Source organism: Cibotium barometz, chromosome 15, assembly GCF_041138505.1.
Source record: "Cibotium barometz isolate CiBa-2024 chromosome 15, ASM4113850v1, whole genome shotgun sequence".
Lineage (NCBI taxonomy): Eukaryota > Viridiplantae > Streptophyta > Polypodiopsida > Cyatheales > Cibotiaceae > Cibotium > Cibotium barometz.
This window is the reverse complement of record NC_141060.1, coordinates 59,438,597-59,489,210: the sequence shown is the minus strand read 5'-3', so window position 1 is coordinate 59,489,210 and position 50,614 is coordinate 59,438,597. Positions and strand designations below refer to the sequence as shown.

General features: G+C 42.6%; 1 protein-coding gene across 1 annotated transcript; it reads left to right on the top strand.

Moving 5' to 3' along the window:
- The first annotated feature begins 11,908 nt into the window (after positions 1-11,908).
- LOC147631494 (E3 ubiquitin protein ligase RIN2-like) lies at positions 11,909-43,934 on the top strand. The gene is made up of 12 exons (XM_086809886.1): positions 11,909-12,550; positions 32,748-32,825; positions 34,409-34,495; positions 34,671-34,792; positions 35,545-35,641; positions 35,748-35,853; positions 40,919-41,076; positions 41,188-41,325; positions 41,487-41,554; positions 41,703-41,972; positions 42,111-42,498; positions 43,028-43,934. The coding sequence occupies exons 1-12, from the start codon at positions 12,329-12,331 to the stop codon at positions 43,076-43,078; spliced, it is 1,785 nt and encodes a 594-aa protein (XP_086666012.1). The 5' UTR covers positions 11,909-12,328; the 3' UTR covers positions 43,079-43,934.
- Positions 43,935-50,614: the final 6,680 nt, after the last annotated feature.

Here is a 50,614-nt window from a genome sequence, read left to right as displayed (position 1 = left end):
CACTTGTTGACATCAAGAAGTACAAGAAGTTGGTCGGGAGTTTGATTTTTCTCATTAACACTAGACCTGATATCAGCTTCACAGTTGGTGTGTTGAGTAGGTTTTCCAACAAGCCATGAGAGAGTCATTGGAAGGAAGGGATGAGGGTACTTAGGTACATTAGAGGTACTCTTGAGTATGGCATCACTTACAGCATGGGTGACACTCTAACAGGTTATTGTGACTCAGATTGGGCAGGAGATTGTGATTCTAGCAAATCAGTTTCTGGATATTGTTTTTCACTTGGTTCCGGTGCTTTCTCTTGGACCAGCAAAAAGCAACCTACAATGGCACTTTCTTCCATAGAGGCTGAGTATAAGGTAGCTTGATTGAAACTCAGATGGGTAGGACCCTTTAGCATTTCAACCAAAATTGATCTAAGTACATTTTCTTTGGTTACCATGGATGGAGTTTCTTTGCCCAAACAAATCAATGGGTTTTGGTAGAATCCATATTATGGTGGCAAATTATGAGATGATTAGATATGGGCAACTCTCATCAAGTAGATGGTGATCAAATGATAGCTAGAGAAGCACTAAGACAAACCAATGGCAAATGCTTAGTTGGTTGTTTTAGTCTTCTTGGTAGAATGTTGTTATGATGGTGTGGACTTCACTTGGGCAAATTATGTTTTGGAAAGAACCGTGTGAGCAGTCTTGGTGGCTAATAACACAGCTACTCTACACATGGACAAAACAATTATATACCTCGTCACACACAGGTAAAATTGATAAACCCTCAGGAAGTGGTTAAATTTATTCCACATGCTCGCCATGCATTAGTAGTCATTTGTGGCTCTCCTTTACAAGCATATGCCCACACCACAAGGAGTAGCCGCCCTCTTGCCCATTTCATGACGTCGTACAAAAGGAGCAACATGAGGCATGGATTTCAGTGGGATTTCCTTGGTCCACTAAATGTGGAGAGGTGCATGCAATCAATCAAAGAAGAAGGTCCCACGATCCTTGTGTAGGAGAAGGCATGGAAGCCGTTGCAAGATCTTTGCAATTTGGGCAACTTCTTTTTCCCTCAAAATACTTCAATTTGCTTGTTTCTTGCAATATTACTATGCTAATGACCTTCTTTGCAATTCTATCTTTGATTACTCACCCTCACTCTCACCTTACCTATCATTCACAAGGTCTCTAAACATGGTGGAGTTCAAAAGCCTCACCACTTTGGCTAGCATGCAGGCACCGGCACATCAACAATGGCTAAGGAAGACTTGATTAGAGAATTTCATCTCCTTGCCTTGAAATACTTGGGAGGTGCATCCCCATGTGTAGCATTAGCTCAAATCCTTGTAGTACGATTTGGTGGTAGTCTAACGAGATGGAAGTAACGTACCTCTCACAACGCGATGGTGGGGTGATGGTGGCCAAGTTATTCTCTTCACTATGCTCAATGGTACATCCTACCCCAAGACACGGAGCAGGAGATGGTTGCTTGGTCTGGACCGTTAAAGCAAAACGAAATTCTTATTCATAATTGTGAGAATGTGTAAACTCACTTGCAAGTCTGGTTTTTGGTGGAGATGATCTCCATGACCCACAAACTCTCCTATGCTAGATTTTGGTAGTTCAACAAGGACATAATGTCCCCTGGGTACAGTTGCTTCACCATCAGCTTACCCAGGAGATTATGAAGCTTTTAGAGAAAGGATTGGCCACATTTGGTAGCTTTACATGGTGTCCCCACTAATAGTTACCACCTTTTCTAAACATTGTGTTTGACAAAAGGATTGGCCATATTTGGTAGCTTTACATGGTGTCCCCACTAATAATTACCACCTTTTCTCAACATTGTGTTTGACACCACCATAGATGTGTGAGTCCTAGTGTGATCCTAGTGGTGGGTCAATAACAAAAGAGATCTAAGTCATGTGTTTCAGCTAAAGATATTAAAAGATTTCGCAGGAATATGTGGTCACCACATAAGCATGAAGCCTACGGAAGTTAAGAAACCTACATTAAAAAAAACAATTACATAAGTAGAGAAACCTACAATGCCACATGGACTACTAAAGAACGTCAATATAAAAACCATGTAGCACAAGTGAATGCTAGTGTGCCTTCCATCATAGGACACATCACTTAGAGCCCTTTAACTAACCAAACTAAGGATTAAAATTAGGTCATCAAGTGTGTAGCCATTGAGTTTGGAGAGGGTGGTCTCTTTGTCCAGCTCCTCCTTGTAATAAGTAGGTGATGTAACTAAAGCTACAAGATGCCCCGTCTACCAATTTGGGATGATCTTGGTGTCTAGGACCTATCATGGGAAGTGAAGGCTTCCCATAGCCCTTCCTATGTGGTGTAAAAGTAGATTCCCCCTTCAAATATGTTGGACCCCTCTAAGAACCCACACATCATAATTATAGATAAAAGCACCAAGGATAACTTGATGCTAATAGTTTGTGAGACTCCCCTAAACATAACATATATAAGAGAAAGCACATGACATCATTGAGAAAGAACCATTAACATTTTATCCTCATAATACTCTTTTCTCATATCCTTAAAATGCTTCTTTCCCTCACCCAACATACTCACACGACTTCAAGTGGTAAAGACACTGAGTGGTTATTTTATTTGGCTTCATGCCCACTTCCCTTACTCTCTCAAAAACATGGAAAATAATGGCACTCTCTCTTTGTTGAGAGAGCCCTTTGATTAACATGTTCCAACTCACAAGGTCCTTTATACGCATTATGTAAAGAGCATCAACCAATAGTCCCACCGTGTGCTGCTTATATGGGCACATTGAAAGCCCTAGCCAAGGGGGCTATGCAAGCGTACCCCCTTTCTTGAAGTGTGAGCACTCATGCCTTGCTCTATTTTCATTTTGTTTGAAGGATCTTAAAAGACACTTAGTATAAGATATGACACTGTTATATGTGAGGTCTCCATTAATGATTTTTGGGATAGGTGACACTATGTTTGTACTGGAGCAAGAATGTGTAAATGATGTGTTTGAGCAGATTTTTCCAAGTGAACTTGAGGATGGGGTCTTAGGATTCAAACTAGATAACCAAGTAATTCAAGGTTTTATATTTTGTTAAGATCTTCAAAAATACACTCCCATGAACCATGTGGCTCATCCTGGGCATTCAAAGGAGGCAGCATTCATGCATTAGTTCGTAGTCTTCCAATAAATGACTCTCTCTCTCTTGGCATTTAATTAGGCAAGTGCAATATATGTTATGAGTGAGTTACCCCAAGTTTATGATGGTGATGTAGTTTTTGAGTTACCTACACTCATTGACTGGCAATCCAGTGCTGGGGATGAAACAAAAATATGATGGACATGTGTAGGTTGAATATGCTACATTCATTAAGGACTCTTTTCCATGCATGGTAAGAAGAAGCAAGTTTGGTGGTGGACACCTAAGGTGTTGTAGCCTAGATTGTCCCTATTTCAATAGGGTAAAATAGTCAAATAAAAAATAGTGGAAAGGAAAGCTAAAAAGAGTGCCTATCATGGATTTGTTAATAGATGAGGATGGGACATTGACTAATAAGCATTGTGGTGAGAAGCCAGAATGTATTTCCAATTGTGATATAGCTATCTTCTACTGCTATCCATTTCGTAAGATACTACCCATTCGTGTAACCCATTATGGATATCATCATCAATCTATGCAAGAGGTAACACGTACATCAAAGAATATAACAGTGGAGGAGCTTGTAAAATAGCATGCATCGATAAGTGCTTTAGTAACATGCAAGACTATTGCAGTTAATGTAGCTCAAAATATTGTCATGTGCATGCTAGTAAGGAGAATTCTTTAGTTTCACCGTTGCAAGATTCTCAGCTTTTAAAGGTCCTGGAGTCTGTGACACCTCTTGCACAAAGAAGAAGGAATCTAAAATACTCCACAAATATCTTTTAAATATGTCAATCGTTATTTTTTGTCGCTTTTTAAAACTAATTCTAATATTTTTGTTACCTTACATGCGTGCAGAGGAATCCATCTTTTGTAAAATGATGATGGAATTTAAAAAGCAGCCTTATCCTAAGCTTAAGCCAAGTGATAAAAATCATGTACATCATTTATTAAGAGTAGTGCTTATTATGGATATTTTTAAGTTTTGTCAAGCCTAGTGTGAAAGTCAATCATTTATATATAAGTTAATTTTGACATTAAGTAATCATTCCCTTGCAATACAATACTTGTGAGCTCTTCTTCTCCCTACCCTCTTGCTTATTTTCTATTGACTCTTTGCTTTCTTGATGAATGCTTTCTTCAATAAGTTTGATTGTAGGACCTCTCTTGCATGACTATCGAATATTGCTTACTTGATGAATGCTTCTTTAGATAAGTTTAATTGTAGGATCTCTCTTGCATGAGCTTCTCCTCTAATACTCGTGTGATTAATGAATGTTTTTTTAGATAGATTTGTTTATACTCTTGCATGAGCTTCTCCTCTAATACTTATGTGATTGATTCATAGTGTAGGATCTCTCTTGCATGAGCTTCTCATCTAATACTTGTGTGATTGATTCATAATGTAGGCAACCTTTTCCTCGCCTCCATTAATTAAGGTGATTGAAGCTCTAACTTTATTACCTTAGCAAAGGAAGCATTTTGATGTGACAATAAAATGAGGACGTGATGGCATACTAGTGCACCCACACATCGGGAAGTTGCATTTGCAACTCTAAGGTAAGAGAAAATGGCAGGTGATTCAGTAAGGCTAAGGTAAGCTCTTGACTTGAACAATACTTGAGAATCTTAAGAATGGATATAACATGTTTATACACTCGCCTACCCTAAAGAAAGAGGACCTTAATAGAATGTTGTAAATTAGATGCAACATTTTCCTCAATGTCTAATGTTGTTGACTATGTTTTTTTGTCACTTTTGTACCCACTGCTTTGGGCAGTCATAAGAGTTCTTGTAATATTTTGTGTTTTTTATGACTAGCCAAGATGCTAGCCATGTTCTAAAGGTTTTGTACTCATTACTTTGGGCAGTCATATAAGGTCATGTAATATTTTATGTTCTTTAACTACCTGGGATGTTAGCCATGTTGTTGAGGTTTGTAAGAAACATTTATTAATATATTTTCATTAGAAAAGGAGATGTACTCTATCAAGATGTTACCTAGTCAAGATGATCTTTTAATGACTAGCTAGGATGTTAGCCATGTTGTTATAAGAGATGTTGATATTAATATAAACATAATTTCATTTAAAAAATTGAAGCGTACTCTTTTCTTGTTAGGTTTGAACGTTATATAAAGTCAAATTATCATGCCATTGGGTGAAGATAATCTTGTATTTCTAAATGGTGTACTAATGCACATAATGATATAACCTAAGGAATACCGCACATTAGGTGTAAGGTATGATGTGTCCACACTAAATATTAGAGAAAGTAATTACACCATTGGATTTGATCAAAGCAATGGAATTAATCCTTAAGATTACCTAGGAACCTCAAAGATTTAATCACGTCCACTTTCAAATAACATGAAGTAAATCATATAGCAAACACCACAAGGCCTAATAAGAGGCTAACAAGATGCCACTCTTCATAACAAAGGCACGTTTTGCCAATTTAAGGGATTATTTAGCACCCTTACATTTTAATAAGCACTTTGAAAAAAAAAGCTTTTTTCAACCACCTTGACAAAATTTCCATTTTTCCAACCACATTGAAATCATCTATGAGGGCACTAAAAATAGTTAGAAAGTTCTCAAAAATATAATGACCCATGCATTAAAAAGTTGCTCAAGCATGCAAATCAAGTCTCCAATAGTGTCTCAAAGTAGGAGGCCTACTAATGGCTTTATGTTCTCTTTTGGGAGTATTGTTATTAGTTGGAGTAGCAAGAAGTAGCCACTACGATTGCTTTTTTAAAGAAAGGGGTTAAGTACAGGGTGTTGCTCTCTGTGGCAACATGTGAGGTAACTTGGTTATAGAAGCTACTTGTAGATATGGGTGAGTCCATGGATAGGGTAGTTGTTATTTATTGTGACAACATGAGAAGTGGGCCACTAACCTAGTGTATCATGCTAGGACAAAAAAACATGCTAGGACAAAGCACATTGAGGTGCACTATCATTTTGTGAGGGAGAAGGCTAGAGAAGGTGAGAGAGAGAGAGAGAGAGAGAGAGATGACATGATGAGTTGGGTAGGGCTAGAAGGAGGAGGGGAGGGACTCACCTTGGTGAAGGAGATGGGAGGAGCATATGGTGGAGGAGAAGAGAGAAATTGTTAAATTTATAGAGATATAGTGGTTAGAGAATAAAGCTTCCTCGAGGAAGCTCCCTCTGTGATGGTGATAGCTTGGTGGTGAGATTTAAGAAGGTGAAACTTAAGAAGAATATGGGGGAGAGGGTGAGCTTTAGCTCCTTGCAAGTAAACACACACATAAGAGAGGGTGAGCTTAAGCTCCTTGTAAGTAAACACACAAGAGTAGACAATCACACGAGAGAGTTGGATGGCTAAAGTTTCTTGTGTTCTCTTGGTAAACACACAAGAGTAGACAAGCACACGAGAGAGATTGATGGCTAAAGTTTCTTGTATTCTCTTCTCTTCTTTTACAACCAAAACGTAAAGATAAGAGTAAATGCTATAAGGGAAAGTACTCTACTACTAAAATATAAAATGTCGGTTCATAGTGTGAACCTCGACTACATGAGTCGGCACTATAACTATGCCATAACTCTAGTAAATCAAAGTGTTTATCACATAGCATGTAAGCCGGCATTGGTAGTATATCACTTGTAATCTCACCAACCATGTTAGTGGCATAAGTATGGAGTTGTCATCCATATCGGCACTAGTTAAGTTCAATATCTCAACACTCCCCCCTTGAGCTTAATATCTCAACTCCATACCCTACACTCCAAGTAAGCTCCTAAACTTGTAGAGCTTCTTTGTGCGTAATGCCTTCATGAAGATATGAGATACTTGATACTTTTTGTAACATAAACCAAATCCGCATCACCTGTTAGAACCTTCTCCCTCAAAAAATGATAATGCACCTCAATGTGCTTCATCCTAGCATGATACACTCAGTTGGCTAGCCAATTGTATGTTGCTCATGTTGGCACAAGAAATGATAAGCACCCTATTTATGGGCTCACCCATATCTATTGCTCATGTTGTCACAATAAATGACAACAACCCTATCTATCATGGGCTCAATGTGTATGATACACTTGGTTGCTAGCTAACTATATGTTGTTGATGTTGTCACAATAAATGATAACCACCCTATATGTGGGCTCACCTATATCTACTACTCATGTTGTCGTAATAAATGATAATAACTCTATCCGTCGTAAATCTATAGGTAGCTTCTACAACCAAGCTACCTCACATGATACCATAGTAATGCTCTTATGCTCGTCCTCTGTACTTAATAAAGTATGCTTCTTGTTGGTCCAACTAATAGTAGCACTCCCAAAAGAATCCATAAAGCTGCATAATAGATCTCATGTCTAAGCCACTACTAGCCCAATATGCATATGTATATCCATGTACCTATACATGTACTCTTAGTCTCATAGAAAAGTCCATAGCGTACTGTGAAATTCATGTACATGAGTATCCTTAGGGCCTGCATAAATTGACTCGCCAATCTAACAACATAGCATAAATATGGCATGGTGATAGTCATGAAAATCAAACTCCCTACAATGCATATAGCATGGTTCTCTAAAAGAACACATGTATCTCAATTTTGTGTTATGCTCCAATGGTACTAAGATTGGCTTATAACCTATCATTCTATACATGGATAGCATGTCCAAAGCATACAACCTCTGCAAAAGCCAAATCCCATCACGTGATCTAATCACCTCTATACCAAGGAAGTATCATAGCTCACCTAAATCTTTCATTTCAAACTTTTTCTTTTAAGGAGTATATCTGTCAATATCACTATCCCCTTTGAGACAAAATCAAGTCATTAATATAGATGACAACTAGCACAATGCCCTTGTTAAATTTTTTCACATAAAGTGAAAAAATGATTGTAGATATATGAAATTCAACAGTGACATGATACTCTCCTATCTTGTCTGACCATGCTCTAGGTACCTACTTCAAGCCATATAAGGCTTTGTGTAACCTGCAAACAAATCTGGGTGTGCATGGTCTTCATATGGTGGTGGATGTACTATGTAGACCTCCTCCTATAGATCACCATATAAAAATGCAATCTTTATATCCATTTGATGTAAAGACCATCCCTTAGCTATGGCTATAGCAAGCACTACTCTCATGGTCCATTTGATGTAAAGACCATCCCATAGCTATAGCCATAGCAATGACTGCTCTCACGGTTGCCATCTTAGCACCAAACTGGAAGTCTTCTTCTCATAGTCAATCCCATAGATCCCTTGGCTATCAATATTACTTTGTACCTACTCATAGTCTCCTCATAGTCAATCCCATAGGTCTGTGCATATCCCTTGGCTACCAATCTTACTTTATACCTACTCTCACAGACCATCCGAATTATGCTCTACATTGTAGATCCAATTACCTTCTTTAGGCAAGGGTACTAAATCCCATGTCTCACTTACATCCAGTAATAAGCAGCCATCTCTTTATCTATGGCATCTTCATAATGATTATATCCAAGTGTCTCCTCAAAACATATGGGCTCTATCTTTGTATTGCTTTAACCATATATGCATAATGATGGGATATATACGTATCATATTTGAACTTGTCAATTGGATATATTTGACACTTGTAGACATGCGTACACTACCAGGTGTTCTCAACATTCCTTTAGCTCTTAGTACACTAAGTGTAATAATAGATGGGATCCCGAACTCCTCGTCAAGGCTCTATTTTTAGCCACTATCCCCATCAACAAAGGAATGACATGCTGAAACATCAGGCATTATGAAAGGGTTGATCCACCTTCCCTTTTTCCTTTCATGATACATGTGGATTTATTGAATTTTCAGCACCTATAGTACCACCAAATGATGGGTCAAAATTCTTGGCATTCTGCCTCAACCTTCTTGACCGAGATCTAACAATAGATCCATTGATAGAAGACTCCCAGTCCACTAAGCACATGTGGTTGTTGCTCTCCATTCATTGCAATCACATTGTTGTTTAAATGAGCCTCTATAGAATCCTTCACTAGCTACTTATCTCATCAAACACACTATACTATTCATGCTCACTCGCATCTCAAGTGTAGTGGGGTTATAACATCTATAACATTTCTACAAAAGGGAATATCAAATAAAGATACATTTTTTCACCTCAAGATTTAGTTTGCTTCTCACCTTATTTAGTACATATGTGAGCCTTGAACGAACAAGGCGGTGAAGCCTCTTCTTTTTTTTTTTTTGTTGATGGTCTATGCTTGGACTCTCACACACTCAATATCATGCAAATTATAGCTGTTATGCCTCCAGTGAACTGTCTCGCCCTTAACACCCTTCAGCTTTGGCATAAGCTTCAATAACTGTATCCTCATCAGGTGTGAGTTTTCAAGTTAAGAGTGAGTCTTTTTCAACTAGTGAAACGTAGGAGTTCTCATTGTTTTCCAACTTAGAGCTCATTAACCCCTTATTTCCTTTGTGAGGATGTGAGTCCGAGAGCTTAGATTTCAAAAGCACTTTACTCATCCTTTTAATAGCTCTCATAAATGGTATTGTTCCGCAGAGGTCATTAGTTGATAAGTCTACAAGTTTGAGATTGGCTATGCCACTAGGGACCGAGGGATCCACCCCGTCAACCTGTTGGTGTTTAGGTGTAAGAAAACCACAAACTTCAAGTTGCTTGAGGAGCTAGGCATCTCTCTTGTTAGGCTGTTATTATAGAGATATAATAAGATATAAGCTCACTAGACTCTTCTTAGGTTTCACAGAAGCCCCCAAAAGGCTAAGGCACACTACATGGCAGTAAAAGCCTCATGATGCTTTAAAGTATAAAACCACATAATGCCAACAATGCTTTATGAATGCAATGATTCCTTTACTACATCTTCTACTTATACTTGTGTTTCACTTGTCTTCTATAGTACGACAATGATGTTTTGTAGAGCTGACTACTCAAACCTATAAGATGCCAAACCTTCTTTGTTGAGCTAGAACTCCAAAAGTTCTCTGGCCAAATGCAAAAAGCCCTTAGTCTAACCCCTTAGAAAGGAGGTTACGAGATCATTATAACACTGCTACTAATGTGAATCTGTTGCATAGAGAATCTGTTGGCTGATAGTCTGTCATTGCCTATAAATTAATGTTGATCCTCTTCTTGATTGAGTTAATAATTCCACTTAAAAGGTCTTTGATGAGGTTGTTGTTGCCACATTATTGTAAATCACTTTCTTGATCAATAAACTGTCCAAAAACTACTTAGTTTCATCAAGATTAATGACTAATCATAAGATTAGCACTCACCTTTGTTGTTAGTCATTAGAACTATCTTAATGACACTTAATCAACAAATTGCTAGAATAAACTTGCACTGTTGTCATTAAGATTCAATAATCTTGCTTTCTTACATAAACTTTCAGCAATATCCACTGTTTTCTTAAGTTTGTAACAATTTTCTCTTAAAGGAACCAGAATCTTGCACAAGAAATAACCAAGATTAATGAAAGGTTGATCAAGAATCACTCATTGTCACCAAGATTTGATTCAGCACAATAATCTTTGCAAACTTTTAAAATTTTGCATGAAGATTCTTGAAATTTGGCTCTGCGTAGTAAGCTTTGTATAAATTTGCAATTAAACTACCAACTGCACAGTTTGCATAAAATCCTCCAGGACTGCAATCTACGATTGCTCAAATATGCTAATAGAACTATGAATATTGTACCAAGATTTACACAGCAACCTTCAATATCCTCCAAACTGCCAAGATCCCCCAGAAGCAAGGCAAATATAAAAGGAAACTAAGGTTTATGAATAGATTTGATGAAACGAACCACTGATCAAGGAGATTTAGCAAGAAAGTTAAAAGAAAATCACTCAGAAAACGGCTGAAAACCTTAATCCAAAAATCAAGAAATTCACAATTCTCCCAAATCTGTGCAAGAATTAGGGTTTCTAGAATTTGTGATTAGCATATATCAAAAAATGATCACTATTAATCCCATTGCTAATCCACTTAAAACAAAATCTAAAAACTATGTAAAAGCACTGTGCCTAGGCCCAAACCCATACATGTGCATATATAATTGCTTCATTAGAGGGTCCATAATAGCTCTCTATGCACATCATAATTGCAAATAATTACAGTTGATGAGACGTTATGCAGGGTTAAGAGTGCTAAGTGATGGCATTGAAAGGAACCTATTGTTCTAGCTAACTAAAATATTTAGAAAGAACTACATTGATAATGTTTGTAAGGATTTTAATGCACCTACCTAGGAAATTCCTACTACTAAAAAATTGTTCATTAATGAGAGCAGCAAAATCTGATGGAATTGAATGCATGGGACCACGATATACTAGTCGTAGGTTGTTGCATGAACAAGCTACGTGGTGCACTTCTTGGTGTAGTGACCTATTCCTAACTGTTTGTTCACATGTGACCCATGGCAGCCAACTTTGGTGGACAACTTTGTAGCATTCTTGGCCAATGGCCATTCTTTGCCCATGGTGAGAAGGATTCAAGTTAGGTTCATTTCCGGAACACTTGGTGCAAAACTTGGGGGGGGGGATCCCATTTTCTATTGCTAGTACTAAAGTCAATGTAGCTACTAGATGCTGGAATTCTGCATGTGACCCACCTCCACAGGAAGGGGCACCTGATTGATGGGTTGAAGTTCTATTCCTTGCCATCATTGGGATTTGTTGTCATTAAATAAATAAATAACTAAATTGTGTGTTTTCTTCGAGGATAATTTTTTTTAAAATCATCATCAACGCCGCCTTTTTTGCGCTTCTGATTAGTTTAGGAGAATGCTGGCGTAGAAAACACGAATCTCCATTTTTATTTACACAAAAAAAGAAAATTACATTATCTGATCTGATTTAGTCATTGATGAGTTTCTACTCATCCCGCAAATAGAACCTGAAAAATGAAGGAAAAAAACGACCTCTTCTTTCTTGCCCCATCGCCGTCCTCTAGCTGTCTCTCGTGCTATGTCAATTCAATGCGTACCCTCCTCCTTCATAGAAGCCTCGCGGCCCGCCGTGTAGCTAGTAGCATTCTGCCCACATCAGCAAGTACGCCAAATAGACGACCTTGTCTCCATAGCCCACCTCTCTCTTCACATATCTGATTTGAGAGAGAGAGAGAGAGAGAGAGAGAGAGACGGGTATCTGATCTTCATTTTCGAGAGAGAGAGAGAGAGAGATGGGTAGAGGCTATGGCTCCTTTGTTGCCCTGTACACTGCTGCGAGCGTATGTGGACTGGCTTGTAGAATGAAGTCCACCTTGCCCAAAGCTCAGCCTCTTGAAGATGGAGCTGTTGCTGCTGCTGGGCTTCTTCGATCCCTCTTCCAATCCTCCATCACCACCGCATTGCTGGCTAACCTCCTGGTCAACTTCCTCATCCTCGCCACTCTCTCCACAAAGGTACGTTGCCCTTTTTTTTTGTCTCTCTATAGACTAAGATCTGTAACTTCATGCATTTGCTAGATCTGATGCTTGCATTCCTGCTTGCTTTTTTACCGCCATCAATTTTAGCTGTAGGGGACTTCTGATGTACACTCTATGACAGCACTGGGCAGATAAAGCATTCTAATCATGCTATAGGTCCTTCAAAGCGTTTGCTAGATTTATATAGGGCAGAAAGGTCAAATACAGGACAGATGCTATTGCAATGTATGGGTTGTCTCAAAACAATCTGTCACCATGTTGGTCGTTTGCCGCTGTGGTTGGTGTGGCAGCTCATCCCCAAGTGTACATGCAAGCTTCGCTGAATACATTGAACTGGGGGACAATAACAGGGCTTGGTGCTTTTACATTGTTTGGGTTGTGTCAAAGTACTCTGAGACACTACTCATACACTTTTTTGTGCGATAAAGCACCAGCAAAAACCGCTATATTACTGATTTGGTTGTGTCAATGCAAATTGTCAAAACCTGTACCAGTGGTACTTGAGCTTTGGAAATCAAGTAGTATAGCATCTTGCCATCACTGAGGTAGTGAAGATCAAAGGGCTAACTAGTGGATATGCGATTATAATTGTTCAATCACATGCATCAACAAATTGTATTGGAAGTAGTACACTTATTGTTCATGTCAAAAGAGAAAAATTCTGTTTTGACAATATCAAGATTTTAGTGATAGAGTGGAAGATTTTGAAGTTTTTAGTAGGATCCAGCAATAAGTGACTGGATATAACGTTGGGGTTGCTTCAAAGTTTCCCGAAACTTTAAGCGAGAAGAACAGAACTTTAAGTTTGGTATCCCTGTGGTGAAGTTTTTTGACCGTCAGATATATATATTCACTCACATATTTCATGCTGTGTGGTTTTACTCTGATCTCTTGTATATCTGGTCCTTCCGTCCTTTTGCTCCCACATGGTATCAGAGCTATCGTGAGCAAAGGGATTGAAGACCTCGAGAGCACACAGCATGGATCGTCTACCCGCACTCTCAAAGGACCGATTCTTCTCACTAGAAGATGCTTCTCCAAACTCTGATGATCTAGACCACATAGGGAATGGGATTTCTTACTCAATGGAGAATCCTGTTAAAGATCATACTTTGGGAGATGATCAACCCATGCACATCACCTCATCCACACCACCTTTGCCATCACGATCGCCCTCTCCGACTTTATCAGATTTTGATTCTAGTGGGGGATACATTCCTTCTGCCATTGTGTTTGTATGGGACCCTGGCATACTTCATCTTCTATCATCTTCTCTCATGGTCCCCTTTTTGGCTTGAGAGGGGGTGTGAAGAAACAACACTTTTTCTAGCCCTAAAAAGGGACTTTCTAGATATTTTATATTTTTGGGGTTTTTTGTCTTGGCTGCTGGCCTACATCTTTATGGTGACCGACCAACACCCCCGCTTCACTATATATAGCATTGCCTATACCTCATCACCATGTACCACTTCATCGCCATATCAGGTACCATCTGGCCGCCTATAGCAGGGGCTCATATTTGTGTTTTCCTCTACTGGTCCAGGCCGCCTTCTGCAGGGCTTACATCAGCCTTATATCAGTCTGTTTCTTGACGCTTACATTGGGCCTTCTTCTGCTCCACATCTGCATTTTACTTCAGCACATGTCATCGCCTACATCAGAGCATACATCAACGTTTATCGTCTGTCTTACATTAGGAGATGAGCGCTTACATCTGTGCTTACATCTGTGCTTATCATCTGCCTTACATCGGGACAACAACCCTCTCTGCTACACATCGGGACAGCAGCTCTCTTTGCTACATCGGGACGGCAGCCCTCTCTACTTCAGGTATGCAGCACCCGTGTCACCAGAGCTTGCACCACTCGGGACGGCAGCCCTCTCTGCTTCAGGTACGCAGCACCCGTGTCACCAGAGCTTGAACCACTCGGGATGGTAGCCCTCTCTGCTTCAGGTACGCAGCACTTGTGTCATCAGAGACTCCACCACCATCATCGCCATCGATGTTACCTTTTTCCATTGCCACTATTGAAGGGAGAGAATTAGGGTTTCATGTGGGAGACATACACAGAGAAGAAGGGAGAGAGAGAGACATGTGGGGATAAGTCAACTCAAAGTATGAGTGTGTGACTCTCCTATCACACATGTATATTTGCACTAGTACACACAGTGCACTTAGTACATTAAAAGTACTAAGTGTACTATGTACTATAAAACTTATGGGCTAGTACACACTATAAGGGTGGGCATAATGCCTTTACCCCAACAACCTCCCACTTAAAGGCAAAGTGTCCTTAAATGAAGGAAAAGAAAAATCAGCATGTACATGATAATATACAAAGCCATATCAAGGCTGAAACTGGCCTCATCCAGTGCCCATCAAGTGTCTTCAATGAGCAAACCGCTCTGAAGGCAAACTCTTTGTCAACAGATCAGCCGGGTTGTCATCCGTATGAATCTTGACAAGCTGAATTTGCTTGTTCTCTATCACCTCTCTGATGAAGTGATACTTCACATCCACATGCTTCGTCTTTGCATGAAAGACAGGGTTCTTTGCCAACTGGATGGCACTCTGACTGTCACAATGCAACAATGGAATATCCCCTGTATAACCCAAATCAACCACTAACCGAGATAGCCATAATGCCTCCTTGCAAGCCTCTGTGGCTGCAATATACTCGGCCTCTGTAGTAGATAAGGCAGTGCACTTTTGCATCCTGGATATCCATGACACAGCACCTCCCGTGAATGTAAACACATAACCGGTGGTAGACTTTCGATTATCTGGATGACCGGCATAATCCGAATCTGTGTAACCATGCACTAATGCATCCTGTTTGCCAAAGCAAATGCACATATCGTGTGTGCCCTTCAGGTATCTCATGACACCTTTCACTCCTTCCCAATGCTTCTTGCCAGGGTTGGCCATGTATCTAGAAACCACTCCCACTGCAAATGCAATGTCCGGCCTGGTAGCAACCATGGCATACATGAGACTGCCACAAGCTGAAGCATACGGAATCTTGGTCATATCAGCCCTGCCACTATCTGACTGTGGGCTGTCCGTAGCACTGAGTTTCACATATGGAGGCAAAGGAGTACTAGTCTTCTTCCTCCCTTCCATATTGAACCTCTGCAAAACTTTGCCAATGTATTCCTTTTGAGACAAATACAACACATGCTGATTTCTGTCCCGAAGTATCCGCATACCCAAAATGTGATTTGCATCACCCAAATCCTTCATATCAAAGGTCTGATGCAGCCTCTTCTTCAAGGCATCCATCTCCTTACGAGATTTCCCGGCAATCAACATATCATCAACATACAAGATGAGGATCAATAGATTGCCATCCAAAGCTTTCTTGGTGTATAAGCAGTGATCTATGTCACTCCTCCTGAAATCCTGAGATTTCATGAATGTATCAAATTTATGATACCATTCCCTTGATGCTTGTTTGAGCCCATAAAGACTCTTTTTCAGCTTGCATACAAGCTTCTCCTTTCCATTCACTGCATAACCCTCTGGTTGGTGCATATATATCTCCTCATGGAGATCACCGTGAAGAAAAGCAGTCTTCACATCCATCTGAATCAAATCCAGATCATCATGAGCAACCAAAGCTAATACAGCTCAAGTGTGGTCATTTTGACCACTGGAGAGAAGATCTCATCAAAGTCCACACCATATTCCTGCTTGAAGCCCTTAGCCACTAACCTGGCTTTGTATCTTGGCTTTGCATCAGGTGCAACTTTCAGCCTGTAAACCCACTTGCATGGCAAAACCTTCTTGCCTGTAGGCAAATGCACCAACTTCCATGTTCCATTTTTGTGCAGAGAATCCATCTCTGACTTCATAGCACGCTCCCAAAGAGCCTTGTCTGCCCTTTGTAAAGCCTCCTTATAACATGAGGGCTCCCCACAGTCAGTGAGCATCAAGTAGTCAACCCCTGGAACAAACCTGTCAGGGGCTCTGGAGGGTCTTGTGGACCTCCGTACCCAATGACCATCATTTGCAGGTTGCTGTCCAGCCTGCATATCACCTATTGGTGGCTCTTGTTCCATGCCATAAGGTTGAAGTATCATGCCTGGTATCTCCTCTAACTGTGGGATATCCATAGGGATATCTTCTGCCATCTCTGGCTGTCCATTTGGACCATTTTCAGCACCATTTAAGGGTTGGTTTTGCTGCTGCAATGGCTGATTTACAGCCCTTTGTTGTTGTCCATGATGTCCATCATCATCAAAGATGACTTTGCCAGGCTCCTGTTGCCTTGCAGGCTCCTTATACATGCATGTTTCATCAAAAATGGTATCATTGCTGCGTATAATCTTTCTATTCACTGGATCCCAAAGTCTATACCCCATTTCACCTCTGTCACCATATCCTAGGAATATGCATTTGTGAGACTTAGGATCAAGTTTGGTGCGCATTTCCCTGCGTATGTGCACGTACGCAATGCAACCAAACACTCTCAAGTGCTTGTAGGACGGAGGCTTCCCTGTCCATACTTCCTCTGGAACTTTCCCACCAAGCCTCGTGTTAGGTGACCTGTTTATAAGATGAACGGCTGTCATAACAGCTTCAGCCCAAAAACCATGAGGTAACGCAGCATGTGACAACATAGAACGGACCTTCTCCTGAATGGTCCTGTTCATCCTCTCTGCTGTCCCGTTTTGTGGAGGATCATAAGGAGTAGAGAGCTCCCTCTTGATGCCTTTAGCATCACAAAAGTCCTGAAACTGTTTGGACATATACTCTCCACCATTGTCGGAACGCAAAGCCTTCAGTGTTTTGCCAGTTTGATTCTCAACAAGAGCAACAAACTTCTCAAACACTGAGAATGTATCACTCTTCAAAGTTCAAACGAAGAGGATAGACCCACACCTTGCGTGTGGCATCATCAATAAAAGACACAAAATATTTTGCCCCTCCCAAAGAAAGCTGAGGCTTCTCACATACATCTGTATGCACAAGCTCTAACTGAGCATCTTTCTGTCCAAGAGCTTTCTTGTGGGGGCACTGGAGTTGCCTGCCATATATACAATGCTCACAAAACTGAAAACTTGAAAACTTTAGAGAAGGCAAGTAACCAAAACGAGACAATTGCTCCATTCCTTTGACACTCATGTGTCCCAACCGGCTATGCCACATAGAGATTTCCGGCAGCTCGATTGCATTTACATTAGCATGATGACAAACACCTTCATGCATGAAGTAAAGAGTGTCCACCTTAGAGCCTCTGGCAACAACCAGTGAGCCCTTACTAATCTTCCACTTTCCACGACCAAATGTGGTAACATAATCAGCATCATCAAGCTGTCCAGTAGAAAGCAGGTTCTTCTTGATCTCAGGCACATGCCTGACATCATGGAGCATAAGCTGTGAGCCATCTGAAAACACAAGCCTCACATCACCTCTGCGAAGAATCTTGCATGCATGGTTGTCACCCAAATAAACTACTCCTTCATTGCCAGCAGTATACCTGACAAACAAGTCTCTGCAACCTGTGACATGAAAGGAGGCACCTGAATCAATGATCCATGAGTGCATACCATGACCATCTCCTGCAAGAAGTGAATGGGCATCAAGTGAAGACGTGAATAGGACTTCATCCTCACTGTCACTTGCATGTGACACATTTGACTTCTTCAATCTTGAGTCCACTTTTGCCCTTTGGCTTTGCATCTTTGGCTTCATCTTTGTCTTTGTCTTTTCCTTTTGATCATTCTTCCATTTGTAGCATTGCTTTTTGATATGTCCCTTATTGCCACAATAATGGCATTCCAAGTCCTTTTTGGAGCGGGACTTGCTCCTTTCCCGTTCTTGGCTTTTACCCCTTTGCTGGGATCTCCCACGTGCATTCATTGCATTGGACTTTCCAACAGAGTTGTTTTTCCTGTTCATCTCCTCTTGAAGGAGAGCACCCTCCATATCTGCATATGACAGTATAGCATTTGAATTGCTAGTGGCTGTCCTGAATGTGTCCCAACTCTCTGGCAAAGTGCATGAGAGAGGTGGCTTTGAACTCATCGTCCATTGCCAACTTTTGATTGATGACCTGGCTGACAACACCATTAAACTCATTTAGATGGGCTGTCATAGACGCCCCTTCCTTCATTTGAAGACCTATGAGTTTCTTCAACCAATACACTTTGCTTGAGGCACTTTGCTGGGCATACAAGTCCTGCAATCTTTGCCACATTCCCCAAGCTGTCTTCTCTTCACGTATGCTAAAAAGTAAAGTGTCTGACACAGACAACATGATAGTGGATCTTGCTAGCTCATCCATATCTTCCCATTCTTCAGCAGTAAGAGAAGCGGGCATTACACCCCTTTCTTTGATGGGCTTGTGCTGCTTCTTCTGGAGCAACACATTATAGCACTGGGTTTGCCAAATGTCATAATTATGTGAGCCTTCAAGCTTCTTGATGTGAAGCAATGAAGAGCTCTCACCTATGGTTGCCATAGCAATATGCAACCTTTGTCAATGCCTGACTCCTTGCAAGATGTGCAAACACTGCACCAAAGCACACAAAGTGCTCACAGTTGTTCTCCCAAAGTTTATCTCCCACTGCGGAAGCACAAATGCAATTCTATTCCCATTGTATGTGATAAAATCACCAAAATCTGGTTGCTGCAGATTTAGGACAGCACCTTAAATGTGCTCTGTTCCCCTTCCAAAGTACTATACAACAGTACTAAGTGCTCACCAATGATGTACCAAATCTGTACCGGCAAGTACAGCAGCTGAAAATGAGCTTTTTTCTCACTCAAATCAATGTACAGCCATGCCAAAACTTGTACAAAGTTGTACCAAATCTGTACCAACAAGTACAGTAGCAATAAATGCTCTCTTGGCTGTCCAAATGAGTGAAAATCAGACCTTGACAGTCCTCACCACTGCATACAACAGTCTCGGACAGAAATTGAGCAAAAGCCCCTTGACTGCAAGTGGATTTTTGAGGGTTCAAGGCATAAAAGTCTTCCCTGCTGCTTTGCCAAGCTCAACAAGCACAAAATCTTGAAAAACCCCTTGATTCGAGATCAATTTTTGATCATGAATGGTACATGAATGCACATGAAGGCATCCAGAGTCTTCACAATGCTTCCCCTTGGCCACATATACATCCAATACATAAAAGCCCCTTGATTTACAGGCACATTGAGTGCTTGACAGGCAGCAACACATTGCCCAAAGCATCAAATGCCAGTGCTTGCATGCAAATCAACCCAATTGGCACAAAAGCCCTTTGATTTGCACTCTAATTTCTTGCAATTTTGCCCCGGAATGTGACCAATGTCACCCAATTGTTGCCAATTGTGCTCAAATCTGAGCCATGAGGACCTGTACCTGCTCAATTGATGATAATGGACATGCAAATTCCAAAATTGAAGCAAATACCTCGTACAATTTCTGATTTCTGTTGCAATTGCAGGTACAGTATCTTGAGCAGGTGTCGAGTAGTGTGGTTACAAGTCGTCAACTGCAGAAAATTGAGGTTGGGCTTCGTATTTGCTGACTTGTGAAGAAGCTGATGCTGTGCAGGTGAGCGATAGCTGAGGAGCTCTGCAGCGATAACGGGGAGCTGGTGTTGACGATAGACGAGCTGGTGGAGGATAGCTGCAGCAGCACTGAACAGTAGTGAAGTGGCAGATTCCAGGTAGCGGCAACGGGTAGTAAGAGGCGGCGCTAGTTTGGGCAGGCGAGGGACCAGACGGCAGCCAACGCGGGCAGAATAGGCAAAAACGTGTGTATATAGCCACAAACGCGCCATCCTACGCCTCCTACGCTCCTTGCGCGTGTTGGTCCGCAGCACATCCCTCCACAGCACGCCCTGTTCGTTGGGCCACAAGAAGAAGCGGGTGGCGTGAGTATCTCCCTGTAGAGAGCGAGGGCCTCCCTGCGCGTGCTGGTGAGGCGCCGCTGCCCTTCCTCCTCGCTCACCGGCTTCTTGATGCTTTTATGTGTCTGCTTGAGTGTGCATACCCGCCTGACTGCATGCGCACCTGCATGCGCATATCCGCCCTGTGCTTTGCTCACGCTGGCCAAAGTCCAGCGCTGTTTCCAATGCTCACACGCACAGGCTGTCGACCTTCAGCCATGCTTGCTTGGACACACACTTGCAAGCTACCTGCCTGCGCCTGACCATGCTGTCTCAAGACCACACATAGTGCTCTTCTCTGGATTGCAACGACCTGTTGTCTCAAGACCAGTTCTGCACACGTAGCACACCCAGGGGACCAGTTCTGATGCAGCACGCAGGTCCGTACAGCGCACGCAGGTCCGTACAGCGCACGCAGGCTCTGATACCAGTTGAAGGGAGAGAATTAGGGTTTCATGTGGGAGACATACACAGAGAAGAAGGGAGAGAGAGAGACATGTGGGGATAAGTCAACTCAAAGTATGAGTGTGTGACTCCCCTATCACACATGTATATTTGCACTAGTACACATAGTGCACTTAGTACATTAAAAGTACTAAGTGTACTATGTACTATAAAACTTATGGGCTAGTACACACTATAAGGGTGGGCATAATGCCTTTACCCCAACAACTATCACATCGGAGTGCTTTGCTTCACATCGACGCGAGCCTTCGTCATCGACCGTGCTTTAGCTCCGACGTCTTCTCTGCTTTAGCATTGGTCTTCTTTCTGCTCAGAGTCACCTCTCATATGAGGGCTCTTGTACATATCTGCACTCACGTAGTATCTAGTCCATACTATGCATAATGGAGTCGATAGTTATATAGTCTTGTGGGTTGACTACCATGAGTATATAACATGCACGTTTTATAAGTTGAATTTGGGCATGTTCCTGGATTCATCTAGGTATATATCTGCACTCACCCTTTTATATATATTCACTCACATATTTCATGCTGTGTGGTTTTACTCTGATCTCTCGTATATCTGGTCCTTCCGTCCTTTTGTCCTCACACCCTTGTCTTTGCCTTTATGATGTCCTTGTTGTTGAGTCCTAGACTTGGAACTCCCTCGCGTCTTGAGGGTTGTAGCAAGATGAACCGCATCTCAAAGATCATGGGGTTGATGTGCACAAATGTCTGCGTGTGCAAAGACAATTTCAAACCATCCACAAATCACTCAGCTTGCTTTGGCTATTGGACAGTCCTTGGGAGCATGATAGAAACAAGCGAGATAGTCGGTTATCGATTCGCCATGTTTCTGCACGAAAAGCTCGGAGTGTTTCTTCAATTCACGTTGGTAATCGATGGGAATAAACTACTTCAAGACTACCTTGCGACAGTCATCCCAGCAAGTCACGGAGTGGTGCCAAGGTGGTCTTCCCACCACAAGAGAGCAAGGCAATCATCTGAGCAAGTCATGGAGTAGTACCTAAGGTGGTCTTCCCACCTGTCAAAGAGAGCAGCACCTGTCAAAGCCGTATGCACCAAATGGAGCTGAAAAATATTTGAACGCATCTCCCGTCCATTCCGGCCCCTATGCAGTGTCACACGTGCAAGCTCCATTTTCAGCATTTGTGGATGTTTTATCGCTTTTATGTTTTATGCAAAGTGATGATGGATATGTGTTAAAGGCTGTGGCTTATGTTTAATTGTTTTAATATGCATCAAAGGCCCTAGTCCCCCGGGCGGCGCCGCGAGTTACAGATATAGCCTCGAGTTTATGCGCATCCATGGATGCCTTCATGCTAAGAAGTAAAATCAATGAGTTGTGAATCTATGACAAATATCTAGTGACAAATTTCAGCCTTGCGCGATGAGATAAGGGTTTGGTTGTGTAGGGAAGCACAGTATACTCCAAGTAACCCAAGTACAATGAAGAGAACCCAAGGTTTGGTGGGGCAAGGAAGCACAATATACCCCAAATAACCCAAGTACAATGAAGAGAATCCAAATATTCACTTTTCCCAAACCTGAATGCACATGGGTGCCTGAGAAAAAAAGAAATTTGCAAGTTCCCTAGGCTTTGATACAAACTGTACAACTCTTGCGCCGATGTGCTAGGGTTTTCCAGAGATAGAAAGACTAGTGCGGTGGAATTACACATACAGAAAACACAAGAGTCCTAAACTACTGCTTTGTATTTGTACAAGAAGAAGTTATACAACTGAAATTCAAGTATAAGATGTGGCTGAGAAGGAGGAAATCATAGTCCTGTGACCTATTGTTCACTCTTGGCTAGCACTTCGCCTACAAAAAAATGCTCTGTGAAGTACAACGTTGAGGAAAGCAGATGAATATGATGATTTGGCGACCCACATATATATATGCACCAATGCTCCTAGTCGGCAGTAGTAGCTGTTGGCCAACTGTACCCGACTGCCACATCATTACCGCCACATCCACATTGCCATGTGGCTGTGCCACATGTCCTCTGTGATGTCCGACTTTGCCTGTTGGCTGCCATTTGATGTTTGGCTCTGCCCTACATACTCGTAGGTGTGTCACACTTGGTATTAGCCTCAACCACAAATGGTTGGCCAGGATCTGGTAAGACTAAATTAGGTGCTTCCTTCACCTTGAGCTTGAGAGTATGAAAAATCTTGTCAAGCCTCTCATTCCAGGTAATAGGACTATTGGACTTCCATCCTCGTCCTTTGAGAAGGTTCGTGAAAGGAATAATCAGATTCGAATAGTCCTTCACTAACTTTTTAACAAAGATAGTGAATCCCAAGAATGCCCGAAGTTGCCTCACTGTTCGAGGAACCGGCCAGTCCAACATCATGTAGATCCACTCAAGATCAATGCTCATACCATCCCCAAAAATTTGATGAACTAGGTATGTGAGCTCTTTACAGAAGAGAGCTTCGCATACAGTCGTTCTTGCTTGAGGATCCCCACATGCTCCTTGACGGTACAACTGTAAAATAAAATATCATCTAAGAATACGACAATGAACTTCCCCAAATAATCTTGAAAGAGATCATTCGTCATCTTTGAAAAGTAGCAAGAGCATTCGTGAGCCCAAAAGGTAATACGAGAATCTTGTAATGGCCATTTCACGTACGGAAACCTGTCTTAAAGACATCCTCCTCAGATATATGTATCTAGTGATAGCCAGTACGAAGGTCAATCTTCGTAAAATAGGCAACACCCTGCAACCTATCTATCAAATCATCTGCTCTAGGAAGAGGATATGTATTCTTTATCATAACTTTATTCAACTTTTTATAATTCACACATCCACCAAGTACCATCCTTCTTGTGCTTCAAAAGCACTAGAGCTCCCTAGGGTGATGTACTTCTGCGCATCTGTCCCATCCGGAGATAACAACTATGAAGCAATCTCATCCTCTTCCAGCTGGCTCATCCTATAAGGTGCTATACTCACAGGCTTGTTGCAAGATGATGCAGTAGTGATGGGTGAACATTAGTAGGACCAACCGGGGAACTTTTTACCCTCCATTGGCACTTTATCCAATACATTGCAGTTTACGCCTTTCATTGTACTCTCTCATGACTGTACTTCTCTATGTGTGTGTTTGTGGGTTCTTGTGCTTGGTTGCACCTTCTCTGTAACAATTGGTACTAGAGCTATGGCCATTGTGCACCCGGGGGATTCCTTCATCTGCAGGCAAGATAAGTATTTCAACTTGTTTTTCCTTCTTGTAGGTAATATCTACGTGGCCTCTCACATCTCGGTTGTGGTCATCTTGGCTTCTTTGGAGGCCTCCTTGTGGAGCCTAAGGGCCTATAAAGCTCTTTAAGCAAGGAGCTCAAGCACATGTGAAGCCCATGGGCTGTAGAAAGAAGCACCGCCCATAAGCTGCTCAACGCCTCCAGCTCCTGAGCCCGCTCCACCAAGCCACATACACAAAACAACTCGCCTAGCATCTAATTAGAAAACCCTTGGGCACCATTTAGGCTCCAAAACTGCTCCAAATATGGCTGCAAGAAATAATCATGTGTACGTGGCACGTCGAAATGTGTGCATGTGACATAGGCTTCCATTGGATGGGAAAAAAAACAGAGTTGATTCTTCACCTTTTTGCATTTTAGACAATGTCAGTTTAGTTGATGTGGAGTTGATTCCTTAGCTATACTTGCATTTGACCATGCCAAATGATTGCAAATGATTGCGTTCTCTACTCCTTTCAAGAGAGGCTCACACTAGAGAATGGCGCGCACACAATGTATGACCATTGGGTTCATAGAGCATCTTGCCCTTATATTCTCTAGTTTGCCAACTTGGCTTATAGCCTTAACCTTGTATTGATTTATGTGCATACAAAAATTCTGGGTTAGCATAAGTCCAACCATATCACCAATTTATCCTCACACACAAGTGCTTGCTTGGCACAAATATATAGAACAACAATCTAGAGAGTCAAGATTGCACTTTGGTATGTTAAGTTTGTGGAATAACATGAACTTTCCATTGGTATATGTTTATGCCGTATTAGCGGACATGCAAATTTCTTTTGAAGTCTTCTTCCAAGTTGTGGCCAGTCACGTGCATCCCGCACTTGGATGCCACGTAGACATATTTGTACAGAAGGTGAAGGACCTGGGATGGTGAACTGGTCCCATGTGAGTCCAGTGCGGGACGAGTCAGCCAGTTGTCCTGCACAGTCGTTCGAGGTCAGGTGTGCATTGTCCTGCACAGTCGTCCAAGGTTAGCTGTGCACTGTCCTGCACATGAACCAGTGCTAGTCCACGTTGTAAGTCTCCCTCTGGAATGATGTCAGTGATTCTGTGTATCTGGTATGGTACTGGATCCCAGATGATTGTGTGTAGATAGTTAGGGTTTGCTTTTAGAACAAGGGGCCAGCCCATAGGGCTACCCCAAGTCTTAGTGTGGGCATGGGGATGGTGTGAAACCACCCCCATGAGGGCCAAGAAGGCCCTGGCTGAACCCACCAGCCATGGAGGGCTGTAGGACAGCCCTAAGGGCAGGCCAGGGGTAGCCGACTGGTTATCCAGCCATAGGAGGGGTGTAGGGCAAGTATGGGGCAGCCCATACAGGCTGCCCAGCCCCAGGGTACTTGCCAAATCAGTGCCCAGCCTCTTGGAACTAAGGCGGCTAGTGCCAGCCAGCCAAATCAAAGATGCGTAGCATTTTTACTGATTTTTCCAGCATTTAATGCTGATTTATCAGTCGTGGGACAAATTGTTACTGGCCGCCTGGACTTAAGCTGGCCGACTGTCCTTTATGGAGTAGTATAAATAGGGAGCCCACAATCCCATTGTTTCATCTCATTTTTCACCAAGAGCCAAGGCAAACAAGGGCTAGACAAGCCAAGGAGTTGCTAAAGCAAAGGGGTGAAGGACTGCAGGTCAAGGGCAGAGTTTTCTCAGCCAAGAAAGGTCAAGGTTTCTGTATTTTCTTTTCAGATTTACATCATTCTAATAAAGCAAATACACCATCTGTGGTGGGGGCCCTACAGAGGGTATTTGGGACCCAATGCTGTGTTCTCTCCATCTCTCCCTCTCTCTTTCTATTTTCTGCACATCTTCATTCAGTTTGTGCGTTAATTCTGTCGCGAAGAGTGCTGATTTCTGAGCATTGAAGTTACCGATCTTCTCCGAAGCTTCTGCATGTTACAGTGGTATCAGAGCCTACTTCAGGTGCAAAGATTCAGCAAAGAAACCAGAATTTTTTCTCGCTCGTGTGGTTGGTTTTCAGACACCGGTGGACTACCCCTTTCGGAGTGACTCTTGTCCCTCGAAGGACGGTTGGTTTCTAGCCTCCGGACGTCTCTCACACAGATAGTGGATGGTCAGATTGCGCTCTGGAAAGGAAGTGCGTTTTTCTGCTATGGCGAGCTTCGACGACAAGAGAGACCAAGAACCATGGGACCAGAGTGCACCAGGTAGCCGAGCTAGGACACCAGGCTTGAGTGTTACAGATATGTTCTAGCAAATGATGCGAGCAATCGCAGACCAAACAACCAAGTTGGACGAGCAAAAGGCGCAGATCTTGGCTCTTGGCTCTGAACGAGCGTACCCGTTCTCCAGCGTTGCGTTTTCCATCTCCTCCTCCCTCTTCTTCCGTATCCCAGATTCCAAATCCTCGACACAGGGGTCCTCTCGCGGGGTCACGACCGCAGCCGAGCTCTTTGCTTGAGTTGCAGATGCGTGCATTGGAGATCCGACAACGTGAAGACGAAGCCATGCGACGCGTGGAACATGAGCGTTACCTAGCAGCTTTGGACGCCGGATTGACACCGGTGGCGCTCTCGAATCATTTTTTCGAGAAAATGAATTTCAGTAAGTATAATGGTAAACTCGATCCCACAACTCTTTATTCATGGTTACATCAGTTTGAAGCTTACTTTGCCGCAGTTAGAAAGACAGATACTGACAGAGTGATCTTAGCCAGTTGGTACTTGGAAGATGAGGCCATTTCTTGGTGGATTCAGTGGGCTCATGCCCACACCAGATTAGGTATGGCAGCTTATGCGTAGGACGAGTTTGTCCGCGACCTTAAGTAGCGGTTTCTACCGCCCCTCTACCTTGAGCGACTTGAAGACGAGTTCAGGGGAGCGCGTCAGAACGCGCAACTAATAAATAGAATTTTGACTTTATGTCTGCAATTAGGCTTATCTAATTCGGACAAGAAAGGGCAGTTTTTGTATGGCCTTGACACGCAAATCCAATGGGAGGTGCGTATGTTTAGGCCAGCCACCTTTGAAGACGCACTCTGGCTTGCCAGAGTGCAGAAATGAAACATAATGGTGGCAAGTCCAAGACTTCCCAGCCGTCTTCTCCTAGGACAGAGCCCGGGAGCCTCTGGCTCCAAGAACTCGAACAATGCGTCTAAGCTTACTCTAGACCAGAAAGCGGACCCAGGAAAGATAGGTGGCATGTCAAGTGCTGAGGAGCTTTCTCAGTACAAGAAGGAGGGCAAATGTTTTTTTTTGTCATACAAAAGGACATACTTCTCGGGATTGTCCTAAGAAGCCTCCAAAGCCCGCCGCCGCTGCCTCCACAGCTTCCGTGGTGAGCTCAGCTCCCACATAGACCCCAGTGGCTACCCCTAGTTCTTCAAACCCCGGTGCTTCAGTTGGAGCAATTATTAGCCGGGAGCTCGAAGATAAGCAGAAGGGCACCCATGACTAGGAGTATTAGCGCAACGAATTGCTCAAGTCCTTTGGCTACATACGTGGCCAGAGAGTTGTTGTCTTGTTTGACAGAGGCAGCACGGAGGATGTGGTCACGGAACAGGTTGCTAGGCGTGCCCGTTTCGACCTGACTTCGGTGGACAAACAGGTTGAGGGTTTTAGCACAGACATGACAACGAGCGTCAAGTATGAAGCTCTAGGTGCTAAGTTGGTTATTCAGGGCATAGAATTTGTGCGTGATTTTATGGTTGCTCCTCTTGTAGGAGCAGACATAATTTGGGCATTCAGTGGTTTCACAAGTTTCTTCCTGATGTCAAGTGGGACAAGCACATGTTCCAGATCAATTGGAATGTGTCAAACGCCCCAATGACCATTAAGTGTGAGCCAGGAATTCCGAACTTTTCGCTCATAAGCCACTTGCAGGCTAAGCGAGCAGTCAGGAAAGGCGCACAGTGTGCGATGATATACATCCGGACAGCCTAGACAGTGGCCAGTGCTTTCGAGAAGTACTCGGCTCTCCATGAAAAGTTCCAGAAGATTTTTCTTCGGGACAGCCTCCCTCCCCAGCTCCCCCCGTCCAGACCGGAGGACCACAAGATTGACCTCCTCTCAGGCTTGGAACCCCCGAGCAAGTTTCCGTATCACCTTTCCAAGGCAATGGAATCGGAGTTGGACCGCCAACTCCAAGAATTGTTGCAATCTGGCTTCATCCGCCCCACCGTGTTGCCATTTGTAGCACCGATCTTATTTGTCAAGAAGAAAGATGGGTCTTCCCGCTTGTGTGTCGATTATCGTGCACTCAATAAGCTGACTACTATCAAGAGCAAATTCCCGATGCCTCGAATTGATTATATTCTCGAGAGGCTGAATGGAGCAAAGGTGTTCTCGAAACTTGATTTAAAGAGTGGATACCACCAGGTGCGGATTGTGGAGGGGAACATCCCCAAGACCGTCTTTTGTACGGAACGGGTCCACTATGAATTTGTGGTCATGCCATTTGGCTTGACGAACGTCCCAGCTACATTTAACCTCATGATGATGCGCGTTTTTCGAGATTTGATCGAAAAGTGTGTTCATATTTCTGGATGACATACTGGTATTTTGAGCTACGGTTGAGTAGCATGACATTGATGTGGAGAAAGTCCTTAAGTTGCTAGAAAGCAACGAGCTCTACGTCAATGAAAAGAAGTCAGAATTTTATCTGTTCCAGGTGCATTACTTGGGATACATAATTAGTGCCGAAGGCATTCGACTGGATCTGGCCAAAGTGGCCGAGATTGTCAATTGGGAAATACCTCAGGCAGCCTATGACATCAGATCCTTTGTGGGTATATGCCAGGCATACTCCACTCACATAGACAAGTTTTTTGATCTCTCGGCGGATCTCACCGATCTGCTAAAGGGTGTGAAGACAAGAAGGCAAAAGATTCGAATGACTCCACGAGCGTTGAAGGCATTCAAGAACCTCAAGGTGGCTTTATCAGAAGCGCCTTGTTTAGCACTTGGCTCGTGGACGAGGCAGTTCAGGTGATCACCGATGCGAGTAACATCGCAATTGGAGGTGTATTGCAACAGAATGGTCATCCAGTAGCTTACATGTCTCGTAAGTCACTGCCCGCAGAAAAAAATTACGCAGTCTATGATCGTGAACTCCTAGCAGTTATACAGGCCTTGAAACATTGGAAACATTTTCTGTATGGCCGTGACTTTGAGGTTTGCACTGACCTTCAGGCATTATGTTGGATTTAGACAATGCCAAGTGTACAGTGGAGTGATCGACAGCACCGCTGGAGTCAGATATTCTAGCAATTTGGTGGTATGATTGAGTAACTTCCAGGAAAGGCCAATCCAGTGGCCGATGCTTTGAGCAGGAAGGGACAAGTGACTATGATTCAAACCACTAGACTCGATCTTGTTGGTACAAGACTAGATGACATGAAGCACACGTATGCGGATTCCGAGGAATTCGGTACACAGTGGGAACAGGCATTGGATGCCACAGGACCATGCCACTTTCTGATACGCGATGGTTGGCTTTTCTACAAAGGTCGGCTGTGTGTCATGAAGTCGTTCAGGGCAGCTCTTCTCCATGATGCCCATGACGCCATTACAGGTGGTCATAGGGGCATGAATTCGACTCTGGAGAAATTGGAACGGCAATATTATTGGCCAAAGATGAGGCGAGATTTGTTTACATATGTACAACGCTGTGATATTTGTCAAAAGGTGAAAGCTCCTCGTGGAAAGAAGATAGGGTTGTTACAGCCCTTGCCAATTCCGGAGGGTCCTTTCCAAGATATTTCGATGGACTTTGTCACGAATCTGCCTCCCAGTCTGAGTAAGCGTAATACGCAATGCTTGACTATTGTTGATAGATTTAGCAAATTTGTTATGCTTATTCCTTGCAGGGCCAATGTGACCGCCGAGGATGTTGCCCAGTTGTTCATTCGGCATTGGTACCCGATTGGCGGGATTCCTAGGACCATAGTGTCAGACCGAGATGCCAAGTTTACCAATCATTTTTGGAGAGCATTGTTTGATAACTTTGGTGGTACTAAATTGAATTTTTCCAGTGCATTCCATCCACAGACGGATGGCCAGACAAAGATATACAACTAGTTGGCCTTTGATGTGCTGAAGTGTTATGTCCACGATCAGCAAGGTAGGTGGGAATCTTATTTGTCTTTAGTTCAAGTTGTTTTGAATGATTCTTTTTCTTCAGCTATTAGCAGGACTCCATATGAGGCAGCATTTGGAAGACCTTTCCAGTCATTGTTGACCAGGACCTCGTCTTCAGTACCTGAAGCGAACAGAGTGACAAAAGTCTTACCAGGAGATTTTAGAGTCAGTTAAAGACAAGTTGGCTAAAGCGCAAGAGGCCTACACTCGACAGGCCAATAAAGACCGAAGGGATATGAAGTTTTCGGAAGGGGATTGGGTTTATCTTCGGATTATGAAGCAAAGATTGAAACAGGTGGGCAAGTGATGCCCAAAGTTGTCTTTCAGGAGCTTCGGACCTTTTCCCATGAGGAAAAAGATTAATGAGGTGTCTATGCACTTAAAGCTACCTTCGAGTTGGACTATGCACGATGCGTTTCACGTCAGTTGGTTAAAGCCATATGCAGGTCCTATCCCTTCAGAAGTCAAAGACGAAGCGAAACCAAATATTGTCGATGAAGCAAAAGTTATGGTTCCAGAACAGATCCTTCTGCACCGTTTCAAGCATGGCTCAGGCCGAAGACTAAGACAGTTCCTCACGAAGTTTCAGGACCGAGGGACCCACGAAGCGGTAGGGCTCGACAAAGAGTTTTTTGAAGACTATCCGGCGTTATTGACGGATTATTTGGAGGCTATGCAGTTTCCGTCAAGTTAAGCAGAAGGGAATGTCACGTGCATCCCGCACTTGGATACCACGTAGACATATCTATACAGAAGGTGGAGGACCTAGGACCTGGGATGGTGAACTGGTCCCATGTGAGCCTAGTGCGGGACGAGTCAGCCAGGGATCCATCTCAGTCGTTCGAGGTCAGGTGTGCATTGTCCTGCACAATCGTCCAAGGTGAGGTGTGCATTGTCCTGACATGAATCAGTGCCAGTCCGTACTGTAAGTCTCCCTCTGGAATGATGTCAATGATTCTGTGTATCTGGTATGGTACCGGATGCCAGATCATTGTGTAGATAGTTAGGGTTTGCTTTTAGAACAAGGGGCTAGCCCATAGGGCTACCCCAAGTCTTAGTGTGGGCATGGGGATGGTGTGAAACCACCCCCATGAGGGCCAAGAAGGCCCTGGCTGAACCCACCAGCCATGGAGGGCTGTAGGACAGCCCTAAGGGTAGGCCAGGGGTAGCCGACTGGTTATCCAGCCCTAGGAGGGGTGTAGGGCAAGTATGGGGCAGCCCATACAGGCTGCCCAGCCCCAGGGTACTTGCCAAATCAGTGCCCAGCCTCTTGGATTTCAGGCGCCTAGTGCCAGCCAGCCAAATCAGAGATGCGTTGCATTTTTACTGATTTTTCCAGCATTTAATGCTGATTTATGAGTCGTGGGACAAATTGTTGCTGGCCGCCTGGACTTAAGCTGGCCGACTGCCCTTTATGGAGTAGTATGAATAGGGGGCCCACAATCCCATTGTTTAATCTCATTTTCACCAAGAGCCAAGGCAAACAAGGGCTAGACAAGCCAAGGAGTTTCTAAAGCAAAGGGGTGAAGGATTGCAGGTCAAGGGTAGAGTTTTCTCAGCCAAGAAAGGTCAAGATTTCTATATTTTCTTTTCAGATTTACATCATTTTAATAAAGCAAATACACCATCCGTGGTGGGGGCCCTACAGAGGGTATTTGGGACCCAATACTGTGTCCTCTCCATCTCTCCCTCTCTCTTTGTATTTTCTGCACATCTTCATTCTCTTTGTATTTTCTGCACATCTTCATTCAGTTTGTGTGTTAATTCCGCCGCGAAAAGAGTGAGCATTGAAGTTACCGATCTTCTCCGAAGCTTCCGCATGTTACATGGCCAGCTGGTTTATATTAAAATTTTTAATCTGAAGTGGTGCAACTGCCCAACCAGCTACCTTTTGTGTGTGTGTGTGTGTGTGTGTGTTCGTGTGTGTGTGCGCATGCATGCGTGTGCATGAGCGCATGCTTTTTAGAGCTAGCCTTCATCATGGCTGAGTCTGTAGTCTATGCTATGTATGCATGACGGAGTTGATGATTTGAAGCACTCTCATGAAGTCAAGATCACACTTTGGCGTTTGTTAATTTTGGGAAATAACCTGAACTTTCCATTGGTATATACAAATCTAAAGAGATATTTCTGCTTAATAGCACCATTGCTAGCCATTATGGCCACAAACATGGTCTAGGCTCACAGCCACAGCTATGCACCAAAGAGCTGAGCTGCTTGCTCAAACTCTGTCATACACAACTATCAAAGTCTGCATGTCTTGTATGAAGGACATGCTTTGAAGGCTGACTATCGTTGCAGCTGAGAAGGTTTATCGGTATTAGGACTAATCATCAGGTTGTATGGGAATAGCTGGGTAAAATTTTTGATTTGTAGGATTATTATTTCTGAAAATAGGAACCAAGCATGATGTTGATTAGAATCAATGGATTTGTTTTTTTGCAGGCTGTTTTCTTTGGGCAACTCTCTTTAACGGAGATCCAAAAGTCGGTGGAGAGGCTAATTAATTATGTAATTTTCAAAGTATGCTCTTTTACCAACCGCTGACTTTAAAGACATTCTTCCTTCTTGTAGCTCAAATCATCCAGGATATATGTGAATTTACTCATGTATTGCTGAAAGCATGAGAATGCTATGCTGTTAAATGACCAACACTAGAGTAGATATTAGCATTGCACTCTAGTTGAGGACCTTTGGTGTTCATGTGGGTTATTTTTTTGTAAGGCTATATGAATAGTATATATTGTCTCATTGTTTTTCAACCGCATGTCATGTGCAGTACTGGTACAAGAGCTCTTGGGTGCTGATGATGTGAGTGGGGATGTCATAGCACGTAGTTTATGCTACGCATGATGGAGTTTATGATTTGAGCTTTGTGAGTAGACTCTTAATGGTGTCAAGGTCACATTTTGGTTTTTGGTTAAGCTGAACTTTTGATTGGTATATATATACACATACCAAAGCCAAAGCATTAAGGGGCATAAACCAGCCATCAAAGCTTACACTTAGCCGGTAGGTAATTATCATTCTAGAGCTTGCCGAACAAAGTTTTTAGGGGGAGTTGATCAGTCCATGGTGATAGCCAAGACGACAGAGTAGAACAAGGCCTTTATATTCACCTTGGCATGTAATCTACTATCTACTACACCTCATACACTCTCAGGTTAGTGGAGGAAAGGCTGCATGCCTTTTTTGAGAACAATAGAAAGGCAGGTTGCTAGAGGAGCATCTTTGTGGTCGACTCTTCTACATTCCATTTAATGTGAAGTCATTTTGGAGTTCTAGAGAGGCCAGACTAGATCCTCCCGAGATTACTTAGAGGACAAAGGTAAGTGGTTAGCCTTCTTAGGTATATTGTCACGAGAAGTGTGGTTGTGTGGAAGGGAGCTTGCTGTAGAGAAGATTGTGCTTGAACTGAGCCAATTATTAATATCCTGGAAGAGAAATAATGGCTTTTATGCACAGGCAAGGCTTTGGCAGATAAGGGGTGTATGTGAGTTTTATAACAAGCTTGTCAAAATAAGCTTGAAACATACTTTGTTGGATCCTTTAAAGGCTTAGACTCCCAAGGCTAGGCTTGAGGACATACATTGTTGGCCTGCTTGGCATTCCACATCTGAAGGCTTGCATGTTGCTTCAGGTTTTGACATGAGGAAAGTAGCATAGCTTATTAATAAGTTGTGCATTATACTTACACATTAAGGGCATGGCAAAAGGTAAATCTAAGCCTGCAACAGTCGCAAGAAGTTTTGAGTGCATGTCACCCATGAAAATATGAGTGCTTGTTCTCCTTGCTCTCACACACACACACACACATAATGTATGCATGTATCCACGTTTACATGCATGCGTGCGTGTATGTGTATACACATACATACATGCATACATAATACACTCACACATTTTTATATAAATGTGTATGTTGTTTGTGTGTACACAGATACACGCACCCCCTACCTACCTACAGTGTATGCTTAGACCTTCTTAGTCGCTCAGTCAGTACATATAGTCAATGTTAAATAGATTCAGTACTGGCTGGTGCTAATGTAGGTAGGGTGCTTGTTTATGGTTCTTATTTCTGGTGTTCTAATCTGTTATATTGACAGGGACTGTTTTTGGCACTGATAGCACAGCCAGATATGATGCAGATAGCTTTATGGCTTGTTTGGTTCACTTTTCTTGGGTTTCTGAAGGTATGACGTTCTTTGTTAGTTCTAGCTGCTGTAAGTCAGGGTCAAATGATAAATAATGGCTGATTTGGCTGTCTTTTGTTCCATGGAAGAAATTTGTGCAAAATGGATCTGGCTTTGTACTCTAATTAACTAGTTGACGTTTTGTCAAGAGCTTTTTTTGGTTATATTCTTGCAGGTTTTTCAGGGCTTGGCAAAGGACAGACTTGAGCGATTAAATGCATCTCCTGTAGCAACTGTCTTTGCTCATGGGCGTGTTTTTACAGTTTTGGTGCTTGTATTGCTGTCTAACTTGTTCTGGTAACTTTCTCTGGACCCTCTACCCTTCTTTATTTGCCACACATGCATGTGCGTGCGCACACACACTCTTTATTTTTTTCGTAATAGAATATATATTACCAAAATTACTTTACAAATGGCCACATGGTCGCCATGTGATGTACTAGCTTTCCCTCACTAATTACTCCGAACCACAAGTGTAGCTCGGAGTACCCTCATCCAATATATAGCCTTGTCATTCTCCATCAAATGAGCTGACCGCACTGTGTGTGTGTGTGTGTGTGTGTGTTTAGTGACAAAGAGATGCCCTCCCACGAGCAGTGGATAGGGAGCGTCTTCAAGGTCTCTCTCTACAGTGACAGAGAGATGCCCTCCCCCACGAGCAGTGGATAGGGAGCCTCTTCAAGGTCCTACAGTCACTCATCTTGGACATTCTTGATGGATGATGATGATGTCTCCCTACTGTTATCCTCATTGTAAGCACATGAGCCCATGATGCATTTGATCTCTCGTTATACCCACATGATCCCATGATGTAGCTATATCTTCTATTCACTTGTTATCAGGGCATAGATAGTTTTCTTTTCAGTTTTCCATGATCCAGTATTCTCATGGATTCGTTGTATTACTTTTTGGTCTCATGGACCTATTGGGTCGTTTGAAACACTAATATTACTTTCTTTTCTCTCTCTCTCTCTCTCTCTCTCTCTCATGCACACATGCCCGCACTTTATTGGAGGCTGGTTAAAAACTTTGTATAACTCGTGCTGCAGGATTCAGCTCTGTGTTTTTATGTTTAAGGACACTGGCATCAATACTTTGTTGTTGCTACTATTTGAACCTCTCAGCATTGCATTTGACACACTTCAGGTTTGCTCCTCCTTAAATACTTCAAAAGGATTACAAACATAGGCTGTTCATGCTCTTTGAGATCAATCATGTTAGTCAATTGGGCTCAATTTTTATGGAGTTCCAGGCTGTGTTGATTCATGGGATGCAACTCTATGATACTTGGCATCGACATACCATTGATGTGGTGCCACAATGTGCACAACTGCAGCCCTCAGAGAGATCTGCAGCAGGCAAGTGCTTTATGATTTTTCCTGGTAACTATGTGATGGTGTAATGCAATTCTTTATGAAGGGTATAGAACATGGAAACTTCTTTTTTGTGTCTTACTGTTTCCATGGTGTAAGTTAGAAGCACAGTGTTTTGCTTTTTTTAAAATTCAATTGTGCGCACATGAGCAAGACTTACCAAGATTAGATTCTCAGTAACATAGGCCCACTTTCTGGAATGGATACTGGCGGTACTGCTAGCATGGGATCCTGGGGGTGCAACATGGCAATGCTGGATTGGTTCTCGGAGCAGTAACTGGCAGTATGGGAAGTATGTGAGACGACAAAGTGTCTTCTAAGTTCCAAGGATGATTATAGAGTGGATACATATTACAGGTACATTAAGGTGGGTAGCGAAACCACTTTCAGAAATGGGAGTGATGAAGCTAATGACAAAAGCGTTTCTCTGTTCGAGTCTATGGGCGGCATCCTAAACCCGTGTTAGACCCCTGTTCGAAAAACAAAAAAAATCGATACATATTACAGGTGCATGTATCTTGGCTCTTTTCACTTCTAGATTGTTTGCATTAATCCAGCGTGTAACGAGGAGGCTTCAGCACTGTCAGAGGTTTTTAAGAACCTAATGACTAAAATAGAGGATGACGTGTGCACATATATCGGCTCTTTTCCTTTATGGGGAATTTGGGATAAGCACACGAAGTTGATCATGGGTGAGAGAGAGTCTTATCATCATCCGCCATGATCTCTTAATAGCTGAGCCACACCAAGAGGACTTGCCAGTAGATGTGTCCTCATTAGAGTGAGAAGTAGATTTAGCTACACCGACTTTCAAGACAATGGCTGCAATTTCCACTCTTGTATATGGCAACAAAGTACGTTTGATAGGAGTGTGCCCATAGGGAGGACCAACATTGTATGTGGTATGCTTGTGCTTTGTGCAAGAGTTATCTAAGAGAAGTGAGAAGTGCAGTGAAACACAAACACAAGCACACACCTCAAGTAGACCTAAACCTACTGTGCATCTATGTACAAGAAAAGGTTACAATGATTGTTCTCAAGTACAAAATGTTGATGCAAGTAGATCTTCCCTGGTCTCACTGCTCAGTCACACGCTGCTGTTAGGCACAAGTACTCGACTTAGCTTTAACTCCTTGCAGATCTGCACCAGCTCTCTTACTCATGTGATAATTGTTCGTTGGGCACAAACAGATCCTAATCTCTGTTTATATATTGGTGGGAGGGGCAAGTTGGCTTCTCCATGCAGTCGGTGGCCTATATTTGACCAGCCCAGGACCTTGTTTAAGGCCAGTATTATTGTTTACCTTTCTAAAAAATACCTCAGGAGCCATGACTTCATATTTACACAAATATTCTCTACATGGGTGGCTGCTCAATTCAGGGTCGACCTGCAGCCTGACCAGCTGCTCACCTGGCCTAGCCTGTTTGAAAAGTATCATAGCATAGGAAACATGCAAATTTTTCTTTTGTGTCATCACGTGTGTGTTTGCCTGTTAAGGGTAGGGGTAGAGCCCCTTACAATCAGAAATGCACAAATCATAGCCTAGGAAACATGCAAAATTTTCTTTTATGTCATCACGTGTGTGTCCCCTGTTAAGGGTAGGGGTAGAGCCCCTTACAATCAGAAATGCACAAAAGTCAGGTTTGGGGAAAGTGTTTTTTTGGGTTTTCTCATGGATCACAGGTTCGTAGCTGTTCTCATGGACACAGTGAACTTTGATTTCCCGCATGATGAGGAAATATATGGCTAGTATGGAAGCTCACATGGAAGCGCTTGTATGGACACATCTGCCTTGGGAGCCATGCCCAATCATCTCATAGAGTTAAACTCACAAGTACCACAACCATCAGCTGCATCAGATTTGATTTCTGCAATGACCTATTTGCAACAAGGGGACAATGACTCACAGCACGAGGTGGAGCAACCAGCTCCCTCTAGGGCAGAGCAGCCAGCTCTCTCCGTTGAGCTCATGGAATGACCGATCACTCCGATCACTCAACGCGTTTTGCAAGTCGGCATGAGAGTCAATGTCCATGATGCTTACCGTCTTCTTTGCTTACCAAAAAGGCCCCCCACACGAGGACAGCTGCAATACAAGTGGGGGAGAGTGACAAGCTACAACACCTTCACGTCATCCAAGAAAGTCCCAGGCAGGCCTAGCAAGTCCCAAGCACTAGCGTGGGACATACGGGCAGCCCATATGGCAGGCGGACATTGCATGTTTCCTATGCTTTGATACTATGCGCAAGGATTATCAAAGAGAGGAGAGCAGTGTAGTGGGACACAAATGCAAGCACACACATCAAGTAGACTGTCATTTGTTGTGTGCCTATTAGGAGCCATTAGGTCTTATCCAGGAGAGAGAGAGAGAGAGAGAGAGAGAGAGAGAGCTTACAGAGACAAAACGATGATGCATAGAGAAGCATGTAGAGAGAGAGAGAGAGAGTCGAGGAGAAGCTCACATGAGATAGGCTATAAAGAGTGGCATTAAATGGCTCACCAACATCAAAGCTACTAAGCCTCAAACTTCTCAACCGGAGTGGCAATAGGCTTGCAATCCTCTATGCAAAGCCTCTTCAAAAGCCAACATACTTAGACTGAGACATAATAATGGCATCTTCATGCTGCATAAACTGTATGCCCAAATAGTAATGCAACTGACCAAGATCTGATAATGTCATTTTCATGCTTCATAAACTGTATGCCCAAATAGTAATGCAACTTACCAAGATCTGACATCTCAAAGGCTGTCCGTAAATCAGTCTTGAATGCTGAAATTTTCAGCTCATTGTTCCTTGTTAACATCATGCCATCAACATAGAGAATGATGATCAAAATGTCTGAACCTTCCTTTTGAATGTATAGGGTACTCTTAGTCGAACTATTCTGAAACCCTTGGCTGGCCAAGTATGCACGATGCAAGGCAAGCCCCGTTGCAAAAGGCTATTTTTAGGAGAAGGGAATAGATTGTGATGAGACCTTTGCCCCTACGTCAAAGATAACTACTATTAGGGCAATCATTGCATTGGCAGATCTTATGGGTTGGAGTATGCATCGGTTGGACATTTGCATCCTTGAATGGAGACCTTCAAGAGAAGGTCTATGTGCATCAGCCACTTGATTTTGTTGTTAAAGGTCAAAAGCACTAATTATGTCTCTTGAAGAAGGCTCTTTATGGGCTCACACAAGCTCCCAAAGCTTGGTTTGCCTTGGATCTATCAATAGATCCATCAGACTTATGCTTGACCTTGTACACCTACTTTGTACCAATTACATTCTTACCAAGGAGAAGGTCCACAAGTTCCAATGTTTTGATCTTTAAATTGGAACTATACTTATCCTGCATGGCTTTTTCCTAAGCTCAAATGCCCTCGAGCCTGCTCATAGGAAGCAGGTTTCTCTGAATAACAGATGTTATTCATGCAAGCAAAAATCTGCATCCTGTTTGCCTTATTCCCGACTTCTACCAGGCCTTGTTCTAATCTCAAATGGAGCTGAAAGTTTACTCACCTATAGGGTACGAAACAATCATCTCGGGACTGTTTTTACCTCTTCAATGGCTGTCCTTTCTTCCCTTACAAAATCCTCTACATCTGTAGACATCTTGGGCTGATTTACGTGACCATTTTAAGGCAAACACTGACTTTCAGCCTGCTGTCCGAATTTTCAGCAAGAGGTGACCAATAGCTTGCTTATCTGAAGTAGAGACAGGCTGAAATGATTTCAGCAAACTCATCCTCCCTACTAGTGAAAACGTTGTGTGCAGAGAGGTTATACAACCTGCAACCTTTATTGTCACTACTTTAGCCCATAAAAATGCATTTCACTGCCTTATCACTGAGCTTGGTTCTCAACTCCTGAGGCACATGTGCATATATGCCGTACAACCAAATCCATCTTTGGCTTTCTATCATACCAAGCCTCATAGGCATGATAGTCTTCAAATATTTAGTAGGGCATCTATTCAATACATGTGCTGTTGACATGATTGCCTCAAGCCAACACTCGTGTGGAAAACCTTGTCCTTCGACCATACATCTAGCCATTTCCATCAAAGACAGGGCAGGCACAGCGTATATTCAAAGATGGAGAGCTCATACGGAGACCTTGGGAGGAGAGGATATGCAGATTATGCCACACAGAGATCGAGATAGAGGAGCACTATCCCTGGCACTGCCTAGTGTACTATGGGAGGTACCACTATCTCTTCTGTGAGGGTTTCGACCCATTATCTAGGATCATGGACTCCCTGGACCAGCGCTACCTGAGACTTCCACTGGAGCTTCACAGACACACAGATACACTCCTAACAGAGTGTCGGCCATTCCTTCCTCGCTTGTTGACCAGCACTAGTTTCTTCATGGCCCAAGGAGAGGATATCGGCATAGTAGACCCCACGGGTCCACCACAAGATACCTCGGCTTTGCCTTGTCCTGAAGGAGTTACTTTGGAATGGGCTTGTGTGCTTTGACGTACCTGGCGTCCACAGGACACCTACCACAATTTTCCCATCAACTCTATAGATCCAAGACATGCTCCACTGCCATCACACCACCTTCCCATGTCCCGTGACAAGAGGGGATCTCTCGGCCATTCTCAGTAACCCCATGCTCGACATACTTGAGCGAGGTGTACCTTCTACTGGAGGATGATGTGCCCCACATGCTTTATATTCTCATGTCCTCCATGATGAAAGTCTCTTGTACTAGTGCTTATACCCCATGTACTTCCCCATGATGATCATTGTATCAGCCTCTACTTTCAATGATCATCTTAAATGCGCCTGAGAGTGTCTTTTGATTGGTCAAAAGTGGGAGGAAAAAAGCAGTTAGTTTGTTGCACCAGCAGCATAGGTGTATGTATGTATTTTTCGTGAAGTGTTGTACAAATGGCAACTTGAGAGCAATAGTTTCTTGTATATTATTGAGCTTCTGGGATGGTTGCAATCTATAACGATGGCACTCAAGCTGCTACTACTATGCTACATGACAGGTAAGAAAGGCCCCGTTTGTAGGCTAATACTGATTTAGTTTGCATGTCAACCAACAGCTGCTGCCTGGGAGTGGAGGGGAACAATGGTACAAAACTGTAGCTTTGTAATGGATATTGTAAGCTTGCTGCTTGCACTAGGCCATTGCCTACATATATGGTGGCTGCGAGGACTTGCTTTCAAAGTGGTAGATGGTGTCCTTTTCCTGAACTTGCGTGTAAGTATCATGTGCCCTTTCTTTTGTTAGGCTATGGGAAGAAGTATCACATGCACGTAGGACTATCAAAGCCTCTTCGATCAATCTGAAAAGTTTCTGATATGTTGGCAGACACTCCTAAGTGCAATCTTAAAGAGGATCAAAGGGTTTATGAGGGTGAGGACAGCAATGAGTACGCTCCAAGGTGCACTTCCTGATGCTACAGAGGAAGAGCTTCTGGCATATGAAGATGACTGTGCAATCTGCAAGGCAAGTTCCTGGGCATGTTGGTTTTGCCAGCTTTGTGGTGTTGGTATATCCATATCTTACTCAACCATGTAATCCTTAACTAAGTAATGATAAGCTGCTTAAGCAATGATTGATCCCAAGAAATTGATGATGAGAATTAATTGTTTTCAAATTTCTTTTAGGAACCCATGGCCAGAGCAAAGCAGCTTCCATGCACACACTTATTTCATCTCCCATGCTTGCGATCATGGTGAGCATATGATTAATTCTAATGGTCTATCTAACCGATCCAAGGATCGATCTAAAATTGCAAGATCCAAGCTTTGTATAACTTTATGGTCTTGATAAGCTTTATGTGAAGAAAGATTGAATCAATTCTAAGAGCTTTTATCTTGAAGGCTTGACCAGGGGCTTGCAGAAGCCTACTCCTGTCCAACATGCCGGCGGCCTTTATTCATGGGGAGCACAAGGACTGCTTCCTCGAGCTTTCAGGCCAGGCAGCAGTTTGCTGGTGGTAATCAGACAACTAGAACAGCTCAGATTAATAGACATACAGGACCAGAAGAAGCTCAAATGCTTAACAACCTCTCTCAAAGAGTCGCTTCTAATCCGGTGATGGCCCCCTTTACGACTCAGCAATGGAATGCTGCTCTCAACCATACCTGGAGGTTGGTTACTACTTACAAAAGCATCTATTTATGCATCTTGTCAATGCGTTGATCAGTTGGAAATCATACTGTTAGTGATGATACAACATTATCTACTGAATGAGCTGTATGGCATTGACCTAATTCTGTTTGGTGCAGCGTTTCTGAGGGCGATTTTACATGGACAAACTCATTTCATGGGGAAGCCTTAGAGAGAGATGGTTCCTCATCAGAAGCAGGAACAAGGGGCCCTGGGCACATGCAGACGGTAATGCAGCATTTGACCGGAGGTGGGAGATCTCAGTTTCAGAATGAAGCCAGCGAGACCAGTTGGGGCTGGTGGCCATTCCCAAATCGAATGGGTGAAATCACCTCTGGTCAATTAGGAGCTATGGGTGAGCATGGACTAGACGTCACCGGATCTCATTATCAGAGTCTACATCCTAATCTTAGAAGTCAAGGTCTTATAGGCAATCCACGAATGCGTGCCATGCTCAACACGGTGAGGGAAGTTCTGCCCGACATTCCTGATGAGATCATTGTCCAGGTATGCAGTTCTAATTGTTCTCTCACATGCATTGACATGCATGCAGGAAGGTCAACAAGGTGAGGAAAATTTTGCATGACATTCTGAAGGATGTTAATTTTTATTTTCACATTTTTAGGCAAGCTTCTCTCTCTCTCTCTCTCTCTCCATCCATGTGTCATATGGCTCGGATTTGACATTCCCAGCTCATAGCTCTAGTCTTTGTTTTCTTTTGTACCATGATGAGATTACATGGACATTATTGTATCGCTTTTGGTCTCATAGACCGATTGGGTCTTTCGAAGATGTTTAATATAACTCTCTCTCTCTCCCTCCCTCATTGTATCAGATCCACCATGATGTAACTTTTGGTCTCATAGGTCATTATGGCCTTTTGAAGACGTTAATATAACATTTCATTTCATTTCATTTCATTTCTCTCTCTCCATCCATGTATGTGTGCGTGTGCATGCACAAATCATAGTGAGATATTTCTGATTTAGACTTAAAAAGCAATTACATAATGTTCTTGGTATGTTTTGTATTACAGGACCTGCAAAGGACAAATTCTGTTACAGCTACCGTAAACAATCTTTTATGAAACAGATCTCTAACTGGAGCTTGGTGCTTTGGTCTTATGGAATCTGTCAACTGGAAGTCAGATGGAGTTTTCCTTTGCATTGGTACCTCAAGCTCAGTAGATCCTGAATATACTTCATGATTGCAGTTCATCTTTTACAGTGCAAAATCCATGTATGGGACCTGAACCGATGCATTTGCCTGCAAAAACTCCCGAGTGCGGTGTCTGAGACGGCTGTATTTGGGGTATGTGATATCTAAGGGGTTTCTGTATAGGTGTGTATAGCTGTCCTGTAAATGCCATCCACAAGGCCAGTAGAAATTTTGCCCATAGAGGATCAAATGTACAGGGAATTGCTACCTGTGAGATAGTTCTCGTGTGCGAAGTACTGGGAGGAAGTCTTATGGCTTCATCAAGGTAGCATTTCCTACTTCATTAAATAAATGCTCAGGGCAGTTTAGAAGGTCGAATAGCTGGTAACAAGGTCTCATCTGTGCTACTTTATAAGTGTACACTCCCTACTTTCTAGTCTTAACTGTGACAATTTGGACTGGTAATTGGTGGCATAGTGCAGTCTTTTGAAGTGTGTTCTATTAACAGGCCAATGGCAATTGGGATATTCTCTTTAAATAATCTTTGTACACCATTGACGACACGGTTCCTTTGTGGAAGACAAACGCGAGAGTATAATGGCTTTTCTGCAAAATGTAACATGGAGTACAGAGTAACACGGTTTACAGAGCTATAGCTAAACCTAAATATGCCGTCCTTGAGTAGGGCTACGTCCTCAACAAAGGTGGCTACGTTCTCAACAAAGGTGTACATGGGCAGCATCTGATACCCTTGGTTAATCTTCAAAATCATGTCTTTTATGATTGTCTGGTCTATAGTCCGTGAGTGCTCTGAATATTGCGCAGATCGCAAGGAATGACTTTAACCATCCCTCATCATGTGTAAGGAGTGGTGACTTGAAATTCTTCAAGCTCTAGTGATTACACGAATGCAGAAGTCGGTGTACTGCTGCCTCAACCCGGTTGTGTTTGGTTGCACCTTAGTTCTCAACATGCATTGCTTTATTATACACACCATATGTGAACGATTCTGATACATCTTAAATGAATGGGCTTCCAAGTACAATGCTTTTGCAATCCTTTTACACTAGATGCCCAAAGTAACTTGATGTTTAAAACAAGCATCATTGTGATGCTAAACACATGTGAAGACACACGAACCAAGGTGTTTTTCTTTCAAAAATTGCGGGTGTGAGTATTCAAACGATATGCCCCTATGTTGGGCTGTACTACAGCCCCGGAGGCCACGAGTCGAATCCCTGGTGGTTTGTGGTTCCTGCTCTACATTGCTTGTTCTACTCTCTGCCTCTCTCGTTGTTGGGGCTCCAAGGTTGACATGTCCCCTCGTTGCTGATTGTGGAAATTGACCCAACTGAGAGAGCTGCTTTGATAAGAAAAGCCTGTTGTGCTGAAAGGAAGACAAGGATGCAGTAGTCGTCGCCCGACTTTAAATGAAGTCGCTAGGATGGTCAAAGTATGCGTGTTGCAACGTTTGCACCCACAACGATTTTTTTTTCTGTCGTGCATAATATATATTCACTCAAACCAATTAAATTTTTGTTTTCTGTCGTGCATATTCACTCAAACTTTAGACTTTATAAGGTTACAAACCTTTTAAAGACTGTAGTTAAAAAATTTGCATTTTCTATCACCAAAGCTTTAATTAATACATACCCTATACCTTCCTCTCTCCCTACCCCTCCCCTCCAAGTGAAATAGAATGAGCCCTCTTGCCTTTTTAAAGTTCTTGAGCCCAAAAAAACAAAGATTATGGATGACTTCATGAGCCCAATGATAGAAACATTATGGAGGATATCAACCTTTAAAAATAGAATGTAATGGAGGATAACATAGATAGAAGGAAAGCAAAAATAGAAAGCATGTGGAACCAACACCATTTCCATTTTTTACCTTACAAAAAACCTTAACAAACATAACAAAATTTTGGTGCCTTGAACCCAAGGTTTGTACACACCAACTAATTAATTAATCATAAAAAAACGTTTTGGGTGCATATTAGATGGAAATATGCTGAAAAACGCAAGCCATGCCTAAGGTGTTAACTTTTTTTAAAATGAATTTTCATTTCCTAGCATCGATGAATCTAGAAATTGTTTGAACATGTACGTGTCTTCGTGCATGAGTCGATGATATTCAACAAGCTGGGGTAATTTTGATTAGGAGAGCAGGTCTAAAGAGGGCCAGCCATTACTGTGTAGTAGCACAATCTCTCTCTCTCTCTCTCTCTCTCTCTCTCTCTCTCTTGCATAGGTCCAAGAGGAGGAGTGCACAATCTCTCACTCTCTTTTTCGCACGTCTCTCTCCAGTCCTACCTATAGCGGTGAAGTGGGCACATTCTCTATCTGTCTCTTTATGTCATCAGAGGTTTGCATGTTAATTGCAAGACAAAGAGATGTATGTGTGCACGTTCTCAATCAATCTCTTTGTCATAAAGCGGCGGGACGTCGGGATGCTTGGGAGCCGAAGGTCACACATTAAATAATTAATGCCCACAAAAGTGGGCATTAATACCATTAAGGGTGAAATGAACTAAGGAAGGGCCTTGGTAATGGTCTCACTAAAAACCTTGGCAAAAGATTTATGGAGGGTGTAAAATTTATAGAAGGGTGTACACAACCATGAGTAGACAACTCTGGCTATATGTCCTCTCATGATATTTTGCCCTTGCCATTACATGCTTTTTTGTTAAAGGAGAAGTAGTGGTCTCACTAAAAACCTTGGCAAAAAATTTATAGACTGTGTAAAATTTATAGAAGGGTGTACACAACCATGAGTAGACAACTCCGGCTATATGTCCTCATGATATTTTTCCCTTGCCATTACATGAGTTTTTGTGAAAGGAGAAGTAGCTTTCGAACAAGTATTGTCAAGCAAAAATATGAACCCATCTAAAGCATGAAAGCACATTGATTGTGGGAAATGGAAGCCTCAGAGGGTGTCAAATCCTTGATCTCTTATCATTCCTATTGCTTGGACTCTTGCAAATCAACCATCAAGAGAGGGAAGCTAAGAAGTTGCCTCTCCACCTACACTCTCTCTCTCTCTCTCTCTCTCTCTCTCTCTCTCTCCACAACTAGTAGTCATAAGACTTGAATTGTGCAAACTTCAAGCTCTCAAGTGCACTCACCCACATACAAAGCATGCAAGCAAGTAAGCAAGATTGACATACGAGAAAATGAAAGCAACAAGAGATATGACACACAAGAAAATGCAAGTAACTAAGCTCCCAAGTTTGAGCTTAAAAATAGATTATATTGCTCAAAATCCCTTTATAAGTCACTTATATGTAATGGGGTTTGCCCAACCTCCCACACCTATGGGGTGCCCATTACTAGTTCTCTTTCATTTAAAAGCCTTATATAGCCGGTTCCCATTACAAGGTTAGGCATTTGACCATATGTAGAGTGAGATTCCTAAGCTAGGGTGGGCATGCGTATGGAAAAAGTGGTAACACTCTCCTTGCTTAGACTAGCTTCAGTCCTTGGAAGCATCTATTTGCAAGCAAAATTGTGGAGAGGTTCAAACTGTTTTGATTTAGAATTATGAGTCTCCAGCAACTTAAGGGTGCTATCCATTATTGACTTTATATAGGAAGTTGCCACTCGTGTGGCTTTGAAGTGGATGGAGTTGCCTCCTCTATTAGATCTGCCTGGCATTATTGGAAAGTGTCTTGAATCGGTCGGACCATTATGTTGGGCTCTCGCTCGTGTTTGCCTCTTTTGTTCCTTCTTGGTGTTGCTCCTTGGCCTCAGCTGTTGGTTTCTTTGGAACAGCCTCTTCCTTGGTAGCCTTCCCCTGCTCATTCGTTGTTGCCCTCTTTGTGTATGTTGTTGAAATATACAAGTGAATAGGGTGTGTGTGGGAACAAGCCCTTGGTTAGAGGCTGTAAAAGAGAATCTGTAAATGTGAGAGAACCTGTGAAAAGGTGAGAAGAATCTACTGGGAGAGAATAAAGGGTAGCATGAGAAGATTTAGAAGGTGTGGAGATATTCTTGGAGAGGTGGAGAGAATCAAGCAAAAGAGGTGGAGTGAATCAAGGAGAAATCAGTGGGATTAGATGCTTGGATGTAAACTCTATAAATTGAGGCATTGGCCTAATGAGAATTTGCTCGTTTTTTATTATCCATGCCTACATTAAGCTATTAGTTAATTACTCACTAATCACATCTTAATTATCGTTGTCTACTCACTAATCACATCTTAATTATCATCTAATCACTTTGTTAATGATGTTGATTCTAGCATTTGATCCACCATAGCTCATCACATTGCTGTAATTTTAACATGGTATCAGAGCCTAGCCTAGAATCCATCAAGTTTATGAGCCCATTATCTAGTTAATTAGGATTAGTAGATAATTAGAAAATAATCAATTTTTAAGTTATTTTCCAGAAGCTTTTTTGTACCCCCAGCCAGTGGTGGAGGAGCTCTCTCTCCTTGTAGGCTCAACATTAGCCCAAACCCTTCTAGCCCAACATAGCTAACTTAGTCGTGCTTCAGCCCATTAAGACAGAGCTGCAAACCGCCAACGCAAACTGCAGAAAATCGCGAATGAAGAGGCGTCTTTTTTCTAAGGTGAATTTGATATTTCTACTGCTCTAGATCAAATGGGTCTAATTCCTCTTAGCCCCGGGGGTTTTCAAGCATGCTCTACAAGCTGGTGAAGTCAAAATTTGATTTGATCAAGTCTACAGTGAGATCCAAGCTCTTCATCAAATCTGCAGGTGACTTTGGTAAAACAGAGATTAAGCATTCAATGTTTGGTCAAATCTTGTGTTTCTTGGCTTAATCCTGTACTAGACTAATTGCTATTGATGGCCTTGAGAAAGGATTTGAGCTCATTTGAACTCTAAGGCCTCAGATCTGGGTTCCCCGCATACTCTGTTTTTTGTAAACAAAATAGAGGATTAATTTGCTAATTAGTGATTAATCAATCACTGTATTTTGGTGCAATTGAGGGTTCAAATTAACCATTAGGTATCTGATACAGATCCCTATAACTTCAGATTGCAATTCGGAGATGGTTTAATACTCCAACCATTCCATACAAATTGGTTACCCTTGATTTAATGTAATTTCTGGTAAAATTATGCTGATAAATTTATGGTAATCATCATTTTGCATTTAACCCTTGGTTAATGCCTGCAAATCACACTCAAATTCAAGATTATTCACAGCCAGAGTTGCATTTGGGAATGTACATAAGAATGAATGCTATATGCATTATGTATTGGGCACATTACATCAGTGTAAAAATGGGATCAGACACTGCCCTTGTCCAGAATAAGGCAAGAGGTAAGACCTCCCGCATAGATTTGGGTTTGCATTGCATAATGACACAAGATAAACATCAAAAACCCAAAAGAACTGTCAACAAAACATTTGAACATGTTGCTCACATGGAGCAAGAAGAACTGACGGACAAGCTCATGGCCCCAGCCATGAAAGAAGAAGAACATCTCTTTCCAAGAGGAAGATCCACACCAAGAAGAAAAGCTAGAGCAAGCATTGAAGGAAGACATGGACACGAGAAGAGAAGCTGCCACAACAAGAAGACTGAAAGAAGAGGAAGACATGGACACGTGGAGAGAAGCTGCCACGACTAGAAGACTGAAGACAAGAGAAGATGTGAGGCTCCAAAGAGTGAGGAGCCATGTGAAAATCTCTGAGAGAGAGAGAGAGAGAGAGAGAGAGAGAGAGAGAGAGAGAGAGAGAGAGAGAAACCCCACAACCCATGTAACATGCCCCAACAAAGTAAAACCACCTCTGAGAGCCACCGATGATGTAGGCCGCATGGCAGATGTATGTGTGAGCACTTTAGTCAAGGTCGTGGGCACTTGTAGTAGAGAGAGAGAGTGTCAAGGACTATGAGTTTAGGGACTTGAGGCACTCGTCGCCACGGAATATCAAGTAAGAGAGAAACTTGGTACAGGGTCTAGGTGTGCTAAGTGCACTTGAGGGGAGGTGTGCTAGGCACTGGTCTCGCGGACTATCAAGTAAGAGGGAAACTTGGTATAGGGTTCAGGTGTGCGGTTCAGGTGTGCTAGGAGTATTCACTTGAGGGGAGGTGTTGAAATATACAAGTGAATAGGATGTGTGCGGGAACAAGCCCTTGGTTAGAGGCTGTAAAAGAGAATGTTTCAACGATTTGGAATGGCGGACAAATCATCCATATTGGACTACCTTGGTGAAGAGGTAATTGACAGTGGCAGGCAATCTTCTTCTTCTTTCTTTTTGCCGTTCTGCCTCTAGCGTGCCTTTGTAATTCCTTTTATGGCTAGGTCTTTGTTCACTTAGAGGGATTGGTTCTGGGTTTGGTTCCTCCCTTGGGGTTGAGCTCGTTAATCTTTGTAGTGGTGGAGGCAATCTCCTTGTGGCTTGCATGCCTTGATAGAGAATTCGGGTAAGTAAGGGGGTAATTCTTAGGTATTATTCGGAGACACCATAGAATTTGTCAAAAGGTGCAAAGAATGTCAGCGTTTCACTATCCCACAACAAAAGGACAAGATGTTGCTCAGCCCTATTATTGTAAGACAACCATTCAAAAAATGGAGAGTAGATTTTTTTGGACCTATTAGTCTAGTGGCACATCCATCCCAAGCCCGATATGTGATCATGGGGCCACGGACTATTTCACAAAATGGGCAGAAGCCAGAGCCTCAAAGAGAGCTAATGCACGAACAACAGCAAAATTCTTATACGAGTAAATTATCTCGAGGTTCAGTTGCCCATTAGAATTAGTTAGTGATCGCGGCTCACATTTTATTAATGAGGTGATTGATCATTTACTTGCAAGATTCTTAGTGGTTCATCGAAAATCATCACCTTATTATCCACAGGCCAATGGTCAAGCAAAGAGTACAAACAAAATTTTGTGTTGTACTATCTTGATAAAAACCTTGGAAGCAAGTCGAACAGATTGGGAACATAAGTTGACAGCAGCAGCCCTATGGGCATATCGAACATCATATAAGGTAGCAACGGGATACACTCCCTTTTGTCTAGCTTATGGCGTTGATGTAGCAATGCCTATGGAATACCTAGTCCTAAGCATAATGTAGTACAAGAACGTCTGACGAAGAATGCATTAGCTGAAAGGCTAATTGACTTAGATAAGCTTGATGAGACCAGGCTAATAGCATCACATGGACTCATGGTGGAGAAACTACACAGGAAACATTGGTTCGACAAAAAAGAATTGGAAACGGGGGACCTTGTCCTCATGTATGGTGTAGGAAGCACCAGGAAAAAGAAACTCAAATACCGAGGCCTGGGACCATTCCGAGTGTCTGAGATCACACCTCTTAGGGGTCAGTTCGAGTGAGACAATTGACGACATACAAATAGAGGGTTACGTCAATGGACGTCAACTCAAAAAATAATTTGGACCAGTGACCCGAGAGATGCTCTTGCAATAACAACTTTTAAAACAACAGAAACAGCTCGCAAAAGGAAAAAAATCTAG

Bases quoted from the DNA above. Each gene is read 5' to 3' on its own strand.
- LOC147631494 (XM_086809886.1), top strand. From the start codon at position 12,329: ATGGGTAGAGGCTATGGCTCCTTTGTTGCCCTGTACACTGCTGCGAGC. The intron at 41,555-41,702 runs GTGAGCATATGA...TTTATCTTGAAG, and splicing joins CTCCCATGCTTGCGATCATG to GCTTGACCAGGGGCTTGCAG. The intron at 41,973-42,110 runs GTTGGTTACTAC...TGTTTGGTGCAG, and splicing joins GCTCTCAACCATACCTGGAG to CGTTTCTGAGGGCGATTTTA.